This window comes from Sciurus carolinensis, chromosome 2 (assembly GCF_902686445.1).
Source record: "Sciurus carolinensis chromosome 2, mSciCar1.2, whole genome shotgun sequence".
Lineage (NCBI taxonomy): Eukaryota > Metazoa > Chordata > Mammalia > Rodentia > Sciuridae > Sciurus > Sciurus carolinensis.
Window position 1 is genome coordinate 173142744 of NC_062214.1, and position 70014 is coordinate 173212757.

The window sequence follows — 70014 nt, forward strand, 5'->3', positions numbered from 1 at the left end:
CATATTTCTGTAGTTGAATTTTTACAAGAATATGCATATATGTATATATACTTTTGATTTTAACCTTTTCCATGGTGCTTTCAGGGCCTTGTGCACGTGAGGCAAGCGCTCTAGCACTGAGCTACATCCCCAGTCTTACACATATTTTCAAAGAGCTAATTTACTCTCCTATTAATATATCTACAAAAGAGCACATATCCTTTTATCTTTATCAACACTGTCTTTTTAATTTTTGCTAATATTATGGGTGAAAATATTATCTCATTATTTGTATTTCTTTGATTCTCAGTGATCTTGCTCACTTTTCATATATTTTTAAGAAGTATTTATATAGTACATATAAACTTAAAAATGTTTATACGATTTGAATCAATGACTCAATGTCTATGAAGTTAAACCAAGAAAATCATGGTTATACCCCAAAATTTATGTCAAAGATCATCATCCCCATATTAATACAAGATTAGGAACTGATTAAATAAATTATAAAGCGTGATGCCCTGTTCATGATGCTATCCTATGTAACCATTCAAAAAATTATATTAAACAGTGCTGGGGTTGTAGCTCAGTGGTAGAGCGCTTGCCTAGCACTTGTGAGGCACTGGGTTTGATCCTCAGCACCACATAAAAATAAATAAGTAAAAATAAAGGTATTGTGACCATGTATAACAAAAAATTTTTTTAAAAAATTATAGTAAGCAGAGTTTGTGTAACATTATTTTATAATAATGGGGGTTAAGAGAAAAGTAGATATAAAAATACAAAAAAAAGAATAAGAAAGAAATATATTAAAATGTTAGTCAACATTATTATTAATCATGGAGCTATGAGTAATCTTCTTCTCTATTTCTTAATTTACTTTCCTACACTTCCATATTTTTTATGTATATCTCTATGTATGTGTGTATTTATATACCTATATCTATGTATCTATGTATGTGTGCATGTATCTATCTATATATTTGGTACTGGGGATTTAACTCAGGGGAGCTTAACCACTGAGCCACATCCTCAGCCCTTTTCATTTTTTTATTTAATTTTTTTTTTCTGGGGATTGAACCCAGGGCCTTGTGCATGCGAGGCAAGCACTCTACCAACTGAGCTATATCCCCAGCCCCTTTAGCTTTTTATTTTTAAATTTTGTAGTTATAGATGGACACAATACCTTTATTTTATTTATTTATTTTTATGTGGTGCTGAGGATTGAACCCAGTGTCTCATATGTGTGATGCAAGTGCTCCACTGATGAGCTCCAACCCCAGTCCCTTTATATTTTATTTAGAGACAGGGTTTCACTGAATTGCTTAGGGCCTTGCTAAATTGCTGAGGCTGGCTTTGAACTCACAATTCTCCTGCCTCAGCCTCCTGAGCTGCTGGGATTACAGGCATGCACCACCGCGCCCAGTTTATATGTTTTCACTTTTGTAATTACAAACCATAAATTTTGCCTTTGTTAATTAAAATTATTTTCATTTATGGGACAGGCTATGCATTTTGAGGGCAATGGATAGATGGATAACCTCTGTACTATTGTCGCATTTTACTGTAAGCATAAAATTGCTTTAAATAAAATAACAACCCTGAATTTTCTCTCATTGACATTTTCTCAGATATACATTCTTGGGTACCAGACAAAGAAAAACCCACTGGAAGAGCAAATTTATTTATCTACAAACCCAAGTGCAGAATAAGATCTCTTGTGATAATGGCAGTTAGGATTTTATAGCAAGAGTGTAAAATTAGGGGGGCTGGGGAGATAGCTCAGTTGGTAGAGTGCTTGCCTTGCAAGCACAAGGCCCTGGGTTTGATCCCCGGTACCACCAAAAAAAAAAAAAAAAAAAAAAAAAAAAGAGTGTAAAATTAGGGTGAGGTTGAATTTCAAGTAACTAAAAGAGGAAAGACAGAAGCTGTGTATTGTCCCCTTTCAGCTGAAGTGTTGGAACTTGTGGGCAGTGGCTGAAAAGGGACAGCCGGGAGTCTGCAGCTTTGTCAGCTGCGCTAATCTCCTCTGAACATGGCGGCCCTTCTCCTTGCCAGTCTGTGCCCTTCTGTGGGATATCCCTGGAGATCTCCCAAAGTTGTGTCCAAGTGGGACAAAGGGGAAGTGCTACCCATGGGGCCACTAGCAGCTCACAGGCTGTATCTCCTCTTCAGTGGTGCATACACATTTAGGCACCGGCATGCTCCAGCGAGTGTGCAAGGAACTGGCTAATAAAGCAAGGTGGATTATGGGGGTTCTTAGATGAAAGGCACCTAACATGTTCTCATCACTGCCACGGATGCTCAAGACGTGTAGGAAGGTGTATTGTCATTCCCTTGATAACGTTCTATTCAGGATTTTGTTGAGAAAACTTCAGGATTTTCTTTGCCTTATTTGCACATTCATTTTCTAGATTCAGTTACATTCCAAATTGGACCAGCTTGGTGCCTTAGTAGATGCCTCCCACAATATGATTGGAGAAATACAGAGGAAAATGCCCCATCTCATGCAGATGTCATCGGATCCAAGGACTTTCACTGGCAATTCACAGATAATCACTGAATTACATTTATAAATGTACACTTTTTTACTTTCTTTTCTCTCTCTCTCTCTCTCTCTCTCTCTCTCTCTCTCTCTCTCTCTCTCTCTCTCTCTTTCTTTCTTTCATACTAGGGATTGAACCCAGGGGCATTTAAATACTGAGTCACATCTCCAGCCCTTTTTATGCTTTATTTTGAGACAGGGTCTTTAAGTTACTGAGGCTGACTTTGAACTCCCAAGTCGCTGGAATTACAGGTGTGCTCCACCAATCCCAGCTAAATGTATATACATTTTTGCTCATCCGTAGTCTTCCTAAAAGGGCTCCCATCTAAATATTTACCAGACCCAGATAATATTAACTGCTGATATGAGACTTGTTCCGAGTAGCACATTCCAAACTCCTACAGCATTTTAATGCTCTACTTAGGTATTTTCACACACAACCCCATCTGTATTTCATTTTCTAAGATCAGAGGCACTCTGCATTGTCTCCCCTGTGCGACTAGTCAAAGGCCGCCTCAGCCTTCTCTAGTCTAGCCCCAAGCACTGCTGCACTGGCAGAAATGGGAAAAAATTGGGGTCAGACTGACAGGCTCAGGTCAGACAGCCTTGTCCACAGTCAGATGCAGACTCATCTGAATCAGAGTCCTGGTGGTCTGTGACACTGTCAGCTATGAATTGTGGAATGATCTGCCGGTCACTGGCCCTTCATCAGCATCGCTAGCTCTAAGTGACCTTAAGCAAATTAACTGCCTCTCTTCCCCCTCAGTTCCTCTGCCTGTAAAACACCTGTGTTAGGATCCCATGTGGTAACACATGCCGAGGTTCCTGCACTCTCCAGTACTGATGACAAGTACTCCTCCAATGCAGCTTCCTCTCCGCCTAGTGGGTCTGTGAGGCCCCACAACCACAGAAGGCTAGTGCTGGCAGGGGCTTAGGTAGCCTGGGACAGTGGGTGGTCTCTGGACTTACAGGTTTCAGCCATTAATAAAATGAAAAGAAAAAGAAAAAAAAAAAACGACCATTTGGAGAGTCGCCAATGTTTTATTTTGTAGGTAGGAGCACAAAAAATAAATACTCAAAAGATTACAATCTTCTATTATTTATATTTCATAAAAGAACAGAATCTTAACCATCCTTTTTTTTTTTTTTAAAATAAAAAAGATGGAAAGGCACAACATGCAAATAAATTTAGCTTTGTGAAAAACTCTTCTCATTTTAATGAAAACATCAAAGACCAGTGTCAGGTTCCTCGCTCTTCAGGGCATGCCCTCCCTTTACAGATGAGGAAACAGAAGCTCAGACAGGTGCAGGGACTGCCTGGGGCCATACAGTGACTGCAATACCCAGGAAACCATTCCTGGACATCAGAAAGGCTCACATGTAACTGTCCAGGTACCTGGACCGGCAGTTAGGGGGCCTGGGTCCTATTCCCAGATATTGGTCCTGGAGTCACACTTTGTGCCTCATTCCACTTTTTAAAAATGGGGGTGATATCCCTCCCCCATTCCATGACTGCTGAGAGATCATAATGAAAGAAGAGCTCTCAAGAGGCCCCCAGAAATGCATCCCAGGTATTAATGGAGTAAGGTATCAGAGAGAGAAATATCTCCACGTCTGGAATTTACTTGAAAGTATTTCAGCCAAAAAAATAGATGAAGCAAATATGGCAGGCAACATAGTAACAATTTGTTAATACTTAAAAAATTTCATAGTAAACATTCTAGAAGAAGGAGGAGGAGGAGGAGGAGGAGGAGGAGGAGGAGGAGGAGGAGGAGGAGGAGGAAGGGCTCTGGCAAGACAAATGGAAGGGATGGCTCAACTCACAGAGAGGGAGTCCTCAGGAAGGTCCGAGCCCCTAGGAGTGGAGCGTGGAGTGGCCCAGTCTTTGCCAGTCTTGGGCAGACAGCCAGGTTCAGGAAGTGATTTTGGTTTCCCTGCTTCCTCCCCAGGCAGGCTAGGTGCTGTGGCTGGTTGAGGGGAGCCTCTGGCCCTTTCTTAGCACAAGACACCATCTGACAGACCCAGCCCTGCTGGGGATAGTGGGGGCTGCTTAGTGCAGCCAACCAGCATGGGGACTTATGAATATGTAAATAGGGGCCAGAGCTGGTTGGCTGCCCTCTGTCATTTCCTACCCCCACCCCCCAAAAAGAAAGCAATCTCAGAGGGGACCTTCCTGAAATGCCATCTCTTCTGTCCTTGCCTAAGGACCCATAGAGTCCTTTGAACAGTAGGAGACTGGATTACCCAGCTTCTCCCAATCCTTCAGCCTCTCGTGGAAAGCTCCTGAACACTGTTTCCAAATCCCCGCAAGGAAGCTCCAGAGCCATCATCTTTCTCTGTGTCCCTAGAGAATCCTGAGGAGATTGAATTCTGTCCTATACCAAAGCATGGCATTTCAACTCTGCAAGAAGGAGAGAGACTGTGTGTACGGTCTGTGCCTGCAACAGAGCTTGGAACACTGTTGGGGAGGCTGGTTGCTAGGCCCAAAGTGCCCATCTGTGACAGTTGGGGAAAACTCACTATCCCAGTCCAACAACCCTCAATGTTACTCAAATTTTTGCCATCTTCTCCTTCAGCTTGAAAAATGGAGTTGATGTTATGAATACTGAGCTACAGCTCAACTCTTCAACATGGATAAATCTTCAAAACATAATGTTGAGGGAAAGAAGTCACAGAAAGATGCAGACATTTGATTTAATTCCATTTTAATACCAGGCAACACCCTCAAAATGTCTAGCTTTTCATTGTGCACTTCTCTATCCATTATTTTTCTAAACATTTTTTTAGTCGTAGATGGACACGATACCTTTATTTATTTATTTTTTTATGTGGTGCTGAGGATGGAACCCAGTGCCTCACACATGCTAGGCAAGAACTCCACCTCTGAGCCACAACCCCAGCCCTATCTATTATTTTTAATTACAACTGAAAGAAGAGATAGGTGGAATCTAGGTAATACAGTGACTGTAGGGCATAGTCCTCATTTTATGGAGCCTAGAGGTGGAGAGGCAGGCTATAGCCCCATCGACCATCTGGTCAGTAATATTCATAAATATATAAGCAGTATGTAAGTGTATAGGTCAGACCACACATACAAATCCTGGGGGATTTGAAGTGAGGAACATGAATGCTGAGTGTATTATTCAAGTTGAGCTGACCATTCGATATATTCCATGGACAGAGCCACTTAATCCTTTCTTAAAACACAAAATTTTCCATATTGTAATTTTAAATAAATATATCTTTTTCTTTTTTTTTGGCAATTTAAAAAATAAAAAAGAACCAGTCAGGGAAAGTGGTGCACACCTGTAATCCCAGCTACTCAGGAAGCTGAGTCACAAGGATCATCAGCTCAATGCCAACCTCAGGAACTTATCGAGCCTCTCAGCAATTTAGTGAGACCCTGTCTCAAAATAAAAAAGTAAAGGGCTGAGGTTGTAGCTCAGTGGTAGAGTGCTTGCCTAGCACGTGTGAGGCACTGGGTTCAATTCTCAGCACCCATAAAAATAAATAAAATTTTTGTGTCCATCTACAACTAAAATATTTAATAAAAATTAAAATAAAAAAAGGCTGGGGATGTTACTCAGTGGTGGAGCACCCCTGGATTCAATTCCCAGTACCATTAAGTAAAATAATAAAATTAAAATAGGCAAAACAATGTGTATGCACATGCATATTGAAGCAGTAATGAAAATAAGGGGATGGTTCACATATAATTCAATATAGTCATGATTAACTGGGGATGATGACCCAAGAGGGCCACAGAGGATTTTTCCATTCCTTGAGCTGGGAAGCAAGTATGACTATTTCTGTTATTATTATTATTATCAGTAGTAGTAGTAATAATGGGAATTGAACCCAGGGGTGCTTAACCATTGAGCCAAATCCCCAGATTTTTTTGAGACAGGATTTTGCTAAGTTTCTTAGAACCTCACTAAATTGTTGAGACTGACTTTGAACTTGTGATCCTCCTGCCTTAGTCTCCCAAGTTGGCATTACAGGCATGTGCTACCACATCCAACATTTTTTATTATTTTTCTATAAACCATATACATAGACTTTTATCCCCCTTTGAATATATGTTAATGAAAACATTTTTTTAAAAAACATTCTCTTTTGAACCACACCATAACTTACATTCATGAACTCCTGTCCCAGTAGGTAATGCTGTGCTGTAGGAGGCTCCCAATGCAGAAGAGGGTGCTAGCTTATGGGATGCACCTGGCATCCCGTGGAAGGTCTTAGCCAAACTCAAGGAAATCTATCTCAACCTTTTTTTTTTTTTAATCTGAGAGGGACTATGCATACCATCATGCACAGGTTTGTTTGTATATATGCATGTGTATGTTGTCTAAGACTGTAAAATCTAGGATTAACTTGGGTGATCACTAAAACCAAGGGAAATGTTTGCCACATTGCAATCGGGCATTAGCTTCTAAACTGTAGAGAAGAAACTTAAAAGTTAATCATTGAAAACCATGAAAGAATTAATCAGTTATTGGTGGGGTCAACTGGGAAGGTGGCACAGTGGTAGAGCATGTGCTTAATATGTGTGAGGCCTTGGGTTAAATCACATCAGAAAAAACCAATTAAGCAGCTATCTAAGAAACAACAATAGTGAGCCCAGCAAGAGATTGCCACAGCTTCTGATTATTCTTAGACTCTTCAGCTGTACCCAGCAATGTTGTGAGAATGGAAATATTTAGTCATTTCACAAATACTTATTGGTTACCTACAGAGTACCAGGTACTGTCTTGTGTGCAGAGGATTCAGGAAACTGACAGACAGTAAACAGGACAGTACAATATAATGTAATGCAAAGTTACACACTACTTTGGAAGCATAGAGAAAGTCTTTGTCAACTCTGCCAGAAAGGATTAGGAAGGGATTTGGAAAGAGACTTAAAGGATGATTAGAAGGCCCTAGGCAAATAGGAGGGAAGAGCCCATGAAAAGATGTGAAGGAGTGAAACAGCAGATTGGGATGACAACAACAAACAGTGTGGTATGACTAAAGCTCAGGGTCAGCCAGAATGGGAGGGAGAAGCCTGATCAAGTTGGGGAGTTTGGACTTCACTCTATAGATAGGGAGAAGCAATTGAAATAATTTGAGCAGAGGAGTCACAGGATTAGGTTTGTATTTCAGAAGAATTTTTGATAGAGGTGTGAAGGATGGGCTAGAGAAAGTGTGGAGGCTCTGAACTGCTTAGGAAACTTTCCAAATATTTCAGATGAAGGATGCTGAAGTCCACTGTGGGCAACAGCTGGCAAGGATGTCTTCTCTACTTCTAGTAAGGATTCTACTCATTACTCCAGAATTCCAGTGGCTGTCAAGGTTTGAGTCAGCAAAGGTTCTGTGAAGGTCTTGAGGATTAGGCAAGATGACTCAAGTAAAAGAAACCAACACCAACAAGCACCAGGTGATGGACTGATTCATCCATTCATATGTTCATTCATTATTTATTCAACCAGACATTTCTGAAACATCTTTTAGAAAGGTGAACTATAAAGGCAAATACTCAGAGGCCTGAGGAGTTGAAAGAGCAAAAAAGGAGTGGGAGGGGATGCCATGAACTTTCATTTCAAGGCAGCAGGCAGAAATTCAGCTTATAAATATTTACTGCACACCTAACCTATATTAATATCTGTCCCAGGTGCTGAGGATACAGCAGTGAACAACACACAATATAAACCCTACGAGATTAGGGGTTAAAATGCCAGGAATAGGGTGACAAACCGACAACTTTCAAAAATACACAGGAAATACAGGGAACAAATAGTTTGCCTGGAGAGTTGGCCTAGAGACTGGCAAAGATCCGATGATGCAGAAGTAAGATTAGTTGGTGGGGTTCATAAAAGGGCACTGAAAGCCACACAAGTATAAGATCAGTCAGGCTTGTCTGCCAAGTCCAAAGCCTGTGTCCTCCTTTCGTTCTCTTCCTGTGATGCATAAGCTAAGTGGCTTTGGTGCCCCAGGGTCCCAGGAAAGAAAGGCGCCAAACTTAGAGCCAGCGGGGAAGGCCTGACCCTGGGGGCGATGAGGTGGCCGGACAGTATAGACACATTCAGGAGGACCAGCCCTGGCTGGCTGGCACAACAGCGGGATCCAAGAGCGCCCCACCACCCTGGTCTTCCGAAAGCCGAACGGCAAATCTCTCTGGGTTGTCACTGGAGCTGCACAGCACTGCCCATGCCACCCGCTTCTAGTGGTTCGCTCCGAACACCCCTTCCCGCCTGGCGGGTGCAGAGGTCCGCCTCACTTCCGGTTATTGCCGGGCCCTATATCCGGTGTCCGCCCGCCCTCAGCTCCTCTGCTGGCGCGATGCTCTCCCGGTCCCGTTGCGTGTCCCGGGCGTTCAGCCGCTCGCTCGCTGCCTTCCAAAAGGTACGGTCTGGCTGGGCCGGGGCTCCGGCAGGTGGGGAACCTGCTGGCGGGCGGACGGGCTGCCTGAAGGGCAGGAGCGCAGCGCGGCGGCCAGGCCGGGCACCAAGGGCACCGGGACGCAGAGGCCGCGGGCTGGGCGGCTGGGGGCCGCAGATGCCCTCGGGGCGGTCATGCGGGGCCTGTGGAGCCCGGCGGCCCCTTTCCTTCCCCAGGCAGCTGGCGCCGACCGTTTCCTGCTGTACCCCACCCTTCGCCGGGGCTGGGGAGCCGCGCCCGTCCCAGCATTAGACTGACTCAGTTCTGGAGGAGGCGCGGCGCAGCCCCCCAAGCCGATGCGGGGTTCCGTCTCCTTTCTGTTAAAATCAGTGGGTACCATTCCGTTGGGAACTTGAGATGGTTTGGCAGACCCAGTGTGTTGCATTTATATTACCTTTGGAGTTGTGAGATCTACCTGTCATCAGCACTGGAAGTGTGCACTTAAAAAGCTGTTTCTTTCCTCTTTTCATCTTGGGTGACGTCGATAATGTCTTCTTTCTCAACAGGGGAACTGCCCTCTAGGGAGACGTTCCCTGCCTGGTAAGTTCTGCCCTTGCCGTCACCTAAAATGCTCTCCTCCTGGGCAGAGCAGCGTGTGAGGAAATGTGGGTGTATACTTCTCCTCATAATGTTCAAAGACAATTCAGTTCAGATAGGAGTGAAGCAAAATACTACGTAATCATAACAGCTATCATTTAATCGCTCAGCCCTTGTTATTGAGGTTTTACTCTGTGTCAGTCACTGTGCAGCTAGGCACTCATTAGGGATATGGCTATTAACAGTGCTTGCCCTCCTGCCCTTCTGGAGCTTACAGGCTGGTGGAAGGGACATGGTGTGAATTGCTAAACAAGTGAACAGTCACAAGTTGTAGTAAGTGCTGAGAAGGAAACACGAGAGTGGACAGAAGAGATTCTTTAAGTTGGTGACATTAAAGCTGAGATCTGGAGAATGGGACAGAGCTAGCATAACAAAAAGCAAAAGAAAGGGAGGAATAGCATCTAGAAGGTCCATGAGGAGGGAAAGAGGTTGATGGTATTTTGGAGCTGGAAAAGGTGATTTGACTAGACCATTTTTGTTAAGGGAGACAGTGTCATGAGATAGGGATGGCATAGAGACTGTTGAAGGAGTTTAGATTTTATCCTCATAGTGGTTTGTGTTTTTTAAGGTGGATTTATTAATAATGTATCTTACATAACATTAGTATTATTTGCCTGGTGTAAATATATATTGAATGAATCAGTCTTATGTAGGCTTTCTTTGTGCCTACAATGGGTGCTTTCTGCGCTTTTTAGTTAATCATCATTAAGTACTAAGAGATGTATGATCTCTTTTAAAAATGCATAATCTAAGAGAAGCTAAGTGTGGCAAGGTCACTCAGCCAACTGTTGGCAAACCAGGTCCACCTGACTCTTTCCTTAGTTCGAATCTTAACCCTCTGTGTTCTCATTTACTCACGTACTCAACAGATCATTTATTAAGTGCTTTTTATAGTGTGTAGCCACTGTGCTAGGTGATGGGATTACAGGTGGTCTTTACCCTCAGAGATCTTATGGACTAGCTGGATAGAGAAAGCAAATACACATTTGTGCACACTTAAGTACATATTTATATTGTGGTTACTAGGAAAGATCAGGACATGTTGTGATGAGCATTATGTAGCCCAGTTTAGGAGGGAAGGGAATGCAGTGGGATTTAACTATAAAGACTTTCCAGAAGAAGTGACCTTTAGGCTGACACTTGAAAAGTACATAGGAATTAGTCAAGAAAATAATATTCCAAGCAAAGGGAATTACTTTTGCAAAGGTTTCCATGCAGGAAGAAATTTGACCAGTTATAGAAATGGAAAGGAAGCCTGTGTGGTTGGAAAGATAAGAAGAACTGGATGGTACATGAGAGTGTAAAATGCTTGGACTTTATCCTAAGAGTCAGGAGAACATATGACATCCAGCACAATGTCGGTTTGTATTGGACTCTCAATAATAAACTTTTTTTTTTTTTTTGTAGTACTGGGGATTGAACCCAAAGCCTCATGCATGCTAGGCAAGCACTCTACTACTGAGCTGTACTCCCAGCCCTTATAATAAATTTTCTTTTCATCTGGAATCCGGAAAGATGTCAGAAACAGTCTCCACTTTCTAGAATGGCAGGACCAAAAAAAAAAAAAGAGCCTTGCACTTGGGGGGCTTACATCTTGGCTCTGGGATTTAACTTGGTCTAGTCTCTTAATCTCCAGAAACCCTACTTGTAGATGAAATAGGAATAATGGCAGGTGGTCTTTTTACTTCAGAGAGTTGCTGGGAGACTTGAAAATCAAAATTAGGTCATTATGTGAAAGCTTTTTGTAACCCAAAAACACTGTACAAATGAAACCTGCTGTAGGATAAGCTCTAAATTGGACTTGGGGTTCCAAAAATCAGTGTGTACTGCTATGTTGTACTTCAGAGACATGCTACGCTTGTCATATGCTTGTCATGCTTGACATGCACTACATAGTCATGGGCTGCTGGACCTAGAGGCAACTGCCTAACTTGATTCTGGGAATGTTTATGAGAAGGTAGACATAAGGTGTCTTCTGAGCCTAGGGTTTAGGAAGAGTTGTTAATAGATCTGAGAGAGGGGAGACCATAAGACACAGACAGAATATATTCAGGGGAGGCATCTATTTTTAAACATCAGTTAGGAAAATGCAGTTATTTATGATAAGGACAGTTGGTGGGCAAAAAGGGGCTCCCCCTTTTTGAGAGTGACCAGCGTGAAGGACTTCAAAAAGAGCACAAGAAGACAGTAAACTGAAAGGTGGGGAAATGATTTGCTCAGTTTTAGGACAGGCTGGAGACCGTGGGTCTAATGTAGCTCAATCTTTGCTACAAGGGTTCAGTGAGTAAGGTTTCCTGTCCAATCCAGTCAAACCCAGACTAAACACCCCCCCCCCCCAGTTAGGTTATGTAAAGTCATCAGATCAGCCATCACATGTCTTTTTTCAGTCTTCAACTGTATTTGAAAACTTGAGAAGTAGAGACATTTGATCATGAGAACATAGGAATAATAAAAATATATAAACTTTTAAAGTAAATAAGGTTATAAAGCTCCTTTGGGCTATGTCTTCAGATATCTCCCCTTTCCCCTCCCAAATAATACCTACTCTTCCCATTGCTTTCTGCCATTAAGGCTACTTTGGTGGAAAAGTTTGAGAAGCAGGACTCTTTTGTGTGATAAAGATTATGTCATTAACTGCAGTTAGTCCTGCTCTGTCTCGGGATTAGGGGGTGAGCAGATTTCTTTTCCCTTTCCATCTTGTATCCTGTGTAAGATAAGAGTTGTTGGTTAAGAGTTGTTTTGTTTCTTGCAGGGGTCTCCTTATGTCAGGGACCAAGTTACCCTGACAGCAGGAAGATTGTGTAAGTATCACTGGGGAGTACAGATAAGTGACCATGGGGTATTCAGAATCCAATTCCAAACTAGACCATCTGATTTCTTCACTGGCCTCCAGACCTAGAAATCGCGGTGATTGAGTCCTTAGACCTGACTTTGATTATTATTATTATTATTTTTTTAATTTATGATATACCTGGGGCTTCATATGATATACCTAACTTCATGTCAGGTTTGAACCAAGAGTGTATCTGTCCTCAGGTGGCTGGTTAATAACAAAAGTTAACTTTGAATTCCCTTTTTATGGAAATAGATATAGAAGAGTGCTCTTAAATATTCTAGATGGATATAAGCACAGCTGAAGGGCTGGAGGGCACATTTATTGTGGAGATTGAGAGCATCCTCTTGGCAGCATAGTTACTCATTTTTGAAACAGTAAAAGCAAAAGACTTGTTGAGCTCTGGGACTTTGATTACATTGGAGGAATACTACTATTGCATAATGTAGCATTTGGAGAGGGACCACTTCTGTGTATTTCAGATTAACTTCTTATGAATGTTGCTTAAATGCTGCTCTGCATGCCAAGTATTTTCATGGTGGTAGTAAAAGGATGCTCTCTCTCAACCTGTTCAAGAACTATGAGCTGCTTTCTCTACAGGGAAGAATCTTCAAAGTAGAGTCAGCAAATTAGCTTTCTTATTGTGCATCACAATGAGGTGTTTTTTTTTTTTTTTTTCCTCTCAATTCAGAAAATGTTGCATTCAATACTCGAAATATTAATTCCTGTGATATTTTTGGAGGGCAGTTTGGCAGTCTTAAGTCTTTGAGTTGCATGTACCTGTTGATCCAGCAATTTCATCTCTAGGAATCTATACTGAAAAATTCCTGGCATACTCAGATTTCCCTCAAAATACAGATAGCGTGTTAACATATACTATGTTCACACTATGATATGTAGAAAAAAGCATTTTACAAAGTGATTCCATTTTCTACTGTTTGGCACAATTTCATTATAAACACTCTTTTTGCTGTTCCTAATATTCTGCAGTGAACATCTTTCTTTCTTTTTCTTTTGTGGTACTGGGGATTGACCCCAGGGACACTCTTCCATTGGGCTACAGCCCCAGCCCTTTTTATTTTGAGACAGGATCTTACAGAGTTGCCCAGGCTGGCCTCAACTTGCAGTCCTCCTGCCTCAGCCTTTGGAATAGGGGGGATTATAGGTGTGCACCACTGCAGTAAACGTCTAATTGCTTTTGTAATTTTAAAAGTTATTTAAATACCAGGTGCTGTGGTACACACCTGTAATCCCAATGATTTGGGAGTTTGAGGCAGGAGGCCAGCTTTGGTAACTTAGTGAGATCTAATTTCAAAAAATAAAAAGAAGGGCTGAGGCTTAGTGGTGTAGTGCCACTTGGTTCAATTCCCAATACTACACACCCCAACTCTCACAACACCCCTCTGCCCCTACAAAAAAAAATTTAAAAATTCAAAATATATTACTTATCTGTAATTTAAGTGAGAATGGGGGCAATTATTAACCTCTCCATAATAAATACCATAAATATTTAAAAGTGATTTATGGAAAAAAAAAAAAAAAACTATTCTTTGGGTTGGATAACCCCTAATTGTGTCACCTTAATCTAATACCTATTTTTGTATTATATGTTGTGTTTTTCTGTGAATAAGTTATTCACTTTGTTTTATTTTGGTTTTGTTTTTTGTTTTTGTCTTTTGAGGTGCTAGGGATCAAACCCAGGACCCCAGAAAGGCTAAGCATTCACTGTGCCACTGAGTTACATTCTGAGCTCCCATTTTTTTTTTTTTTAAAGATCTTTTATTATGAAACTATTTTCTAAGCTGGGTGTGGTGGGGTACATACCTGTAATCCCAGCTACTTGGGAGGGTCTGAGGCAGCAGATCACAGATTTAAGGCCATCCCGGCAATTTTAGTGAGACTGTTTCAAAATAACAAATAAAAAGAGCTGGGGACGTAGCTCAGTGGTAGAGCACCCTGGGTTCAATTCCCAGTACCACAAACAAACCAAAACAATTAAAAAAAATTTTTTATGTTTTAATAAGTAATTACATGGCTCAGAATTCAAAAAGCCCCATTGTTCGCCTTTTCTCAGAAGCAGCTGTTGCTCCAGGTTCCTGGGTGTCTGGCAGAGCATTCTCCTCTGCATTTGCATATTACCTGTTAGTTCTTACCTACGGGCATGTATTTTCATGTGGTTACAAACTTTATATATAACATTTTGTATTCTGTATTTTAAAAAATAACTTACATTTTTTTCCCTTTTAGATAGACCTTATAAAGTTATTATGGCATTTTAAAAGTTAATTTTAAATCTGTTTTGCTTTTTTTTTGTAAAGGTACTTGTAGAATATACACAGTCCTGAAATGTAAAAAGTGAAAACTTCTATCAGTTCAAATCATTTTCTCAAACTGTATATAATTAACCGTGTTAAATAACAGATAACTCTAGTTACCCTCTGTATCTATGTCTCCTCCTCCCCAGAGGTAACTGTTCTTGGTTTTGTGCATAGAAGGTGATACCATTTTCTAGTTTACACTATTTAATATAAATGCTATATGAGAAAATGCCTTTGTCTTTGAGGTTCTTTGGAAGAAGTTCAGAATGGACCAGTATACTGCCTCTTAGCAAGAAAACAAATACAAGATGCATGTGGGTTTCTTGTGGGTTTTTTGGCAGAGCGCCTCATTTTATTTGCAAGTAACTGTCTTACCTTGCTGCCTTATCTGATCTAAATTTGTAATCCCAAGGACAGAAATTCCATTATATCTGGCACATCAACATGTACGCCTGAGGGCATCTTACATGGATTTGTTTAGTTAAGAAAGAAACCTAATCTGGAAGCTAAGTCATTTTGGTGGGTCTGCAAGAGGAAGGACGAAGATGTTTATTTTTTCCCTCCAGAGAACCAAATGTAAGTCTCTGTCTTTTTTAAGAACTGGCATTTCATTGCAGCACAGGGCACTGTTTAAGGCAGCTGGGTCATCAGGCACTGGGACTCTACCTGATGAGTTAGAATCTCTTTGGTTTTGACCTGAACATGTGTACCTTGACAGAGTTCCCCTGGATGACATCGTGGGCAGTCTTGTCAAGAATCACTGATTTAAAGGAAAGGTGACTCATGGTACCTAAACTAGATTAAATGTAAATAGTTCACCTGCTAAAGGAGTTAACTTTTATGTTTCTTTTGTAGCATTAACAACAGTAGCGTCTTCAGTGTTCGCTTCTTCAGAACCACAGCTGTATGCAGTAAGTATCTGCCTTGTGAATGGAGTTTTAATGGAAAGAACAACAACCAAAAGAAAAAAATGGACTATTACCTGTGATTTTCCTTTTTGCTTTTTTCCTAGAGAATGATGTGATTACAGTCAACACTCCAGCTTTTGCAGAATCTGTCACAGAGGGAGATGTCAGGTGGGAGAAAGGTAGGATTTAGTTTCCTCTCAACCTAAGGTTTTGTTTTTATTTTGTTTTTTTTGTACTAGTGGTTGATCCCAGGGGCATTTTACCACTGAACCACATTCACAGCCCTTTTTATTTTTTAATTTGAGATAAGGTCTTGCTCAGTTGCTTAGGGCCTTGCTAAGTTGTTGAGGCTGACCTCAAACTGGCAATTCTCCTGCCTCAACCTCCTGAGTCACTGGGATTACAGGCATGTGCCATCATACTGGGCATCAACTTCTTAAGTTTTAATACTTTCTAAAAAATCTCCCCTTTCCCCATGATAGTCAGTGGAACTATCATCCACATATACCTACTTCCTTTGGCCTTATAGAAAAGGAGTCTTATATCACATTTGCCAGAGGGTTTTGGTGGCTACTGGAGGCCACCCTCTAATAAATAGCTTTTGCTTTGTTTTCAGCTGTCGGAGATGCAGTTGCAGAAGATGAAGTGGTTTGTGAGATTGAAACTGACAAGGTGGGCTTGTCCTACATTAGTGACAATTTTTCATGACCAACCCTGGGTTTCTTACTCTAAAAAAAGAAGCAGGGACTTAACTATTGTTGAAAGATAATTTTTAACTAGCTCTAATCTCAGTTGTAAAAGTGTTAGAGTAGCTCATTAAAAAGAAAAGCAATTTATTAAAGTTTTAATTTTAGATTGTTCTATAGCTATGAACTATGTAACTTTCTAACTTTTAACCTGGTAGCTTTTTTTTTTTTTCCTTTGTGGTGCATGAGCTGTTTCTACTTGTTTGCCCATGTGTTTCTTGGAAACACATTAACTGAATTTTACTTTAATGTTTCCAACAAAGGGTGAATCTTCACTGTAGCAATGACTTGTCATTACTCTGAAAGTGTGACTTTAGTTGTGTACAGGGTCTTGTTTAACCATGTTGCAACTTTTGTAACTCATGTTAGAGATTCTGTGTAATTAATTTGCTAATGCTGGGTAAAAACGTCAACCCTTTTTCCATCTCTCTTCTTTTTCCAGACATCTGTGCAGGTTCCATCACCAGCAAATGGCGTAATTGAAGCTCTTTTGGTACCTGATGGGGGAAAAGTTGAAGGAGGCACTCCTCTTTTCACACTCAGGAAAACTGGTGGTAAAGAAGTTCTCCTGGTGGTCAAGGTCTCCAGTGTTCCCCCTTGGGATTGGGGCTGAGCATACCGTACTAATAATTCCCTGAAACCTCAAAGACTCTTACATTCCATTTGCCTTTAGTTGAGGGAATAGGAAGAGCAATGTTTGTATTTATATAGAGGGAATTTAAAATGTCAGGTTCTAAAAGAAAAGGGGAGGGGGCTAGTTTTTTTTTAATTTTTAAAAATTTTTTACAGATTGCATTTTGATTCATTGTACACAAATGGGGTACATCATTTCGTTTCTGTGTTTGTACATGATGTAGATTCATACCATTCGTGTAATCATACATGTACATAGGGTAGGGGTAGTTTTTTAAAAAGAATAAACCACATAGTACTGTTCTTTCCAAGGATGTTTCTTTTACTGGACCTTTTCTTAGTAGAAAATGAAGAGGATTCTAAAGACAGTGATTCCTCTTCCTCAGCCTGGCATCAGAATCACATGCACCAGAGATTCTGACTTCTCAGATACTGGTTATTGATCATAGTTGGATTATTTTCTTTCTTTTTATTTTTCCTATGCTGAGGATTGCTAGACAAGCGCTCTGCCACTGAGCTGTATCCCTAGCCATAGTTGAGTTATTACTTTTTTAATGCTTCCCAGGTGATTTTGATACACAGCTAGGCCTGAGAGCCAGTGTGCTAGAGGACAAAGAATTATTTCATGGGACTGTTATGGAAAAAGATTTTGTGTTTGTTTGGTGGTGCTAGGGATAGAACACAGGGCCTCATGAATGCTAAGCAAGCACTTTGCCACTGAATCACATCCCCAGTCCTTTTTAAAAACAATTTTTGTTTTGAGACCAAGCCTCACCAAGTTGCTTAGGCTGGTCTTGATTTTGCAGTCTGCCTGCCTCAGCCTCTTGAATATCTGGGATTATAGACATGTGCTCCTACCCCCAGCTCATGTGGTTTCTTTTCACATCTATGCTTTCATAACATCTCTAAGAAGGGTTATGTTTCTCTTGAAAAGAAATGAGAAAGAAAGGAATCTCTGTTGAATCTCATAATTTCATTAGAGATTAGAAAATATCTGGGTTTTTGACTCTTAAATGCTGTTAACTACTAAAGTCTGTTTCTTTTTAATTGTTCAAATAGTCAAGCAGAAAGATGATAGATTGAATCATTGAGGTTGATCAGACCAAGACCAGAACCTCAAAATATATAGCAGACTAGGAAGCAAGAATGAGTCTTCCAAATAAAGCATATTTTTACTATCATAAGAAAGTTTAATTTAAATATAAAACTAGATAGAATGTTCAGATGGGTAAATATTGAAATAAACATTTATTTTATTATTATTTTTTAAATTTTTTAATTGTAGATGGACACAATGCCTTTATTTTATTTAGTTATTTATTTCCATGTGGTGCTGAGGATTGAACGCAGTGTTTCACACATACTAGGCAAGCGCTCTACCTCTGAGCCACAACCCCAGCCCACCTCACTGATTTTTGAGAGTCATCCTGGATGAAACACTTTGAACTCTTAAGCTTAAATGAGTCCTCGATTAAACATTTTTTAATGGTTAAGAATAGTCCTTTATATGTGATGTTAAAGTACAAGATGAGTATACATACTATTATAAGTAGAAATATGTTTATGTATATGTTCCAATGTTTTAAATTGCCTGGGTTTTTTTTTTTTTTTTTTTTTTTGGCTTGGAAGTTTTTATTTTCTTGGGTTTTGTAGATGCTTTGGAAGTAAATGCAAAATTTCATGATCAGTAGATATTTGTGAAATTAGAAAGGCCAGTTATCTGCATTGAGGCAGTTATCTGATATAGGACATTTAGGGACTCTGAGGAATAGAGATTAGTGCCTTATGTCATTGTGTGTGTGTGTGATAGGAACTTGAATATAGCAAATACCCAGTAGACATCTGTTAATGGATTGGAGATAGGGCTTTTGTCATTGAATTCTGCTTGATTTCTATGATTTGGTTGCTTTCTGTTCCAGACAGTGCCAATAGCATATTTTTTTTTCTTCTTGTTTTCCAGCTGCTCCTGCTAAGGCCAAGCCAGCTGAAGCTCCTGTCACAGCCCCAAAAGCAGAGCCTGCAGCATCAACTGCTCCTCTTACCCCTGCAGCACCCATACCCACTCAGATGCCACCAGTGCCCTCACCTTCACAACCTCCTTCTAGCAAACCAGGTAAGCCTCCAACTTCTGTGTGTCTTTCTGTGAGAGAACACCTTGTTTAATACCGTGTTCCCTCACCAGGTATAGTTTGAGACCAATTGTGGCTCTGAAAAGGCCAGGTTGGCTGCCTTGTAGAAAGTTCTCTAGATTTTGTATCTGAAGACCTGGGTTTGCATCCCAGCTTTCTGTTTACTGTGACTTTAGTCCAGTTATTTAACATTTCTGAGCAGATTGTTCATATGTGGAGTGGGAATTATACTAATACACCTCAGAATATCTCGAGGATTAAGTGACAGTACAGTATGGAAGCACTGGCATATGCTCAGTAAATATTTCCTACTCTGATGCAGCCGTACCGTCTCTTTTCATTTTCAGTGTCTGCAATAAAACCCACTGTTGCCCCTCCACTAGCTGAGCCCGGAGCTGGCAAAGGTCTGCGTTCAGAACATCGGGTAAGCCTCTGAGAACTACTTCCAGGAAAGAGGTTGGGGGCAGTATTGATTAATGGAGTTTGGGTATGATGTTGCCCAACTTTGAATGACTGGTAGTCTATTCTCTTGGCCTTGACAAAGAGAGAGTAGAACTGGGGTTGTAGGTCAGTGTCAGAGTGTGAGGTTTGATTATCAGCACCACATATAAATAAAAACATAAAGGTCCATTGGCAATTAAAAAAATAATTTAAAAAATAAGACAGTATAGGAAGTGACTTTGTTGTCCCATAAGCATCAAATGATAGAACTCTAGAACCCAAAGCTTTCTGCACACTTGGCCAGTGGTTTTTCCACTATTATGCTATCAGTGAAATGCCTTGGGTGTAAAATATTTGCAAGGACTGGTAGCTTAGTAATGCTCCCCTCCCTCCCATAATGATACACATACTTCAGACAGGTGGTGTGGTGAGAGTTCTGTTCTAATACTTCAGGATCCTATGTAGTATAAGAGATATACTACATAGTAACAACAGCTGTCTGGGCAGACATAAAACCTCAAGGAAGTATGGTCAAGAGTGTGGGTTCCTAAAAATATAGCCTCAAATGTATGTTGCTCATGAGTTTCCGCTCCACAAGTAGCTACTCTCATGCAAGCCTCCATCAACAGAAATCTCCCTTCTGTAACATTTCATAGACTGGCTAGACCTCTACCGCATTCTTCTTTTCATAAATTGGTTTTGGTTTTTAAATCACACCATTTCCTGGACCTCCATTCTTGGTCAACCATCAGGCACATCTCAGTGTGTACTTTTGGCCCATGTTTTTGTTGCTTTTACTCAGATGAAGGAGGCTACCACAGGAAAGGGGAAGCCTAGAGCTCTGGCTGTATATATTTATTTTTTCCTCTTTCCATATTTTTTTTATTAGTGCATTATAGTTGTACATAGTGATAGGATTTGTTGTTACATATTTGTGCATGCACACAGCGTAACAATATAATTTGACCAATATCACTTCCCAGCACTTCCCCCCCCCCTCCCCTGGTTATATTTAAATAATATAGTCCTTGTCATCTACTCTTAGCAATCTGAGTTCTCTCTTTGCCTACATGGGGAGTACTTGATCCAGAGAGATTAGATTGTCAATACTTGTTCTCTTTCACTTTCAGGAAAAAATGAACAGGATGCGGCAGCGCATTGCTCAGCGTCTGAAGGAAGCCCAAAATACGTGTGCAATGCTGACTACTTTCAACGAGATTGACATGAGGTGGGATGTCTAGACCCTCTACCTCCCCATGCCTTGGTCTTGCCCCAGTCTCTACCTAGCGCTGTTTCCAAAACTAACTTGATGAGGAAGAGGTATTTCTTTGCTTTGGTTTCATCCTTTAAATGACTCTCCTAATATTGTGTCTGTTTCCTTTATGACTTAAAAAACTTAACCTTTTAGGCTTCTATACCTGAAATTTTGTGGTAAATGTGGCTAGTAATAGTCTTAAATTCTGATGACTAGGGTCAGATTGCCAGAGATGAGCAACCAGGCAAACAAGACTTATTCCCAGGACTGTCCCTTGGATGGAGAACCCTCATGGGCATATTGGAGCAGGGGCACCATACCCTGCTTCTTTCCTGCAATGACTGCTTCTTGTACATATTCCTAAGCAATTTAGAATCAGGCCAGCAAAAAGGCAGAGGCCTGCCCTCTCGCTCACTTTCCCAGTTTTGAGAGTGAAATGGAAAGTAAGTTGTGTTTTAAAATAAAAACCTCAGGGGGCTGGGGAGATAGCTCAGTGGGTAAAGTGCTTGCCTTGTAAGCACAAGGCCGTGGGTTCGATTCCCAGCACCACAAAAAAAAAATAAAATAAAAAAATATAAAAACCTCAGAAGTTTAAAAGGAACTGAGTCACTGTACCCATTTTTATAGTGAGTTAATTCTTGACTCACCTGTTTTATTTAAGATTTTGATGTGTGTAGCCAGGCATGTTGTACATATTTGTGATCTGAACTACTTGGGATTACAGCCTGAGCAACTTAGTAAGACCCTATGTCAAAAAATTAAATGGGTGACTGACATAGTGAAGCATGCCTGTAATCCCAGCTACTTAGGAGGCTGAGACAGGATTGTATTTCAAGGCCAACCTCAGCAAGAGAGACCCTTGTCTCAAATACTTTGTCTCAAAAATCCTTGGTGAGACCCTGTCTCAAAATAAAAAATAAAAGGGTTAAGGATGTAGCTCATTGGTAAAGGACTCCTGAGTTCAGTCCCCAGTACCACAAAAAAAAGAAAAAAAGAAGAAAAAGATGCATGCAAGTGTCAGCATAGTAAGGAAGAGAAAGCAGTTAAATTTAACAAACATAATTTTCAGTGCCTATTGTACACAAGGAACTAAAGTATGGAATTCAGGGGGTATAAAATAAAAATGAGTGAAAAAGAAGCCCTGCCTCCCTGTAGCTCTCTGTTTGTTTTGGATAAACACAAAGTAAAATCTAGAAAAAGTGTCAGAAGGATAAAAATGAGTATGAGTAGAGAAAGGAGTAAACGCATTTGTTTTGGAAGTTGGGGGTAGAGGTAGCAGGGGTAGGATCAGGGACGGTTTCCTGGGGGAAACTGACCTTTAGGAATGACCAGTATTTTGACAAGCAGCATTTTCATTCTAGACAGTGTTAATGGTATATATCATGATATAGTCAAGAAAGTACAGGAAATAGTCAAAGATCATTTCTGCCCTGAGGAATATCTATGGGAAAGAATGGTAAAGAAGGTTGGTTTTGAAGGCGAAGAAAGGAATTTATATTAAATCAGGAGGTAAATTAGCAAGTCTTTAGGGTATCTCCATGCTTTTGTCTTGAGTGTTAAGTTTGTTCATTTGCTTTTCATTAGGGAAATTTGTTTTCCTTTGTGTGAGTTCTGAAAAATAGGAGGAAATGGTTTATTAATAGTGTGCTAATGCTTTGTTGACCAGGTAAGGCTCTGTGGCTAATTTCTCTAGAAATCTCCATTCTATTGGGAAGCTTCCTAAAGAGACTGGATGTCATTCTAGCCAAAGATTTCTCTACTATTTATAGTGTGTAGGGAAGGACCTTGCCTAATGAATCACAAACTGTAATCACAAGCTGTAGCTTATGTTTCAGTACATTAGGTCCAAATTGTACACAAATTGAATTAGACTTTGAAATTCTACCCACTTTCTTAAGATAAAACATGTAAATATTTATGACCCTGAAAGATGCAGTTGTCCCAACAGCCTCAATTGGAAAGTAAGTATAAGAGTTGGATCTCCTTTCAGTGGCTAATTGAGGTGTCCCTTAACAATGGCCCGGGGTCTCACTGCAGTCAGTAATCTGGTTTAGATTGAGTGCCCTTTGGTTCTTGTGCCCATCAGCTAACCCATAAGAGGCCTTTCTGAGACTTCCTCCTTTTCCCTGTTGTCCCAGCTCTGCCTCCAAGAGCAGAGTTCTGAAATAGAAACTACTTAATGAACAGACAATGGCATTCCAGCAGGTTTGAGAGCAGAATGTTTATCACTACTCTTACCCTCTTCTGCAACTCTTGTGTCTTGGGATCCAATAATGTCTTTAGGGTGGTAATCCTAGCACTAAATAAGGTTAGACTCAGGAAAACAAACATTTTAAACCCAATCAAGCCGCCTAGAAAAATTTCCTTTTTCAAAAAGGAAAGGTCTGAAGGGGGTAGTTTAAAGTTGTATCACATCTTATCTTTCATGCTAATGTCGAATTAGGCCATTATAGGGGGAAAGGGAGAACTAAAGCATTTGGACCTGAGATGAAGTTAAATTCAATTTCCGTTGTGAACAACTATTCCGATAAATACGGAGATTTCTGAGGCAAAATGATGGGAAAACCATTTCCCATTAACTCTGCAGCATGTATGTGGGAAAAAACTGGCCCTGACAGACCAAAGGCTGTTCATGTTATAAAGGCCTCTCAGAAGCAAGGTCCTGCTGCTGAAACTGAAGTGGGCAGGTCTCGGTCTACACAGTGCCATTTTTCTAAATACCAAGGAAACTACATTCATTAAACTAATTTTAAGGGCAAGGAAGTGCAATGTCTTTTCTTTGTATCTTGGTGCCTAGCCCTGACTCTCACATATGCTACATGTTAGTACCTGTTCAAGGAACAAGTGGAAGGAACTACTAACTCTAAGAAGATGAAGAACTTCCCAGGATCCTGAAAGAACTTCACATTTACTTTTGTTCACATGGGACCCATAAACCTGTGGGTGTTTTTTTTTTTTTCCCCAATGGTGCTAGAGTTTGAACCCAGAGTACTACCACTAAACTACATCCCTAGCCCTTTTCATTTTTTATTTTAAGATGGTCTTGCTAAGTTTTGGGGACTACCCTGGAACTTGTGATACTCTTGCCTCAGCTTCCCAAGTTGCTGGGATTATAGGCATGTGCCACTACTCCTGGCTTGCTTTTATTTTTCTCTGATAATCAGATAAGAGTAATGTCCCAAAGAAGCTATAATCTGGTTTGGTTTGGTGGTTTTTTTGAAAATAATTCTAACAAATGAAAAGAATATTGCTTGTTTTATAGACTTTGTTTATACTTTAAAACACAATTCTACACTACCTCCCACCTCCCAAGGTGGATTGCTCACTATTTTAGTTAGAAATACTTTCTCATCCAGGGTAAGGATGATGTGCTGTGTTATTTCTCATTCATATTCACTGACACTGAAATCTGTGACTTCTAGGACATGAAGAAGCCCTGTAAAGGCTCAGCCCACCTTAAAGACACATTACCCTGATTCCTTTATGTCCAGTTTTTGTGAAAGAACAAGGTTATTATGTTGACCTCTAGGAGACTATTTCAGAACTGAAACATTGGGGGTGCTGGGGTTATGACTTAGTGATCAAGCATTTGCCTAGCACATTTGAGGCACGGGGTTCAATCCTTAATATCATATTAAAAACAAAAAATCCACCTTATCAGTTCGTAGAGTGCTTCCCTGTCAAGCACAAGACCCTGGGTTCAAAAAAACAAAACCAAACCAAACCTTAAACATAGAAAGATGGTCCAGAGTAAGGGAAAAGCTTGCCTCTTTGTGTACTTGGGTAGAAACCTGTTTGAATGTCAAATTCAAGGCTTCATTTGTGGTTTCTTTTGTCATGTGTTTTTGTAGTAACATCCAGGAGATGCGAGCTCGGCACAAAGATGCTTTCCTGAAGAAACATAATCTCAAACTAGGTTTCATGTCAGCATTTGTGAAGGCCTCAGCCTTTGCCTTGCAGGAGCAGCCTGTTGTAAATGCAGGTGAGTTTCTGGTGGCCAGTGTTGCAAACGTCTTGGAAGGTAGGTGTGTGAACACAGACTTTAGGGGTCAGTAAACCAAGGTTTTTATTTCATAACTGTATAGATGACCATCTTCCCTAGAGATTTCTTAATTTACCTTTCTGAAATGCCATCATGATTACTTCTCTCCACCAGGTGAGCAGAACAGTTTCTCTTCCTAATGCACAGCTTGGCAAGTGCTATGGTAGCAGGCAATTCTGGGGCAGCTCAGCTTTCTGGGGTATCAGGATAGTAGCTCATGTTCTGGCTCCCCACCCCCACCCCCCATGGACCATGTTATCTTGGAGCCTGACTTCCACACTTGACGTAGGCCTCCAGGTTGACCTCTGATCTCAGGTTGATGGGCCTCACTGGGAAGCTCACTTTCATGGACTTGGTACTTGTTTTCTTTCCTTTTTACTTACCTACGTCATTGATGTGTTGACCTAACAAGCAGTTCTCTTCTTCCTATAAAAATACTTTTCTTTTCCCTGGAAGATTGGAGAGCAAGCAGTGACACTTTTGCAACCCTCAGCAAAAGATCTAGGAATAGGAGCCCTGTCCCTTCCATAGAGTGCTGTGCTCTAGGTAGTTCGGAGGGTGGACTTTGGCCCAAATGTGTTCCTCGTTTGTTTCTTCTGTTCTTATGCCTTCCTGACCAGCATTCTCCTCCTTTTCCTCACCCTGCTTTCTTATGCATACCCATGCTTATAGGCATCTTTCAAAGTTCTCTTGACTTTTTTTTTACTTTACATGCTTTTCCTGTGTACACTACATAAAATGCAGCATGGACTTACTTTCTGTGGAGAAGATTCCCAAGCCTTTGTTTTTTCATGAGTGCTAGATGTAAATTCTCAGCTACTGGTTTGCTGTCTTAAGCTGGCATATTTAAAAGCCAGACCACTGCTTCCTCCTCAGTTTCCTAGAGAGAAGCTTCCTTCTTCCCCTTGTTGAAAGCAGAATGAGCAGGAAGCCTATGCCCCTTCTCCTTTACTGAGTGGCCTTTTTCATTGAACCTAGCCATTCCGTGCTAAAGGAAGGCAAAAAAGAGGGGTAGTGAACAAGACCTCGATGCTCTAATCTTGGGCGAACTTGTGTATCGAGCCCTTCTGAGGGCTGCCACAGAATGAGTGCTACTGCGCTTAGGTTCAGTTAGGGAATTTCAGAAATAATATTGCTTGGGATGGGAGTAAGTGGCATGCCAGTTGCCATTTGTAATGTAATTATTTTCATGTTGATTGGTCAGCTTGCACTGTATTAAGCACTGCAGATTTTTATCATTTAATATAAATATTAGCTCATTAGCCTTGGCCTGGGGAGTTGTATGTAACATTTTTTTTCTCTTTCATAGTGATTGATGATGCAACCAAAGAGGTGGTGTATAGGGATTATATTGACATCAGTGTTGCCGTGGCCACTCCACGGGTATGTTGGGGCAGAAGGTGGGGAGTGGAAGTAGTTAGTAAAAGTAACCTATTTTTTTTAACCATGTCACATTCTTTTAATGTTAAACTTAAATATCTTAGACTTTTAATCACAGTGAGTAATAAAAAGTATTCTGGGCAGGGTAGACATTGGCTTGAATCAAGGGAGTTGTAACTAGAAAGGGTACTGTTAATTTGTAACTGAAAAGTTTTTTACTCCTTTCAGGGACTGGTGGTTCCTGTCATTAGGAATGTGGAAACTATGAATTATGCAGATATTGAACGAACCATCAGTGAACTGGGAGAGAAGGTAAAAAAGTAGAAAGAAGTAGGCATGAGAGCTGCTGGGCAGGTGAGGGAAGTGAGCCCGCTGGCAGAGCTCCAGGAGCTGGAACCTCACTTTATTTCCTAAGAAATGCATAGCCACCGAGGAAAGTAGTGCCCCATAAGATTAAGCCTCACGTGCTTAGTTAACTGAAATCTCATGTAATGAGACCTGCTACAGGAAGAAAAGGTCAATTGTATGGAATCATGCTTTTTCTCTGGAGCACTGACTAGTCACAGTCACCTTAGCTAAACGAGTGTCATGCTGAAGCTAGTAGTACTGACCTCAGATATGAGCCTTTACCTGTGTTTGCTTACTGTTTTAATTGTGAAATCTCTGTTTTTAGGCCCGAAAGAATGAACTTGCCATTGAAGATATGGATGGTGGTACTTTCACCATTAGTAACGGAGGAGTTTTTGGATCACTCTTTGGAACACCCATTATCAATCCCCCTCAGTCTGCCATCCTGGGCATGCATGCCATCTTTGACAGGCCAGTGGCTGTGGGAGGCAAGGTAGGAACTATAGCTTGTAAGGTCCTACCTAATAGCTAGGTGATGATGAGAGGGAAATCAAATTAAAGGCTTATTATAGAGCATTCACTATAATTTTAGGCCGAAGTTTCATTTCTTAGTTTATAATTAACAAGCTAAGGCCCTCCTTATCAAATTGTAGTCTGTGGATCAGCATCATCTGGGAACTTGTTAGAAATGCAAATTCTTTTTTTTTCTTAAATAACTTTATTTTTTATGTGGTACTGAGGATTGAACCCAGTGCCTCACACATGCTAGGCAAGCGTCCTACCACCTATCTCCAACTGCAGCCCATAGAAATGCAAATTCTTAACTCCACCTCACAATATTTGAGAACCATTGAGGAACCATGCCCTTCCTCGAGGACCAGTTAACCTGCTTCATTGTCTAGGTACTATAGAAAGTGGAAAATATAGTTGGAGTCGAGGACCTTGTCCTTGGGAAACAAAGACAAGAATGCACAGTAGTTTAGGAACTTTGGGATTGATGAGGCTTGGAAGTTTTCTAAGGCCTTACATGTTAAAGGGGCTTGAGCTAGCTCTTGAAAGATGTATTGGTAGAAAAAAACTTGGAGACACCTGTGTTTAGAATGTTTTGGGGTCATTAACTCCTTTGTGAATTGAAAGCAATGGATCTTCTGCCTGGAATATGATCGTACACCCAACTTTGCATGCAGTGTCAGAATTTGTGCACCCTAGGTTAAATATTTTTTCTTTAAATTGTAACTATGGGCTGGGGGTGTGGGTCAGTGGTAGAGAACTTTCCTAGCAGTTCAGAGGTCCTGGATTCAATCCCCAGAACCTTGGAGGGAAAGAAGAAGAAGAAAGAAAGAAGTATAATTGCACTGTTTCAGGCAGCCCAAACTGAGGAGGAAAGCTTTTCTGTAGACAACCGACGAGTTGGAGGGCAGACAAGACAGATTTTTTTGTTTTGTTTTATTTTAAGGGTAGTTGTGAGGAGACTATTTTCTCTTTGTTTATTCTTTGTTTATAAGTGGGGAAGCTTTACACTAAAGGTAAAGATTGGCCTTTGAAAGTATGATAAGTATGCAGAGGCAACATTAATAGGAAAGCCTCTGGAATTAGGAACTTACCTTGGGCTGCACGTTCCCATCTCCCTCCCTCTGCAGGGCTTTCTCTGACCTATTGGAGACCTGTTGACCTTTCCTCTCTACAGGTGGAGGTGCGGCCTATGATGTTTGTGGCACTGACCTATGACCATCGGCTGATTGATGGCAGAGAGGCTGTGACTTTTCTCCGCAAAATCAAGGCAGCGGTAGAGGATCCCAGAGTCCTCCTCCTGGACCTTTAAGAGGAAACCTCACACCCTACAAATCGACCATGCAGGAACTTAAAACCAGTCTTCTCCTTATTCCCTCATGGGTCCCAGGTTAGCCTGTGACAGACAGGCACTTGCTATTGGCCTCGAGCAAGGAAGCCAGGGTACTATGTAACCAGCAGTTGCAGGTCTTCTCTTGGTGTTCCTGCCAGGCTCTCTCCCTCTAAATCCTTCTCTGGCCTTTGAAGGCTTAAGAGAAAGAGAGAGAGAGAGCCTTAATGGATGCTCATTAATATTCCTGCCTTTCTTCCATTTAGCCTCTGCACAGATGATTTTTGCTTCTCCCCATTGCCAGTATGCTATAGGGAAACAACTGGGACCATGTGATTAAGTCTTCATCTTTGGAAAATCTATTCTCCAGAGATGCCTATGGAGGATGATCTGCCTCCTAGGCTCAGAGCAGCCTCTGTCCCAGCTGTGCACATTCTCACTTGATGCCATCTGTGTTGGAGGTACTGAATACAGGCGAAGAGGTGCTGGTTGGCTTCTTAAATGGCACTGCCATTCTCAGATATCAGTGACTTCAAGAGGCTTCTTCTACCTCTTCCAGGAAACACAGGCCAGGGATCTGGATGTCGGGGGAGAGGCAGAGTACCCCCTGAGGCAACATGTTGTAATTGTTAGTGAGAGGTAGAACTCAGGCCTGCCCTCACACTTGAGTCATAGGTTCAGACCAGGAAGACCCACTTTGGCATAAGCACACAGCTGTGGTCGGGCCAACCCTTTCCAGGATGCTAGGAACCATCCTAGCACATTGTCCTCATTTTGAGCAGATTCTAGTGCATCATGGCAGTGGGACAGTGCCTGGTCACAGTGAAGACTGGAACCTGGAGAGGGGAGGTATCCTCTGACTTGCTCACATTGACTCGAGCTTTTAAATACAAGTTAGTGGACTAAGGAGGCTGTGCTCTTCCTTCCCATGTTGTGGCCCATAGGGAGCCAGGCCTTGGCTCTTGCCCTATAGGACACAGATCTAGGGGAGGATGGACTGTGGTGGGAGCCAGCCTCCAGGTATTAGTACATAGTGATGAAGTGGTTGTTATCATCTCTAAGGTACTGCCCTTTGAGTCTGGGCACAATCATTGGAATTCCTTTGGAGCATGGTTAAATGCAGGTGTCTTGTCATGAAAGCTATTGTGCTTCATGGTTTTGTATCCAGCTGCATCCATGCCTGAGACTGCTGGCACTTGACACCGGGGCCATTAGTTAGTGCAGAGTGCCCTTTTTTATCTTGAGCCGAGAAGCAAGGCTGGGGGGGGTAGGGTGGGGGGAGGGGCCGGTACTGAGTGCCTGCAGCATCTGCTACTCTGTCTTTACCATTCAGAACTTGTATCTAAAGTATTTAAAGAAACTGATTTTGAATGAAAATTAAAGGACAAATGTTCTCAAACAGGGTTCCTGCATCTCTGCTCTTTTTGGTTGCTGAGATAAGTCTCCAGCACTGACAGTTATACCAACTGTTGTCATTAGCACTGAAAGCCACTTAAGTCTTGGCTGTCCTGTGATGTCCCATGCTTTTGACTTAACACTACTAATGTGACGGACAGTGGAACTCTGCCAGCCAGGGAAGCACACTAGTCGCTTATTGCCCCAGTTTGCTTCTAGGGAGCCCTGTAAGCTTGACTAGCTGGATTCTTGACAAGAAATTAGTTTCTACATTTGTGATGCCCCTTCACAATGCCAGTGGACAGCTGCACTTTTGGGGGCTGCATTATTTCTGGGATGGGATGTGGCACTGTCTCCTAGTTTTACTTGGATTTGTCACTTGTATCAAGAAGCACAAGGTCAGTGTGAACAAATAAGGGGAAGTTGCTGTGGAGCAGTGGCCTTGAGGGTCAGTAAACACATTTGATAGACTAGACTGACTGCAGGTGACAGGTGTCCTGGAGTCCATGCTTAAACAGCCTTATCTTTCCACACTGAGTCCTTGTCTGCTGATCCTGCTTGTAGCGAGGCCATCCCTCTCTGGAGGTCTGTTGCAGGAAGGAAGTAGGTCCTAGAGGGTGGAACTAGAGCTGATGGGTACAAAAAAGAATTAGGTTCAATCAAATGAAAAACTAGAATTATCTGTCAAGTCCAGGGCTTGGTGCCAGAAGCTCTATTGATTTTTCTAGTAAACCTAAGTCCTTTTTTTTGAAAGGTCAACTGTAAACCTTATTAGTACTGGGACAGTATTCTAAACTGAGACCCTAACAGTGCCATGTGTGTAGTGTGTGCTGACAGGAGGGGGCCCAGAAGTGACTTGGCACTTCATGAATCAGTGGATGGAAGTAATCTGGCCTGACCAGGGAGTGTAGTAGAAGGAACGGGAACTCTTTGAGGTCCTGCTGTTACTCTCTTGGAGTCTCAGTTTTCTCAGGAGCTACCATCTCCTGAGGGGGTCACTGAGGAAAACTAGTCCCCTCTACCAGCCAGGTGTCATGACCCTCTTATTTCCTCAGAGCCCAGTCCTCCCCACACTGCCACTTCCACTGGGACCTGAGGCAGCTCCTCCTAGCAGGACCCAATCTACCCCTTCTCGCAGGCACTTTGACTACATTAATGATGCAAGGACACAGTAGGAAGAGCAGGCTTTATTAGGGGGTGGGCCAGTGCCTGGGCACGGGTACAGAGAATCACACACAGGCTGTGCTTTCCTTGCCCTCTGCCCCAGGGTCCTGAAAAGCTGAGGAACCTTGGACCAGGACACCAAGTCTGACCTGAGAGTGAGTTGGTCCTCCAGAGGCGCCACCTGGTGGTGATGGAGACACTGGCAGGAAGGAGCTGGGGGCAGAGGTTTAGTGGAAGTTGGTTCTTGTGTGAGAGGGACCTTCATACCTGGGTTCTTTAGGGTGCCCACTTACCCAGTTCGTTGGAGACCAGAAACTTGCTTCTGACTAAAAGAAGTGAATAATCGTTTTATGTGTTTCATGATTTCTTATTCCAAACAGGGATGAAGTCACAGTGGGCCGTGAATTGAGTAGAACCTCACAACCAAAATGCAGTACGGTAAACAGAACCAATGCCTGAGAAAATCCTCACACAGGCATAACCTGTCTTAGCTGCTTCAGCCCCTCTCGGAACCTGGGGCAGGCTCCCCTGACAGGTGGGCCAGCTGGCAGCTGGGGAAGAAAAAAAAATTTTTTCCCCCTGTGCTGGATATTGAACCCAGGGGCTGCTGTACCACCGAGCTACATCTCCAACCTCTCCACCCAGCACCCCTACCTACTTTTTTTGAGACTTATGTTGCCCAACCTGGTCTTGAACTTGTAATCCTCCTGCTTCAGGCTCCTGAGTCACTGGAATAACAGGCATGTGCCACTAAGCTCAGCTAAAAAAGCTCTTCATTGTTTTCAAACTTGATCTAAATGGCAAAACTGTGTACCCCCTGCCCCCATCCTATTCTACCTTATCCTCTCTTAGTTTCTCCCCTCCCTTTTGCTTTCCTAAGTCTGAAATCACCACAGAGGGGTCCTGGACAGGAATTAAGAGTGGATCATCCAGTCCTGCACCTTCTCCCCTGCTTCCCAGGTTCTCCACCCCTATGCTTCTGATGGAAGCAACTAGTAGCAGCTTGCTGTGTGACTAAGAAGACAGCCAGGGTTGGCCCTGGTTTGGGTCTACTGAGCAGCCAGTGGATCAGTACCCTGTGACAAGTCCCCAGAGATGTCCTGAGTCAGGCACAGCACGGTAATGAAGAAATATTTCACAAAACCTCCTGGTGGGCTCAGCAGGTGGTCCATAGTTCAAAGCCAGTGTCACAGAAGGCGCCCTTTAACGTGGTAGGTCTGTGTTAGGGTACAAGGTGTGCACTCAACAGGTGTCTGCTGGCTTGATGGGTGGAAGGCTGGTCAGGCTGCTTAGCAGGGGGAGCCTTGCTGCCCCTCTGCAGCTTCTCCAGAGGCTGGCCTTTTTGGGGCAGTGGTGATAATTGCTTCTGAGGCCCATGCAGGGAGCTGACCAGGAAAGAAAGCTGCCCTTCATTCTTCACCTGCAGTCCACTGATCAGAGGGACCAGCCCTGGCAGGCAGGCAGGCATCCAGACTTGTTCAGCTGCTACCATCACCCACTTCACCCCATTACCCCACTAGTCTACTCCACTGGATAGTACTGAAAAAGGGGTGGGACTTGAGTTTGCTGATTCCACCTCCTGCAGCACCCAGGCGTCGAGTGGGATCAAACTGTAGCAGCTGCTGGGAGAGGCCAGAGGTCAGTACTCTGACAGGCCTTCCCCACCCCCACCTCTGAGGTCTCAGTCACCTTGGCCTTAGGTACCACTCCCTACTAGCCCTGGCTATAAACCCCATTTTCCCCAGAGGGTGTGGGAAGTCACTGGGGGTGGTTGGCCACCAGTGTATAGGATTTTTATGCATTGCCCTATTGCCCTCCAGTACCCACATCAGCACATGCAGGTCACACATGGTTGTGAGGATCCTATGCCCGTAAGCCAAAAATCCACCCACCTCTAGGCCAGGCTGCACCTCACCTCAGTCAGCAGGGAGGCTGCTGGGGGACTGAGCCACTCAGGCAGATGGAGTTGGGTGTGGGCCTGGAATCCTGAGGGGTGGCTCTGTGACAATGCCTGGGAGGACAAGAGGAGGGCCTCTGAGGAGGCAGTCCCAGGAAAGTTTACGCTCCAGTGGCAGCCAGGAACCCATCCCCACCCTCATGTCACATTCCATGGGGATGATGATAAAAAGGAGAGTTGCCTTTTGCTTAGATCTACTATGTGCCAGATCTGTGTGTTCTAGATCCCTGACGTACCTTATCCATTAAAGACAAGAAGCAGGCTCAGAGGGAAAGGGACTTGTGCCGAGTTCAGGGTTTGAGGCCAGGTCCTTCTGGCTGCAAGCTTGCTAGAAGTACCCATCTTGGGTTGTGATCAGGGCAGACACTCTATTAGGAACAGCACTGGGACTTGTCCTTACAGAAAAAAGCCTCCACAGGCCACCAAGGCCAACGTAAGGATGTAGCAACATAGAAAGACCTCTCCATGCCCAAAGGTGCAGCTTTGGAGAGCAGAGGGGCTCTGTTTGAAGGTCAGGATTAGCTTCCAGAAGCTCCAGGGCAAAGGCCAGGAACCCTGGGTTGCAGAGGTGGTTGGGAGACCAGGAGAGCTGGGTTGGTGTTTCGGGATGTGTGAATATTTGCAGCCAGGGGCTGGGGAGATAGCTCAGTTGGTAGAGTGCCTACCTCACAAGCACAAGGCCCTGGGTTCAATCCCCAGCACCACAAAAAAAAAAAAAAAAAAAAAAAAAAAAAAAAAAAAATTTGCAGCCAGGACTTTCAGAGGCCCCCAGATAGGGACAAAAGCAGGAGGGAGCCAGGAGGTCAGGTCTGGACTTCAGGTCACACTGCATCCATCTGGCTGTTTTCTGCTCAAATGCAGATTGGCCTCTCCCTTGCTTCCCAACCTAACTGGCCCCAGATGTGCTGCTGAGCTCATCCTGGTGGAGGACAAAGGGCAGGCATCATCCTGAGCAAGAGGGCTTGTAGGGGAACCTTGAGCTCTAGGCTGACCCAGACAGGACAGGGCAGCTACTGCCCTAGATGAAAGACCCCTCTCTCATCCTCCCACTTAGACCTGGGGCAGAAGCCCCCAAGGGCATGGGTGGGAGGAGCCAGCAGAGGAAGTTTGGGATGATCCAGGGAAGGAGAGCTGTGTCAAATTCCATCCTCTCTTCAAACTTCAGCCTGGTGTCTCTTCCAGAAGCCTTCCCTGACCGTCCCAACTTAACACTCACAGAAGCTGACAGTTTCATCTGCTGTAGCCGCTAGTGTGGTGAGGTCCTGTGTGCCCACAGCCTGGTGGAAGTGACTTCTTATATCTCTGGTGGTCCCCAGGGGTGACAGGACTTTAAGCCCCATGGCCAGGCCTCTGCCCACAGAATGACTGAACCCAGCAGTACCCACCAGAGCACGACACCCTCCCAGCTACTCACCTTTCCCGTCAGCAGTTCATACAGTAGCGACCCAAAGCTCCACCAGTCACAGGCTTCAGTCAGCTCAGAAATCCCACCCACCTCTGCAGGAACAAGAACACACATCCCTGCCGCATCCAAAGGGCCCTCTCCATTCTCATCCCACCAGACACTGCCCATCCCCTCTGTCACCCATAGCCCTCAGAATCAACCCACACACAAGTGCCAGAGACCAAGGCCCCCGCCTCTTGCCTGGGGCACTGTACAGACGGTCCACAGCCTCCCGGCAGCACTGGGGCTCCACCTCTGACCACTGGCCAAAATATGTGAGCCGGATATGACCTTCGTGTCCAGTGTGTATAGGAAGAAATGACAGGGGACAACAGTTGAGGGCAGCATCACCAAGCAGCTGGCATGGGGGAGGTGGCTCCAGGGCTTCCCCCAACGGAGTCACCTGGCGGGAGTCAAAGGTTGCCATGCTGGACAGTCTCCCTAAGAGCACAGTCCTGAGACCCAGAGGCCCACAGGGTGTTCCTGGGAGCTGCTGCCCTAGACTCACAGGGGACAAAGACCAGCCAGACTCCAGCAGAGTCCTGTGTGAAAGGCTGGATGGAGGTAGGGGAAGTGGCACATAACCTCAGAGGTCCCCCAGGCCCTGGGGGCATCCCACCTGAGAAGCAGGGCAGGGCAGTGTGATGGGGGCTCCTACCTGCCTGGTCCAGGAGCAGGTTCCTGGGGTTGAGGTCCTGGCACAGCACCCCCTGCTCGTGTAGTGCTTCCAGTGCCACCAGCATCTCAGCCGCCCACTGCTTCACCTTCTCCTCCTCCACGCTCCAGACAGCCCCACCGCCCCCTAGGCTGGCCCTGCACGCTGATGGGTGGCTCTGACCTCTGCCTCGGCCACAGCCCCCAAGCACCCGGCCAGCCCCCTTGCGAACCCAAGGGAGCCCCCAAGGGGACCTAGGGTCTGAACTCTGGCCAGCCCACCTGGCTTGCAGGTGCAAGCCCCTGGGGGCTATTGTGAGGTCCAAGGAGCAGGAAATGCTGGTCTCGCCTGTGGATTCACTTTCAGCTTCTCGCTGGGGTCTGAGGGAGGGGGCCTCCCTGGCAGCAGGAAGGCTCTGAGAAGTCCATGGAGGTTCCAGAGGGATGTTGGCCTGCCCAAGGGTGTGGCCTGGGGGGAGCTGCGCTGGGGTCAGGAGACCGAGGCTGAGGCTGGTGTTGAGCTGGGCCTTCACCTTCTCCTGGGTGGAGCCAGACCTGAGCCCAGAATGTTGGGGGTACGTCTGGGAGAGTAGGTGGGACCAGAGAGTGCCTCCTGGGCCAGGCAGAAGGAGCAGTGAGTGTGGGAAGGGAGAAGGGCATGGACCCTGGGTGTGGCCTCGCTCCCGCCTCCCCTCCATGTCGGGTATGGACCCCCCACATTCAGGGCTCCTTCCCTTGTTCAACCCCTTCACCTCTGCCCCTGCCTACCACTCAGACTTGCAGCCTGTATACCATAGATGCTGAACCCCAAGGCCGATGCATTTATTGTTAATGACCTTGTTTTGTGTGGTGGGTTCACCAATGTTCAACATATTCTAATTTTTTTTTTCTTTTTTAGGAAGAATGAGATAATGGCATTTAAAAATCAGGCAGGAATCCATGATGGCTCTATGTCATGACTCAAGGATGTACCTTATTTTAAAAGAGACCACTATAATCATCAACAAATATCAGCTACATGACTCAGTTCCTGTCCTTTCGGCTTCAGTCACCGCCATCCTGTGTGGCCACTCTGAGGGATGGGCACCAACCAGAAAAATGAAAAGTGCCAAGACAAGAGTGAATGGTTTCAAAGGAGACAGCTGCATAAATGCTCTCTCATTTGCTTAGGTGCAGACATCCTCCTGGCCCCTCTGGCACCAGATCCTGCCACCAAGCTCCAGAAAGACTGGATCCCTGGTTTGTGCTGTGCATCTAGTGAAAGCCACAGCCCTCCCCCTGGCTCAGTATTTTAAGGAGGTAGGTGTCAACAATACTCAAAAGGATCACGTTGCTGACAGGGCCCCTCAGGCCCCCTTACCTTGCACATGTTCCAAGTGCAAGAAGATGGAGTCCTCACTCACAAAGTACCGCAGCAGCTTTGTCATGTAGGGCACTCCATGTGGGATTATGGTCAGCCGCTCCCGGTTCACCACGTGGCACCTGGGCAGGCTCTGGGGAGGGGACAGGGTGGGCAGGTCAGCTGGGATGGGCCAGAGGCTGCCACTGTTAGGGGTCATCCTAGCCCTTGCTTCAGGGGCACCCAGATGAGAAGTGGGAGCCACTCTGAGGAGCAAAGGTCTCCCCATTTCCTGACCCGGCTTTCCCCTTCTTCCCTCAGGAATCAGGTCCTCCACCCTCCTGGCCAAGGATGAGGTTGTGTGTGTATGTTTGTCTGTTTAGAAGGCAGGGGCCATGTCCAGGGGCAAAATGAGCGACTTTTGGATTTGGAGGGAGCATGGGCTCCAGATGCACATTCTGAGGGAGGGGTTCCCGAACTCTGAGGAAGTCCAAGGGGAATGCAGCATGGCAGGAGCTGGGCGGCACCTGCCTTCACCACGAAGGTCCCTCCGGTTGCTGGGTCCTGGACCAGCTGCACCTGCCAAAGTCCAGGAGGCACATATCAAGGCACATGACAATTCCTGGGGCTCTCTGCTCCCTGCACCAGGCTCCTCCACCCTGACACTCCAGGGAAGGGCAGGGAGGGCGGACTTTGGTGGCACAGAAAGGAGGTCCCCCACTTCTAAACTGAAATCTACCTTGTCCTGTTCTTCCACCCTGCTAGATCTGCAGGTCCCAGATCTGGGGCTACTTCCTCCAGCATCTGGGGCACCTAATCCATTACCAGTGCATTCTGGGCTCACCCTCAGGGAAGCCTTGTCACACTGTGTCTCATTACTTATCTCCCTGAACTCTGAACTCCATGAGGGCAGGGGTCACATTATCTAGCTTTGTATTCCCAGAGACATGCACAGCACATGGATGGAGTGGGTACTTCACACATGCCTGGCGAGTGGCCCAAGCATCAGCTGCCGGGGCTGGGGGGACATCTATGTGAGAAGAGTACCCCTCCCACTTCTTGCCCATGCTTGGCCAGGCCCCACAGGAGGAGATCAACCCTTCACCTTAGACCTCACCCAGAGCCCAACATCCTGCAGGGTCTGAAGGTGTCACAGCTAGAAGGGACCTCAGAGTCACTCACTTCCTCTGATCCTTGCTTTACAAGTGAGGAAGCTGAGGCTCTGAGTGTTTGGCTCCAGGTCACTGGGATGAACCATGCCTGGGCCTGGCGATCTTCTTGGGGTCTCTCCCCTTGCCCTGCTGCACCTCCTTTTTAAAAATAAAGTTCTCTCTAAGTCAGGTGTGGTTGCACAATACAGCTACACAGGAGCTGAGGCAGGAGAGTTGCTTAAGCCCAGAAGTTCCAGGCCAGTCTGAAAGAATAAATCTCTCTCTGGAGGCTACTATCTTCAGAAATTAGCCCCTCCTGGTGTTGGTTTTGGTTATAGGCGGTGGTCAGCCAATTGCTGGGTCCAGGCCCTGTTTGGAGTTGGGTCATTGGCTCGTCTCCGTGGGTGGGCCCAGTGGCAGGAGGGGGAACATGGGTGTATCAGGACAGGACGGCAGAGGGCTCAGCCAGGATAAAGGGCATGTGGGGGCAAGTCAGCACCCCGGTGTTGCAACTCCTTGGTCACTGCCTGCTGCGGCCTCCCAGGGAGGCTTGGCTGGCCACAGTGAGGAGTGGGAGCTGACCCTGAGGCCAGACAGTGAGGGTGCCGCCAGGATCAGGGTGGGGAAGAGTGCCTTGCGACTACATAACGGCAAGTGAGGCAACGTTTTCTAGCACCAAACAGGAATCACAAATGCCACTTCTCCACATCATGGGCTTGACGAAGCCACACAGGGAAGACCTCCATGAATGCACAGACTGTGAGAATGGTGGATATCTCACTCGCCAAGTCACACGGCTTCTGAACCTTGCTCTTCTTACCTGCAGGGTGGGCTCACAGCAGTTCCTCCCTCAGAGGGTCACTGGAGGGTTTGACTAAAACAGTCGATTCAAGTCCAGACCCTCAGAATCCACAGCAATTGTCAGTAGCATTGTAGAAAAAATCTGCATTGGCTGTGAAGAGTTCACCCTGTGCTGGGTACTTGCCACAGGTTACTTATTCCAACTCTACCAGGTGACGCTTATTAGTGGCTCATTTTATTGATGAAGAAATTGAGACTCAGAAAGGTGATATTGCCCACCTACAGTCCCACTGCTAAAAAGTAGCTCAGGCAGGCTGATTCCAGAGCCCTGAAGACTTCACTGCAACTGGGGGCACAACTAGGTGACAGTGGCAAGTGCCTTCCCTTCTGGGCCTCACTTTCTCCACTATCAGGAAAAGGAAAGGCACAGACTAGGTGAGAGCCAGCCCATTGACCCAGGAGGTGTCTTTTCACCACTAGAGGTCTCCCCTTCAGCAAGAGAAAGAGCCCTGGTCTTGGCTCCTTGACCAAACTTGTGCAATATTTGAAAAAGAAAAGCAGAAAACGCTGGGGTCATTTCAGAGAACAGAGTTTCCCACAAGTACCAACACCCCGGATAATTCCCCATCATCCCATGCCAAGTGGGATTCCCCACCACCTTGTCCTGGGCAAGACCCTCTTGATTTAATGTCCAAAAATCCAGCAGTGAAGGCAAAGCCAGAAAGACCACTTTACCCATACATCCAAAGATTTGTGTTTTAAAAAAAACATTAAAGTCTAACTACTCATCTAGAAAGAATTAGGCCAGAACATTAATAGAGATTATCTTGGAGTTAGGTAAGTTTTGACTTGTTTGTTTTTTCCAGTTTTAACTCCTTTCTCTTTCATTATATTCTAAAGGGCAGCAAAGGGGTCATTTTCCCATTAAAGCAATCAAACAAAAAAATCCCCTTCTTCTTTTGCTTAGAGGCTTGAGGGACAGAGTACTATCTAGTACTTGACCTCCATGAACCTTGGTTTCATTCTCTGACAATCATTAAAATGCAACATGTTCAATAGATCTTCCTGCCATGGTGGAAATGTTGTATTTTTGCACCGTCCAGTGTTGAAGCTGCTAGCTTTATGTGACTATTTAGCCCTTGAAATGTGCCTAGTGCCACTGAGACAGAATACTTGATTTTAATCACTACTAATGTAAATAGTCTTAAGTGGCTAATGGCTACTATCCTGCACAGCAACCACGAGGACCTAATGCCACAGTGCTGTAAACGACAACATGCCTCATGAATGTCAGGTGAGTCTTATAATTAGAAAGATGGAAGGCAGTTCAGGGTGCCTGCTCTTGCCTTTCTTAAAAGGTGACTTTTTTCTTTTTAGAAAAAAACCCACTGAGTTCCTAAGACACAGAGATGATTAAAGCTTCAGTGAAACACAATAAACCCTCTTTTTTTTTTTTTTTTTTTTTTTTTTTTTTTTTTTTGCAGTGCTGGGGATCAAACCCAGGGCTTTGTGCTTGCAAGGTAAGCACTCTACCAACTGAGCTATCTCCCTAGTACAAACCCTCTCTTTAAAGGTGCCCAAATCTAAGTCCCAGGAGGAATCTTTCATGGAGCAAACAATCCAAAAGATTCAAACAGGTTCTCAAACTCAAAGGCCCACAGGGTATGTGAAAGTGTGTGGGTGGGGGGCACGGAAGGGGACGAGGTGAACAGGAGGGCGAGTGTCCCTTGGAAGTGCTCAGCCTCTCCAGTCATGTGGGAATGCGAACCCTGACTTTCCAGATCTTTTGACTTTTTTCAAGAGAAGCCAGAAATCTGAACTTTTTATTTGAAATCTGCACATTTTAAAATGTTGGTGACAATTAAAAACAAAAAACACCCCTGTGTGAGCCAAATAAAGCAAGAAGTGACTTGAATAACCCTTTTCTTCTCCATGCCAGACTCAGAGGCTGGCTTCTGGAAGAAGCTCAGCAAAACTTGAGTGACATCTCCCTGGTCCCCAGGTTCCCTGAGGATGAACCCGTGGGTGTCCTGGCTATCTGTCTAATGCCTGACTCACTCACCTCCCTGCTCCCTGCCACCCCTATTCCTGCCGGCTTCTCTTTAGCCCCTAGGGACCCCCTACCTGGCCCAGTTAAGCCCAACAACTGGACACCTTCAGGGTACTCTTGCTGCCTTCCTGGGCCTGCAGACTGCAGGTGGCTGGCATTGCTTTGCCACCCGGATCTGCCTGGGCAGAGCTATGGAATGGACCCAGTGGTCCTAACACCTTTCCTAATTTGGGGAAAGTGCCATTCCTGGCTTGGGTATGACACAGGAGAAGTAAGCAGGGACTCATGAGGGAGCTGACTCCATAAACCACACACAAAAGGGGCAAAAGAAAGGGTGCGCTGGAGACGGGATGGTTAAGTCTGGCCTTGATTTGTGCTTTCCCTCTGCGTAGGCCTGAGTAGCACTAGGGTTAAACAAATTTGAGGGATTCTGTGTCATAGAACTCCCTCTGGGAGACCCCAAATATACATCTGCATCCTAAAAGCCTGAGACTCCTACCATTAAAAAAAAAAAAAAGTAATGTGACTTTAACTCACTGTTTCTCAAGCTAATTTAACTTGGGACACTGCTCAGCATAACACCTACGGTTTCGCAGGAAATGGTGTTGGTTATCTCCCCAGCCTGTCCACGGGAGCGGCTGAGCTTGGTCAAGGTCAGGCTGGGGCTGCATCCACTGAGATAGTATAGGGGGAGGGGCTGTGGCAGATAGAAGCTGGCTGGGCCGTGGTGACAGTCTGGGGCCTATTCCAGGGACCCGGGAGAAGCAGCTGTAGCAAGGCCTGAGGCTGGGAGCCTGTGCCTCTCCACTCACTCCTGTCACTTGCACTGGGAGCCATCAAACATGCATTGAATGTATTCGCATGTGCTGGGCCTTTCCCCCAAATTATTTCATTTTCCTTCCCAGATCACCCTTTGTGGGAGAATTCCCACCCCACTTTACAGACGAGGAATCCAAAGCTCAGAGCACTGAGAGACTTGCCTGTGGTCACTTTGTGCATTGCGAGGCACGGGGTCTGCTCCCCCCTGGCCCCGGTCCCTCACTCCCACCCGCAGCAGACATGCTGACCTGTTGTGTGGGGGAAACCCACACTGGTCTGTTCTCTATGGACTCCAGAGCCACCCAAATCATCCAACAAGTGTTTTAAATTGCAGAGTCCTGGGTTCAACTCTGGGTTCAGCCTCTAACACCACAGATGTGGGGTGGAGTCCAGGCATCTATATTTTGGGAAAGCTCCCTAAGTGATTCTGATAAATGACCAGTCTGGGGAAAAAAAAACTGTTTTAGAGATACTCAGGGAGCCCTGCATGGAGGACAGGGGAGAATCTGACTGGCTCAGCTCTCGTCTGACATGTTTGTCCCTCTGATTCCCCACTTTAGTAATGAATGCCCCGAGTGAGGGTTGAGATGTCATCTCCTATCTTCCTGTCTTCCCTGAATTAAGGCAGAGTGCAAGATGGGTTCCGGATGAGGGTGGGGGTGCCAGGGAGGATGGGGAGAGTTGCCAAGGCCCTGGACAATGCAGGCCCACTTGGTCCTCAGCTGGGGAGGTTTGCAACGAGCACATTCCCGTCACAGGGAGTTACAGCTGTGTGCGATGGGCTGCACCCCTGGGGTGCAAAGTGAGAGTAGGTGGGGGCCTGTGAGGACTAGGAGTGGGCAGGACAGGAAGTGCTTGTAGGGTGTCCTGGGCAGCTTCTTCCTGGGGTCTCTGCTGGTTTTCTGTGTCTGGGTCACAGCACTGTGGAGAGAGTGCTGGTTGCCTCTTCTCATTCCCCTGTTTACCTCTCCGGGACCGACTGGAGCGTGAGGGGTGGGAAAGGAGGGGCCCCTGGATTCAGCTGCTCTCTCCTCTGACTGTGCCCACCAGCCCCTGCAGGTGCACAGGCAGCACTGCAGACCCACTGCCGTCACACCCGCCTCTCCCGTCTGCCACCCTTGATGGCAATACACCCTTCCTTCTCTGCCTCCCATACCCTGGACATCCACTCACCTTGTCGATGACCCCAACCACCCTGCAGCCCCTCAGCTGCTCCAGGGCAGAGCTCAGTGTGCGGATGGGCCGGAGCCTCAGGCTGCTGAATCCCTGTGGAGGAGGGAGACAGGCACGAGTGGGCTCAGGGTTGAGTTGCCTCACTTGGCTGTGGGCAAGGGCTTCTGGCTGCTGGGAGAGCAGTGGTACCACAGTGAGGAGGACCAGAGTCCAGGCAGACCCCACCTCACAGGGACAGGCTGAGTCGAGAAGCTGGCCTTGACTCCTGGGGGCCCACACTGGTCCAGGGTGGCCAGGCTGGCCTTTTTGCTCAGCCTCTGCCTAGCCCTCCAGGCCCCCCAGAGTTCTCAGGGCTTCAGAAGTTCTCAAAGCTGCATCCACAGTAGACAGATGCTGCAGGGTAAGGGATGGAAAGAACCCAGGTACACGTGTGTTAGGGGAACATGGCTGGAAGACCAAGCTGTCTGCTTTGGGTTAAGGCAGCCTGCAAGATCCAGTGAGCCTAGGTGGGTGCACGTGTACATCTGTGCACACAAGTAGGCACGGGAACTTGGGCCCTGATTGAGCACCCACTGGGTCAGCAAAAGCCACATGGGGAGAGCCTTGGCAGATATGTGTATGTACACATCCACGTGTTCATGTGTGCTCCAAAGGCCAGTGGCATGCTCAACGGGCTGGAGGCTGGGGGGCACACGCGTGAGCACGTATATGGAGCTGCGTGCAAGCTGGGATGCCGTATCCAAATACACGTGGAAAGTCCTCTGTGGGCGCGACTGGACTGGGGATGAGTCAGTGAGCATCTGGGAATGAATGAGCAGTGAGCGCGTGGGAGAGAGAGGAAGCGGGGAACAGGAGGGCAGCTCTGCACACAGCCTGGCAACTTCGCCCTCCACTACCGCCCTGCCCTGCAGTGACTGCAAGGGTGGGCCTCAGCTCTCCCCCGCAGAGACCTCCTCCTGCTCAGGATCCTGGGGAGGGTCTCCTCACCGTGTTGGGGCTGGTTCCGCTGCCCAGCGTCCGCTGCAGGTGGCAGTTGAAGATCTCCTCAGCCCGCCGCAGGTACTTTGTGACTTTGAGTTTCACAGCCTCTCTCCGCTCCTTGTTGGGATCAACTGTAGGGAACCAGAGTCACGGGGGCCTGGGCCTGTCTCCCACACCGGCCCTCCCCCACACTCTGGGACTGAGATTCCTGCTTCAGGTGCCTGCCCTTCACCCTCCACAGCAGATGGCTCCCATTTCTAAGACTGCCTCAGCAGATTCTGTCCCCAGATCTGTTCTTGAGTCTCCACCCTAGAGATGGCAGACCCCCAAGTGAGAGGAGGAATAAGATGGCAGGTGGAATCTGGGAACCACAGTCACCGCTTAACCAACTACACTTTACAGTCATCACCTACCACCTCTGGAAAGGGTCAGTGTGGGGATTCCCATGTCCATTTATTCAGAGCGGAGAGCATTACTTCTTCCATCTCTAAAGTCCAGTGTGAAAGGGTATCAGGGTGGAGACCAGATCAGCGGGCAAAAGAATTCTGAGACAGGCCCAAACCCAGGCTTGGAGGGGCCTCGTTAGCAAGAGCATGGGAAGGCTTAGCAGGGCAACTGCTGTCTGTGGCCTATTCACAAGGACCTCAGGGTCTCAAACTGGCCTCAGCACCAGCCTCTCCCCCAGCATGGAAATGCCTCACTGTGCCCTGAGCAGGTCTCCCTTTCTCCTCCAGGTCCTCCCTCTGCAACACCTTGGGCCTCCCCTGGACAATGCACGTGCTGTTCTTCAGCATGCAAGTTAGAGTTTTTATTTCTAGAAAATGCTCCTTGTTGGGTTGGGGATATAGCTCAGTTGATAGAACACGTGTCTCGCAAGTACAAGGCCCTGGGTTCAATCTCCTGCACCGCAAAAAAAAAAAGAAAGAAAACCGCTCCTACATACTCACAAGAGCCCTTAGAAGGAAGCCTAATAAATAGGAACGGCTGAATAAATGCTAGCTGTCATTATTGTCCTTCACAGATACCCTGCAGGGTTAGCATAATGCCCTGCCAAACAGCACCCCTACCTCACTGTAGAGGAATAAAGGCCAGGACAGGTGTGTGACAGGGGAAGCCCTGTACTGGCTCTTCCCCTCCCACCCTGTCCCTGCCCAGACCTCACCGTGCACGCCACGGAGCAGCACGTCCACCCCGTTCTGGTAGTGGTTGAAGGCTGCCTCGTAGTCCTCACTAACATCACGCTCCAGGGCCAGTCGGATCTGCGTGGCTGCATCCACCAGGTAGTCACGCTTGGTCATGTCAGGTGCTCCCACCGCCACCTGGTTGCGAATCTGCTCTAGGTATACAGAGGCCTGGGACCGTGCTCTTGAACAGGGCTCAGGCTCCAGACCTGGGCCCGGCAGGCATTCAAAGGTCACCAGGCTCATGGCTGCCTTGCAGATGGGATCTGGAATGAGCAAATGCACTGGGGAGATCCTGGCCGGGAGTCACACTACTCTCTGTACCCTGGTTCTCTCTACTTAATATTGGGGAGACTGTCCACCTCCAAAAGGCAGAAGGATCAGAGCTAATGTGGATAAGGTCCCTTCAGAGAGCCAGATCCTTCCCAAGTGTTGGTAATGATAGAAAACACAGTTTTTTTCCCCCTTTCTATTCAAATTCAGTTCAACAGGCTGGGTGCGGTGGCACCTACCTGTAATCCCAGCAGCTTGGGAGGCCGAGGCAGGAGGATCGCAAGTTCAAAGTCAGCCTCAGCAAATTAGTGAGACCCTGATGCAAAATAAAAAATAAAAAGGGCTGGGGATGTGACTCAGTAGTTAAGCACCCTTGGGCTCGATACTTGGAATAAAAAATATATATATTAAAAAAATTCAGCTCAACAAATATTTCTTAGGCATATACTATGTGTTGAGCACTGGAGAAAGTTGAGGATATCTGTGACCGAGAGCTGCCTTCAAGGGACCTTCACAGAACAAATCTGCTGTGTAGCACATGTTAAACAAGTGGAATCCACACATGCTGAGCTCAAAGGCAGTTCCTCACACTGTCCCCCCCACCCACCCCCTGTGGGAATCTCATCTGCCCTTTGGGTTCAGCTCAGTGGCACCTCTCCCAGGACAGGATGGACTATCTCTGCTTTGTTTGGTTTCCCTTGGTCCTGAGGTCAGCATGGCCAGTGAGTGAGGACCCTTCAGGAACCAGCAGAGAGCTGGGTGTAGAGCCTAGCCTTGAAGTCCATTGGCAGTGAGATGACTAAGGGGCAGATTTGGTGACACTTTAGATGGAGTTTGCTGAGAAAGGGCGGGGGGGGGGGGGCAGGGTGACCCAGTCTATGGACGGGATGACTCTGACCTCCTGGCCCCTCTACGAGAGCCATGTGGCTTCCAAGGGCCTGACAGCAGCTCCTCCCTTAGCCACGTGTGACACAGATGGCCAAAGGGATAAGAGCAGAGGCTGAGGAAGAGGCAGAGGCTCAGAGAGAGGACAGCTGCGCTGCTCTGCCCCTTCCTGAAGCCTCGCTGGCACCTTTGCTCTCTTAGGTGCCACTGGGAAAGGGCCAGCAGGGAACTTCCAAACCCAGGTCTTTCCGGCCTCTGTGCAGAGAGGGAGACAAAACAGGATGCGCGGAGGGGTGGGTAGGAAACCCACATCCCCCGGCCGCCCCTCCCCGACCCTCCCCGCCCCGCCCAGCTCAGGGGACATTCTGCTCTGAGGCCTGTGCTCTGAGGGTACCAAGGCCGACGAGGCTATGCCGCCCGGGTCAGGCCCTGCCGGACTGGGTCCTGCCTTCCGAGTCGCATGTCCACGCTTGGACACCAAAAGTGGCACGTGCAGCCCGCGAGTCCCCCTACGCAGGGTGCACTGTCCCGCAGGGACGGCGGAGGAAGGCTGGGCTGAGGCAAGAGGAGGAAGGGGCCTCCTCGCCTGGGAGGATGGAGGAGCCGGGAGAACACCGTACCTGCCCGAGCCAGGAGCTCGGTCCGCGGGGCCAGACCTCCCGATCGCCACCGCCCCTTCAACCCAGCGTCGAGCGCGCTCCGCTGGCCGCTGCCTGCGACTCTCTGGTCAGGTGCGGGGGTCTATCCGGTGCGGCCCGGCCATTGGCTGCGGATGAGCTCATCCTCCACCCGTTAGAATAAACCACCAATCATCGCCCGGCTCGGCTTCTGCGGGCCCTTAAAGTCGTAAGGCCGGCGCTCCTGGGTGCTGCGCCTGGGGGTGAGGCTGGGGGTTAGCCGAGAGAGCTGGTGGCGTGGGGAGAGGAAGTCTGTTGTCACCCAGCGACGAGAGAGGGGCAGCTTTAGAGATCTGGGTCGACTCAAAAGCACCCATGGCATTTCTAAGATTTTTCTCATTCATTATCTTACTCAATTAATTCAACTACTTAATCATGTGTCGAAAGTGTACTCTGCCCAAGAGGCTAGATGTTGAGAGGTTAGATGCAATAAGGGCCTAAACAGCTCTGCGCTTGTCTTCGTGGGGTTTACAGTCTCTTGAGGGACACCAGGATTTAAGAGCTAAAAAATACCCCGTTCGCAGCGAATGCCTGTAATCCCAACGGCTCGGGAGACTGTGGCAGGAGAAATAGCAAGTTCAAGGCCAGCCTCCGCAATTTAGGGAGACCTTCAGCAATTTAGTGAGACCCTGTCTCAAAAAATAAAAAGGACTGTGATGTAGGGCTCGGTGGTGCACACCTGTAATCCCAGGGGCTCGAGAGACTGAGGCAGGAGGATCTCAAGTTCCAAGTCAACCTCAGCAATTTAGCGAAGCCCTAAACAACTCAACAAGACCTCGTCTTTAAGTAAAATATTAAAAAGAGCTGGGGATGTGGCTCAGTCGTTAAGCACCCTGGGGTTCAATCCTTGGCACCAAAACAAACAAACAAACAAACAAAAAACAAACAAAAAACCACCTGAATAATAGAGTTGACATTTGGTTTCATTATGAGGGAGAAGGAGCACAAGGGTCTATGACCTAGTCTGGGGGTCAGAAATTTTGGGAAGAAAGTGATATATGAACTGAGCTTCCAGTTTGAGAGCGCAGGTCTCACCTGAGCCCTTAATGCTGAGGGTGGGGGGCACCTACACTGTCCTTCCCTACTGCTCGGCCGTCCTCTGGATACCCTTTCCATACGGTTTCACTCTCCTCACTCCCAATCATCCATCCTCACTCTCAGCCAGAGCTCCTTCCCTTGAAGACAGGGGACCACAGATTCCTACCCGCCACCTGCCGGGTGTGTGTGCACACCACCTCCTCACCTCTTTCCATAGAGGATCTGCCCTACGCCCCATGCAGGCGCATGCTCCATGAGCCCCACGCCGTCGCCGCTCAAGGACACCACTCCAGCAATCCTTCCCTTTCCTATGCTATTACTTTTTGGTTCCCATTGGCTCATTCCCATCTGATATAAGCAGTACCCTCTCTCCCTTCTTAAAAGCAAAACTGCAAAATTGGGGAGGCCAAAGTAGAAGAATGGATTGATCCCAGGAGTTTGGGACCATCTTGGACAAACAGTGAGACCCCATGTTATGGTTTGGATGGGAGGTGTCCCCCAAAGGCTCATGTGTGAGACAATGCAAGAAGATTTAGAGAATTGATCAGATTATAGCTTTGACCTAATCGGTGAATTAATCCCTGTTGGGATTAACTGAGTGGTAACAGGAGGCAGGTGGGGTGTGGCTGGAGGAGGTGGTTCATTGAAGGTGTGGCTATGGGGTATATATATTTTGTATCTGGAGAGTGGAATCTCTCTCTGCTTCCTGAGCACCATGTGGGCTGCTTCCCTCTGCCACACTCTTCAACCATGATGTTCTGCCTGACTTCGAGCCCCAAGGAATGGAGCTGGCCTTTTATAGACTAAGACATCTGAAGCTGTGAGCCCTCAAACTTTCCTTTCTAAAATTGTTTTGGTCAGATCCTTTAGTCACAGCAGCAAAAAGGCTGACTAAAATACTCATCTCATTAAAAAAAAAAAAAGAAAGAAACAAAATAAAAGATACTCTGGGCCTCACTTCTGAGAAGGTGGACTCTCAGCGAGATTAGATAGAGACCCAGATCTACAAGCATGACCAGCCAAGCTTGTCTTTTTCATTAGATGAACAAAACTTCCAGTGTATGCTTGTACCAGATCAACTAGAACAAATACATAGTCAACTTAAATCTGGATTCAAAGACCTACACAATGTGCCCACAACTGATTCATGGCTCAACTGCTTAACCAGAAAGAAACATGCTGAATCCTCAATATTGAATGATTGACATGGAAGTTGATATTTTTGAAAGCTTGCCAGGGAACCTGCACTTGTCTTCTCAGGAAAGTTGTATGTGGAGCCAGAGTGCTCCACCTGGGATGTGTCCCTCATCTTTCCTTCTCTGAGAAGCAGGGGTGTCCACACCCTGCCTTTAGGGTGTGTAGACCTTTTATCCTTTAATAATTAGTCACTTGTGCTTTACTTTCCACAGGTCCAAGAATTCTTTTCAGTGGTGCAAGTCAAGAACCCCAGACCTTCTCTCCTGGGAGCCAAATTGCCATTCCACTTCCTTTCCCCTCTGGTGACATTCCTAATTATCACCACTATAGGTTTGCAGCAAAATTCCTTGAAAGAGATCTAGGTATTTGTTTCCAGTTTCTCATTTCCACTTTTTTTTTTTTTTTTTTAGTCAGGGATTGAACCCAGGGGAGCTCTACCACTGAGACACATCCCAGTCCTTTTTATTTTTTGTTTTGAGACAGGGTCTCGCTAAGTTGCCCAGGCTGGCCTCCAACTTACCATCCTCTGGCTTCAATTTCCAGAGTCCCTGGGATAGTAGGTACACTTCCATTTTTTCTTGAACCTTCTTCCACATTCCTCCACAACTGCCCTTGGTCAGGTTATTGATCACCTCCTGGATGCTTCACATTCCCCGGTGTTTTTGACCTACCGGGAGTGTCTGAACCAGGTGGCCCTGTCCTCCTCTCCGTACAGTTGCCCCAGGCTCTCCGGGCCCACACTTTCTGGGTTTCCTCCTATCTCCCTGGCCATCCCTCCTCAGTTTCTTTTGGTGGCTTTCCTTCTCCTTGTCAGCTTCTGAATGCTAGTGTTCCAGGGCTCAGTCCCTGACAACATCTTTCCTTCTATTTTTGTACTCTTTTAAAAAAAAATTTTTTTTTTAGTTGTAGATGGGCACGACACCTTTGTTTTATTTATTTATTTTCCTGCGGTGCTGAGGGTCAAACCCAGTGCTTCGCACGTGCCAGGCAAGTGCTCTACACTGAGCTACAGCCCCAGCCCTCTTTTTGTGTTTGATTGTACCTTGTCTCATGATTTTAAATATTATGCTTTCCTGTATGGATGATTCTATATGTATATCTCTCAGCTCTCACCTCTTTGCCTCTTTAGTTATTTAATAATCTAATAAAACATTTTGAGTTCAAAAAGTCCAGAACTGAACTCCTAACCTATAGAATGGGAGAGAAGATATGGAAATCATTTATCAGTTAAGGTTCTAATATCCAGAATATATAAAGAAGTTCTCACAATTTAATAATAAAAAAAGACAGATGATCCAGTTTAAAAGTGAGAAAGGATTTGAATAGGCATTTCTTTAAAGAAGATATGCAGATGACCGATAAGCCCGAGAGAAGATGCTCAACATTATTAGTCATTAGGGGAAAGCGAATTAAAACCACAATGCAAGACCACTTCACGCCCACTGGGCAGCCATAATAAAAAAGATGCAATAACGAAGGTTGGCAAGGACCCGGAGAAATTGGAACCTTCGTACATTGCTGATGAGGTGCAGCTGCTTTGGCAAGCATCTTGGCAACTTGGCGGTTCCTCAAAAAGTTAAACATAAAGTTACTATATGATGCAGCAATCCACTCCTAGTTATATACTCAAGAGAACTGAACACGTGTTGACATGAAATCCAGCACATAATGCTGATAGCTGCATCATTTGTAATAGTCAAAAAGTGGAAACAACCCAAATATATATCAACTAATGAATAGATAAATAAAATGTTATATATATACATGTGTGTGTGTGTATATATATATATATATATGTATATGAATATTATTTGGACATGAAAAAAATGAAATACTAGCCGGGCATGGTGGCCCACACCTGTAATCCCAGTGGCTCAGGAGGCTGAGACAGGAAAAACCTGAATTTGAAGCCAGCCTCAGCAACTTAGTGAGGCCCTAAGCAACTCAGTGAGACCCTGTCTCAAAATAAAATACAAAAAAGGGCTGGGGATGTGGCTCAGTGGTTAAGTACCCCTGAGTTCAATCCCCGGTACCAAAAATAAATAAATAAATAAAAGAATGAAATACTGATATATGCTACAACATGGATGGACCTTTAAAACAGTATACTAAATGAAAGAAGCCAGGCACAAAAGGCCATGTATTGTATGGTGCCATTTATATGACGTTTCCAGAATAGGCAAATCCATTCATGTCAGGAAGAGGGGAATGGATAATAGGCTTCCTTCTTGGGGACATAAACCATTCTATATTAGATAGCGCTGATGGCTGTACAACCTTGTGAATATACTAAGAACCAGTGAATCATATATTTTAAAAGGGTAAGTTTTCTGATATCTCAATTATATCTCAGTTTAAAAATCAAACACATGGGCTGGGGGATGTGGCCTACTTGCCCAACATGCTTGAGGCCCTGGGTTCAATTCCCAGCATCACACACACACACACACACACACACACACACACACACATCTGAACTCTGGAGCTTCTCTTGAAATTTCTTTACCTGAAGTCTGCCAGTTTCAGCCTAATTATTCATCTGTCAGGATGATCAGTTATGTAATTCCAGAGACTCAGGAAGCTGAGGGAGTTGGATCACAAGTTCAAAACCAGCCTCGGCAATTTAGTAAGGCCCTAAGCAACTTAGAGAGACCCTGTTTCAAAATAAAACAAAAAGGCAAAAAGGTTCAGGGATGTAGCTCAGTGGTAAAGTGCTCATGAATTCAATTCCCAGTACCAAAAAGACATATATAACATTTCAATATTATATATAGTCACATATATGATACAAAATATCATAAGTGGTTTATCCACTAAAATTTATGCAAAATCCCAGTACTTCCCACCTTCTCCATAGCTATGACTTTGGTGAAAACTTCTATACCTTGTGCCTCTTTTACTGTAAGATATTTTAAAATTAATTAATTTTTAACTGATACATTAAAAACATAAAATTTGTACATATTATGGTGGTACCATGTAATGTTTTGATACATGTACAAATTGCATAGTGTTTAAATCAGGTTGAACATATTTATCTTACTGGAGGAGATTCCCACTGTCTTTCGCTTTCTACCCTTGCCATCCTGAAGGTGACTGACTCTGCCTCAGAGAGAACCTCTCAAAGCACAAATCAGATGCTGTCCCTCATCTGCTCAAAACACTGAAAGGGCTCCCATTTTACTCCAAGAACTCACCCCTAATATGATCTCCAAGGTTCTTAGTCATTCTCTTCTTCCCCAGTTCCTCTTCCTCCTCGTCCTCCTTCTTCTTTTTTGGTACTAGGAATTAAACCCAGAGGTCCTCTACCCCTGAGCTACATTCCCAGCCCTTTTTATTTTTTTATTTTGAGACAGGATTTCATTAAGTTGCTGAGGCTGGCCTTGAACTTGTGAGCCTCCTGCCTCAGGTTCCCTAGTCACTGGGATTACAGGGGTGGGTCACCAATACCTGGCTCTACTTCTTTTCCATTGGCCTTAACACTGTAGCATGCTCTATAATTTATTTATTTATTTTTTCTTACTTTTTATATCCCAGGCATAAGATCCTCATGGACAAGGGTTTTGTCTGCTTTGCTCGCTGTTGCATCTCATGTGCCAAGAACAGTATCTGGCACATAATATTGCTCAAGAAATATTTGCTGAATGAATGAGCAAACTCTAAAGAATAAGAAAGAATTAACCAGGAAAAGTGTTTGGAGAGGGGAGTGGAGGAGAACATTCTGGGTAGAGACAAGATATTTATGAATGCTTTAACAAATTATGGGAGGAAGATAATATTTGCAGATCAAAGGGACGGTATAAAGTCATTTGATAAAAGCTAACGCTCATTCACGGTAAAGACAAACACCGGCTCAACAAACTCTAAACAAGTCATGAATTTACTTCTTAACCTGATAAGTGGCTGTCCACCAGAAACAGAGCAATCACTAAAGGTAACAGAGCTTTGGAAGCATTCCTGCAGGTGTCCTCTGCCATGTGGTAGCGTCACCCTTCTCTAACTTCTTTGAAAGTTAAGCGTAGTCGTAGGACTTGCTTTGAAATGCTTATGGACAAAACATGTCGTTTCGGGAAGGAAACTTCAAGGACCAGTGCTTCCTTCACCTTGACCCTTCCTCCTGCCATAGTGACCACGGAAACACCTGTCAGAGGCAGGCAGCCTTCATCAGCCTGGACCTCTGGCAATAGGGGAACTCGCTGCTCTACCCTGTGACTTGTGTTGGACATGACTTGTGAGGGAGAAATAATTTTTTGTTGTGTTACACCACTGCTTGGGATTGCTTGTTACTGCACTGTACTCTGACCCATCCTGAATGACACGCCCCTGTAGCCAAAATGAACCCCAAAACGACGCCTCTCCTCTTCAACCGTGTATTAGGAGTTGCCATGAATGTGAAAAGAAATTGGAAACAAACAAGAGGCTCAAGGACTGGAAAGGAAGAAGCCTTTGGGGGTGTAGCTCATAAACAAACTGCCATTGTTTATGATGTGATTATCCATCTGGAAAACCCAAGAGCAGCAGTCAGTAGGTTCAGCAAAGTGGCTGGATGCAGATCAATATTAACAAATCAATAGCTTTCCTATAGATGGCAATAACAATTTGAAAAGACAACAATAATTTTGAATTCCATTCATCACCATAACAAGAACTATTAAATCCTTAAGAATAAACAACTTAGAAGTATATAACCTTCATGGCAAAAATAAAACCAGACTGAGAGAACTAAATAAATGGGACAAAGTGTTATGTTCAAGAATTGTAAAGATACCAATTCTCCCTGAGTTAATTTAAAACTTCAATGCAACTTCATTCAATATACCAAAAGAACTCTTCATAAAACTTGAAGGATGCTTCTAAAATTCATACGCCCATTCAACCATTCAACAAAAGCTTATGACCTGGCGTGGTAGCACATACGGGTAATCCCAGAGACGCATGAGACTGAGGCAGGAGGATTGCAAGTTCCAGGCCAGCATTCGAAACGTAGTGAGTGAGACTCTGTCTCAAAACAAAAAATATAAAGTGCTGGGGGTGTAGCTCAGGGATAGAGCATCCGGGGTTCAATCCCCAGTACTGCAAAAACAAACAAACAAACAAACATGGAGACCCTACTATGGATCTGAACAACCTGCCCCATATACTGGAAAAACAGTGGACAGAGAGAATTTCTGCCTTCATGAAACTTGCCTTCTTCGTGGAGAGAAACAAAAATAAACATATAAATATATAATATCTCATAGTGATTTTACAGTATGTAAATGGGCCACAATTACCCCTTGAAAAAGAATAAAAGGTGAGGTCGAGAACTTGCCATATCAGATCTAAAGACATATTAAGCATCAGTTTTTAAAACAGAAGGCATTGGTGCATACACAGATGAAGGAATAGATTAGAGTCCAAAAATGCATCATGCTTCTTTGGGGATTTCACACAGAATAAAGGAAGCATTTCGAGCCAGGGGAGGGATGAATTCTTCATAGGACAGTTCACTTCACTTATGGGAAAAAAAAACAATCCCTACTACATGACGGATTCAAAAATAAATCCATGTTTAAAATTCTAAATTGTTTTTTTTTTTTTTAAAGAGAACAATCTTAAAGTTTTAGAAGAAAGTGTCGAAGAATACTATTTGATCTGCAGATAAACGTGCCTTCTCTTTCCCTGGTGGAAAAGTGAATGTAAATTGATCCATTTGGGAGACTGATTTATAGAACCATTTAAAGTGGAAATACGCTGAATCTCTCAGTGGATCTAAAACAGTTCTAGATACACTATGTACTGTTTTAATCTAGAAAAACAGTTGCCCTGCGGCACGGTTTGGATATGTAGTGTCCCCCAAAGATACATGCGTTGAAGTCTGGGTTCTCAATGCAGCAATGTTCAAGGTGGGCATTTTGGGTCGTTATAGGATCAGAAGGAATCTGATCTCGTCAGTGGATTAATCCATTGTTGGATTAATAATTTGATGAAATTATTGGGAGGTGGTGGAAACTGTAGGAGGTGGGGCCTAGTTGTGGGATGTAGGTCAACTGGGGCGCCCCTGGAGGCGTATGTCTTGTCTCTGGCCCCTTCCTCCTTCTTTTTCTCTCTGCCTCACCACTTCCATGAGGTAAACAGCTTTACTCCACCAAGCCCTTCCGTCATGATGTACTGCCTCAGGACAAGCCCAGAAACAATGGAGCCAGCCCACCATGGACTGAAATCTCTGATACCAAGATTAATTTTTCCTCCTCTAAGGTGATTTTCTCAAGTATTTTGTCCCAGCGACAGAAGGCTGACCAACACCCCCAGATACGTAAGGATATATACGGGTATTCTTTAAACATTGCTTGTAATATCAAATCCCAAATTCATTATCATATATAATATCAATATGGAAGTAATTTAATTAGATGTGGTATATTTACCTATTGAATTATTATTAGAGGTTGAGCATCCCTAATCCAAAAATTCAAAATCCTAAATGCTCCAAGATCTGAAAGCTTTTGAGAGCTGACACGATACCACAAGTAGAAAGTTCTACACATGAAACTTTGTTTCATGTACAGAATTATTTAAAATATTGTATAAAATTACCTTCAGTCTATAAGTATAAGACATAAACAAATGATATTACACTTGGGTCTCAATCTAAACATCTAATTATGTATACTCTAAAATCTGAAATCTGAAACACTTCTGGTCCTAAGCATCTCAGATGAGGGCTATTCAATCTACTCAATGTATTCAGCAGAACTAAATCTATATGTGTGAACATGCACACATATCAAAAGTATATTTTTGAGTGAAATCCTTTCCAAATGCCACCTACAATATGATGCCATTTATATTTATATATTTTAAAACACATACAAAACAACCTTATGTATTGTCTATATTTTATGGTTATTGATCAGGATTCTATAGAGAAACAATTGATAGGAGTTTTTTTTATCTTTTTTTTTAATGGATTTATTTTTATGTGGTGCTGAGGATGGAATCCAATACCTCACACATGCTAGGCAAACACTCTACCACTGAGCTACAGCCCCAACCCTGATAAGAGATTTTATATATCTATATCTATGTATCTACCTATCTATCTGTGTATGTATGTATGTGTTGTATACAAAATCTGTTTATAATGCATAGATAATACATATATAATATACAGATTTTATATACACATGTACATGTGTACGTATATATATGTGAACACATATGTGTTTGTGTTTCATGTATATATACACAAAACATATGCATATATAATATCTAGATAATGATATATAGATATTCTATATATATAATATATAGTTAATATTAATCTGTATAATGTATGAACATTATACATGCATATATATATCTCATTTATATATACATATATATGAGAAAGACTAATTTGTTATTGATTTATTATAAATAATTTGCTCATGCATTATACAGAGGCTAAGAAGTCCCATGATCTGCCATCTGCAAGGTGGAGACCCAGGAAAGCTGGTGGTAGAGTTCTAGTTCAAGTCTGAAGACCTGAGAACCAAAGTCTCGGTCCAAAGTCAGAAGAAGACAGATGTCCTAGTCAGCAGGCAGGGAGAGAGAGCCCCCTCCTTCCCTTGGACCCTTGGCGGGTTGCATGATGCCCACCCACGCTGAAGAGGGCAATCTGCTTTCCTCCACTGATTCACATGCTGATCTCATCCAGAAGCACCCTCACGGATACCCCCAGAAATGATGTTTAATCAATATCTGGAATCAACCATCACATACAGTAAAGCTAGCATCTATTCAGCACCTCCTATGAGCCTGGCGCTCACCCAGGCAGTTGGCCCGGAACATCTCATTTGCATCCTAACACTGCAGTGTTCGTTACTATTATTCATCTTTACCTTTCAGATGACAATACTGAGCCACAGCAAGGTCCAGTAATTGCCCACCAGCCAGGAGGTGGGAGCATTAGGAGCGAAATCTTAGCAGTTTGGCTCCAGAACCCAGACTCTGCAGTACCAGGCTGATCACACTGAACCCTCAACAGGGGTGCTCCCGAGGGAGGGGGGTCCTCTTGAGAAGAGTGGAGAGATCAAACAGCTTCACAGGACCTGCAATGACCTATGTTTTTTAAATGTGATTTTTTTTTTTTTACTTTTTTTTTTTATTTGTATATGGACGTAATACCTTTATTTAATTTATTTATTATTATGTGGTGCTGAAGATGGAACCCAGGGCCTCACACGTGCTAGGCAAGCGCTGTACTACTGAGCCACAACCTGTAATATGGCAATTAGTGCCACACGAGAGCAGTGTTCCATAGCCTCTAAGGAGGGATCAGATGGAAGTTGAAGGGCGCAGCGTCGGGGAGGCTTTCCTGAGGAAGCACCTTCTAGCTGAGTTACAGATGACGTGTATGTTAGTCAACAAAACTGAGGGATTGGGTGCAGGAGGGGGATGGGATTTCCTGGCAGAGGAAACAGCATGAGCAAAGGCCCTGGGGTGGGGGCACTGACATTTTTAGGAACTGAGAGAAGACAAGTGAGACAAATGAAAAATGAAATTAAAGAAAGAAAAAGGGATGGCATGAGAGGAGCTGAAGAGCGGGCAGGGGTCAGACTTCATGGAGTCTTCCGGGCTGAGGCAAGGACGGAGTGCTTTATGCTAAGAGTAACGTGTGCCACTGATTAAGATGAAAACTGAAAACGCTGCGGGGCACCATTGAAATCCCTGAAATTACTAGCAAGGGCTGTGTTACAAAGGTACATGGAAAATCCAAGAGAGAGACCGAACGTTTAGATGTCCCTTTCAACGTGTGCCAATCTGAAGTGCAAGACCAGGATGAGATAGGGAGGCACTTGGAGGGAGAATGTGCCCTTGAGGGTGGTTTCAATTTTTTTGCCACTGTTGCTATTTTTATGAAGGGAGAGAGTTCTGCAAAGATGTAGCCACAAGGATGCTCATGACAGCGCCGTAATTATGACAACAAAAAGAAGAAACTAAATATCCAATAATAGATTAATTAATCGAACTATGGCATATCCAAAAGATGCAATGCAATCAACACTTAAAATTCATTTTGTAAGCCAGGCACAGTGGTGCATGCCTATAATCCCAGCGATTTGTGAGGCTGAGACAGGAGGATCTCAAGTTGGAGACCAGCAACTTAATGAGATTCCATCTCAAAATAAATAATAAAATAGACTGGGGATGCAGCTCAGTGATAAGGCAACACTGGGTTCAATCCCCCGCCAAAAGCAAATTATAAAATAAAAGGTATTTTTAGGTGTCTCATTTAGGTACCAAAAATTAAGTGTATGCAGCAGGATATTTCCTCTGCCTTTTTTTTTTTTTCTCTTCCCTGTTTTCATCCTGATAAATCTTTTGACATAATGCCCCATAGTAAAATTTATGCCAAGGGACATGATCCTTTTTATCAAAAGGGAGGTTTCTTGGTCTTGTAGTTGCTTCATATGGGAGCACAGGAGGGTCCACCTCAGTCATTCCCCCCAGGATAGAGCTGGAAGCTGCGGGGAGAGGAGAGAGCTAAGAGAGAGAGAAAGAGCAGGAAGAAAACTTCTTGCTCCCGTCTGGGCCGATTCTGTGCCAAGCTGAAAAACAAAAGACAAACAACAACAACAACAAAAATTGCTCATTCTCTGGATTTTTGGAGAATTTGTAATAAAGATTATGAGAAAGATTTTGGGGAAAAAAATCAGGAGGAAAAAAAAGAAAGATTTGGGGTGGAAATATTGAAGGAAGACTTGTCCACTCATTATCTGAAACAAGAGGCTGCATTTACCGCTTGCTTAAGCCCAAAAAGGCTGCACTCGAAAGGCACAGCATCTCTGAGCAGAGCTGAGAATTAGTCTCATATAGCGGTCCTCCTTTAGCCTTAGGGAATAGCTTCCAACACCCCTAGTGGACCCCTGAAACTGGATAGTACCCAACCCTATGTACCAGCCCTGTGATACCACTGCAGTGGATCTGGCAACCAAGTAGCTGAATAGCTACTAAGTAACTAACGGGTGGGTAGCATATACAGTGTGGATACACTGAAAGGGATCATTCACATCTTGGGTGGGACAGAGCTGAATGGTGCAAATTTCATCACTTTACTCAGATCAGCATGCAATTTAAAACTTAGGAATTATTATCTCTGGAGTTTTCCATTTAGTATTTACTGTGTGTATGACTACAAGTAACTGAAAACTTGGTAAACAAGACTGCAGATAAGGGGGACTACTGTAGAGGCTTGGGGGAAGTGTGGAGTTCAGGGATGGGTCAACTTTTGTTGCTTGATCTTTGGCGCTGGGAGCACAGTCACTGGATTAGGCTCTTGCCAGCTGGTTGTTTTCAGAAGCATGAGGCTGTGAGTGATTGTGTGGTTTTGGGAGCCTGGTTACTTAACCAAGTGGCCATATAAACCAGTTTTATGACAGGTACTAAGAGTTACTTGTTATCATAGCTACATAACAATTAGTCTTTCCTAAGAGGATGGGAATGTTTTATTCTCAGGGGAAAGGGAGGTGGGTGGCAGATAAATCTACATACACATAAAAATGTAAGCTCCTCAATTGGCCATGTGCAGCCCTTGCTGCTGGAGTTCATTGGGACTGGTCAGGGCTAGTCTCTAAGAAAGGATTCTGTGGGCATCCAGAGCCTCCAGGATTTGGATCTGGACATGACCAGAGGCCTGCCCACTCCTCAACTTCCTGGTGAGAAGTTGTATTTCCAGCTGCTCTGGGGCCAGGGGCCAGGGAGTCGGGTAGGTGAGTGGCTCCAGGTTCACCTGCTGGACCCCGCAGTGCATCATGACCTCTCCTGCATCATGATCTCCATGACCCTACAGGCCCAGAACTGATGCACCGTGACCGCATGTGAACCACATGTGGACCTGAGCCTGCCGGGCCTCCCTCCCTCAGCCCTGGGCTTCTGTGTGTGTGCACCTGGCCGGCAGCCAGCGGTCAGTCCCTGCCCCTCCAGGACGCTGGGGCGGGAATTCCTCTGGCGGATTTCTCACCCTCTCAGAACTTCCTCCCAGCCTGTCTGGCAAGTGAGAAGGCTCCACAGCCTTGGGGAAAGGACTGTTTCACCACTCCGGGCTGAACCGCACACCCCTGCTGGGGCCGCCAGGCATCCCCGTCTATAAACACCAACACTGTCACTGTGGGCTGGGTGGCCTGTGAGCGCTGAGGCTCCTGTTACCATGGTGTCGATGTGGTAACTTGGGTGGCCCAGGCTGGGGGTGGGGGCTGGGCCTTAGAGGAGAGAGGAAGGGGGAACATGGGGGGTGCACTGAGTCCAACCGGGGACAGCTTGGAGTGACCTGGCAGCGTGAGTGATTCTCCGGAGCAGCAAGAGGAAGTCAGTATGGAGGCAGCACCCTGTCCCCACCACCCAGCTCTGTGAGGGGGCCTCGACCTCCGCTCTGCCTGCCTGGGTAAGGAGCTTTCCAGGGGGACTAGAAACACACCATCTTTCTGGCCTAGAGCCCCTGAGGTGGGGCCTCATCTGCCTCAGTCACAGCCAATGTCGGGGGAGGGGAGTGCTCGGGCTTCCCTCAGGAAAGGGAAGGGTCAGGCTTCTCTAGGAAAACAGCTGCTGGGCTCGCTGCTGACAGACAGCCATCTTTCCACACTAGGGCTCTGTCCTGTCGCCGCCCAGTCTGGAGTCTTGATTTCCCACCAGAGTGTGTGGAGGGGCCTTTTCTGCTGACCCACCCGGACCCACCTCACAGATGGTCTGGCCCTCAGAGGTGGAGCTGGATTCAGTTCCAGCTCAGTTCTTATGGACACACGCTAAAATTCTGGCTCGCTTCTAGTGTTGGACAACCTGGGCCTCAGCTTCTTCACTTGTAAAATGAGGAGGTGAAAATGTGTAAATTTTCTTTCAGCCCTGAATTCCAAGACCATGTCGTGCTTCTCTTTTAAATAAAGAAAAAACCCGTGCCTTCCACTACTTAGCAAAGCCCAAACTCCCTGGCACCAGTCCAACGGAACCCCTGAGACCCCTGTCAGTCGCAGGAGTTCCCACCTCTGAGTGTGAATGGGTTACCTCCATCTGGAACTGGGCTTCCCCTGGCATCTCCAAGGTGACTTCGTATTCTTCAGACACAGCTCAGATGCCACCCACTTCTCTTCCCTTCTCTTACAATCTGATTTTTTTTTTTTTTTTTTTTTTTTTTTTTTGGTGCTGGGGATTGAGCCCAGGGCCTTTCACAAGTGAGGTAAGCACAAGCACTTTCCCACTGAGCTATAACCTGGGCCCCCAAATGACTTATGGAGTGGGCATCTTTCAAAGAAAATCAGGGCCGTCAGCCTTAGAGAGGCATAGTTGCTCTCCAAAAGCTCTTCTTTTACTCCTCATATTATCTTTTATTTTTATTTTTATTTTTTTATGGTACCAGTAATTAAACCCAGGGGTGCTTAACCACCGAGCCAGATCCCCTGCCCTTTTTATTTTTTTTATTTTGAGATAGGTCTTGATAAAGTATTTAGAGTCTCGCTAACTTGCTGAGGCTGGCTTTGAACTTTCAATCCTCCTGCCTCAGGCTCCCGAGTGTAGGGCTGATAGGCATGCGCCACCGCACCTGGCTCTCCCCACATTATCTTATCACAGGATCCACAGTAAAACCCCTGACTCCTTGTCTAGTTCCAGTCTTTCGATTATTTCCCTCTCCCCACTGGCCTACCTCCTAGTCCTTAGGTCAATCAAAAACCTCTCAGTTATGACCTGTTTCTTTATTTCTTGCAGAATGGAATTACCTTTAGTTGGTAGGGAAGCCTGGAAGCCTTTTTGGATTTTAATCTATTTTTCCCCCTCACACATGAATCTACTACAAAATTCCTAGTCCTAATAGACTCAAAATATGCTCCTGAATGAATGAATGGTCAGTGTAACCAGTCTGTGCACTGAATTCCTTACTTTTCTCTGTCCTGGTCCTTCTTCCTAGAACAATCCACTGTAATTGGTTGCCTGGATTTGTCACAGCCTTCTAAGTGATATTTGTACCTCCAGTCTTGAGTGATACTTCAAAAACGTACCTAGCGTCACTAGGTGCAGTGGTGTACAACTGTAATCCAAGAGACTCAGGAGGCTGAGGCAGGTGGATTGCCAAGTTTGAGACCAGCCTCAGCAACTTAGTGAGTCCCTAAGCAACTGAGAGAGAGAGTCTATCAAAAAATAAATTCAAAAAAGGCCTGGGGGTGTGACTTAGTGGTTGAATGCCCTGGTTTAAATCCCCAGTACTCTCTCCACAAATGTACTTAATGTCACTTTATCCTCCTGCTTGAGAACTTCATTGGTTTCACAGCAAACTCACGGCAGCTCATATCCCTTCCAAACTCACCCATCATGTGCCAGCCACACTGAGATCCCTTCTGGGCCTTTACAGCAACAGTGCCCTCTTTTTGGAGTGCTTTTATCCTGATCATCACATGACGGTGACGTCATGCCCAAAATGTCATCTCCACAGGGAGATGGAGTACCTTCCCCTGAATGCCATCTCTTCACCTTCCCTGCATTTCTGTTCTGGTTATCTATGTTGCATATCAATCTGCCTCAAAGCAATTTTCTATAGTATCCCATGATTCTGTGGTTTAGGAAATCCATCAGAGCTCACTGGGAACCTCTCGGCTTTGCTCTGTGAGGTGTCGAGTCTCAACTGAGATGGCCATAATGACTGAGCATTTTTCTTTCTCTCCCCATCTCCATATGGTCAGCTTGAGCTTCCTTCCAACATGGCAACGTCAGCTGGTTGATTGCATATATAGCTGTGTTTCAAGAGACTAAGGTGAAGTGCCAGTGTTTCTCTCTCTTCCTCCCCTCCACCACCTCCCTCTCGCTCAGTACTGGGGATTTAACCCAGGAACACTACCATTGAGCTACATCCCCAGCCCTTTTGTTTTACTTTTTATTTTGAGACAGGGTCTCACTAAGGACCTCAAACTTGTGATCCTCCTCTCTCAGCCTTCCAAATCATTGGAATTATAAGCATGTGCCGCTGCGCCTGGTGTACCAGTGCTCTTGAAAGTCAGGATCGTAATCATTTCAAAGGGAATAGGGCAGCTTGGATGCAGAGAGGGAATAGAGAGATCACCTCTGGACTAGAGTGTCAAGTCCATCTCTAATGTGCCACGACCACATTTTGGTGACCTCATTTTTCACATGGGTGACTTGTTTATTAAGCAGATAGTAAGGTACAAACTTGTTTTTGTTTTGTTTTGATTCCATCATTGCTTCTAGGTGAATTGTGTTGATTCTCCTTTTTCTGTTCCTTAAAGCATTTTGGGCGGAACTTCTGTCTCTGTCACTTGAATTTATTGAAGATCCAGCTCCTCCCACCTGTTCCATCCAGCGTAAGGCTCTTTCCCTACCCCAGGCAGGGCCTGGATTTGGCACAGGGGTTTCATGAGGGGTGTTTTCTGCCCCTGTACCCCTCCTTCCCTTTTTCCTAGTCCCTTTATCTTCTTTAACACACTTGCGGGGAGAGGGAAGCAGGAATTGGGGGAAGTCCTTCTCAGCTATGCCATTTCTTTGGCTGGGCACACACCTGCATGATGGGGAGGCCAACCCTCGGTGGGCCCACTGCAGGTCCCCAGCTGCACCGTCCTCTGGTGTGGGTGGTCACTTCCACCTCCATGTCTGACACCCCCACTCAGCTCCACCCCAATCCAAACCCCACAGCCTAGAACCTGTGACGTCCCTTCTCCCCGGGCCTCCTTCTCAGGAGAACATGGGCCAAGCAGCTCAAAGACATTCACCTTCCGCTGTGTTCATCTGCCCCACAGGAGACTCCTGCTGTCCCTCTCTGTCCCTCTTCCATTCTGCACAACCCAGATTCCCCATTCGGATGGCACATGGGCAAACCCAGCCCCAGGGAGAGGAGGGAAAAGGGCTGCAGCCCAGGACTCCAGTGACCTTGTCCCCCTCTCTCCCTTCCCCTTGCTGGTCTGCTGCTCGTGGAGACCGAGGAAGGAGAACTGGGTGATGACTACACGTAACAGAACCACTTCAGCCATCTCAGTAACTCCCGTAGGCAATGCGTCCAGTCCCAAAGCATTTCCTTTTTCTTTCTTTTTTTTTCCAAATCATTTCTTTGTTTTAGAATGTGTGGTCCTAGGGCTGGGGATGTAGCTCAGTGGCGGAGTGCGTACTTAGCACACACAAAGTCCTGGGTTCAGTCCCCAGCACTGCAAAAATAAATAAATAAATAAATAAAAAGAATTTGGGGTACTCGAAAGCCCTTTCTTCCTTAGCTCTGAGCCTACTCACCAACTTAAGCATATAAAGCACCACCCATACCCCTCACGCATGCTCGGGTCTGTCCCTCCATTGGAACGTGACTGTGAGGACTAGTCCTTGTGCATTTGATTCCACACTGGCTCCTTAGTGTCTGGGTGACTACAAGCTGGTGAGGCTCCCTAATGGGTGACAAGCAAATGAAAAGATCCTTTAGAACCCAAAGGATCTGAAATGGACTGCCATCTCAGGACCCGTCAGTTCCTTTTCTACCCGATCCTGCCACTCTGGGCCAAGGATGTGGGATTTTGCTCTTGACCTCCAGGAGCTGCCCTGGTTTCTGTCTAGGACTCTACAGGAGGCTGCCCTCCGCCTGAGTGATCCCAGGGAGCTGAGAATCTTGAAGATGCCCAGGGGCAGGGGCAGGGTCCTGGGGCTGAGCTGGAGATCTGCCCTCAGTTGGTCAAAGGCAACCAAAGCAGCTGCAGAGAAAGCACAGAGAAGCAGGAAAGTGCCTTTCTTCTGCTAAGTGTGTCCCCTGGGGCTGACCCACACCCTCCCTGTGATCACCAGCCAGGAGCACATTCTGACCAGAGTGTCCTCCAGGGGCCCAGGCCGCAGTGAACAGACCGCCAAGGGCAGCTGCCTGAGAAGGGTCGCTCCACCCCGCCAGGCCCTTCACGGCCTCCCTCCAGTCTGAGGCAGGTCCTGTGGGTTTCAGCCTCAAATGAGGAAGTGAGGCGAAGGAGAGAATGGGGAACCCCCGGTGACCAGTACAATGACCTAGAAGGACATACACAACTGGAGGGTCAGAAGCACATGGGAGTCCAATGTAAGTGGTTTGGACTCAAAAATAGAACAGAACATTTTTTCATGCCAGGGTATTAAGGAGGTAGGCGGAGGAAGTTGGGAAGTAAAAGGAAGAAGAAATTGGCAGAAAAATCCCTGCATCTAGCAGCCTGAGCAGGTGGAGCTACTGCGGTTCAGTGCCCTGGGGTCAGGTCAGGATGTGTCTCCCCAGGCCTGAGTCCTCTGGGAGCTCCATTCACCGGGGTCTAGAGGGCCAGGCACTGCGCCTGGTGTGGGATGGCTCTAGGGCAGAAAAGGACCACGCTCTTGAATTTTATGGTGTCCAGAGGGGCTAGAGCCAGGTCTCTCCCCAACTTTGAGGTAAGACTACATCTGGGAGCTCCTTGTAGGGGGAAGTGTGGACTCAGGGTGCTGTGGGAGTAGGCCTGAGCAAGCCCAAGGGCGGCCCTGGAACGGCCAATATAGAAAAAGTCCCCATGACCATCCAGGACACTGAGATGGGAGCCTGGGGCCCTTGTCAGAATGTGTCCACATGAGTGGGCCACCTAGCTAAGGCCCTTGTGTTAGAGATGGAAAAGGAAGGCAGGAGACCAGCATCACTTGGTGAGTTGGAGACAAGGCCCTGGCCTCTGAGTCCCTGCTCAGTGTCCTCTGGCTCCATCAGTCATTTCACCTTCTTGGGCCTCTGCTTCCTCCACTGTCAAAAGGAGGAAAGAGAAAGCTTCCCGGTTGTGCTGCGACCTGGGCCGGTTTTCTAAGATGCGACACGGAGGCTCCAAGATGGCCTTGTGCTCTGCGTGTTCCCTCCCTCTCGCCCACTGCTCCAGCAGACACAAACCCTGGCAGACTGTTTCCATTCTAGAATGCTTTATTCAAGAGAATCTGGCTTGGCAGTCGGCCGGCCCTGCGGGGCAGCTGGTGGGGCACAAGGGCCCTCAGGGAATCTGCTCCACTTTCCGCAGTCGCTGGGCTAGGACACAAGGCCCCTCTCTGCTGACCTCATCCCCATTTTGCTGGGCTCCTCCTTGTCCAGCCTGCTCTCTGTCCAGCCTGGGGCCCACTCTGCCTCTGTCCCTGGGAGGGGGCGGAGTGGTGGTGCCTGGGCTGGAAAGAACAATGTTCCAAAATAAGCAGGTGGCCAAGTGTGAGGGCGTGACCTTCGAGGACAGGAGTGGCAAAAGCCCCCAGGCAAGTGCTGTTCCACGGCCTGCACATCCTGGTCTCCAGGGTGGAGAGCTGCTGCCGGAAGAGGAGGCCGCATCTGGATCCCCTCCCTCCCCCTCCTCCTCCCCACCCAGCTGGGGCTGTGGCAGCCAGAGCATGTCCCGGACCCCTGCCTCGGCCAGGATCTCCCGGAGCACACTGGACCCAGGACCAGGTTCTGGGTCCCCTCTGGGCCTGGCCTGCCCCTCGCAAGGCCACAAGTCCTGTTTCTTCCCAAGCCGAAGCTCCCACAGGTCTGTGGCTGGCTTCTTTCTTTCTCTCACGTCCTGTTTAAGGCACTGAATTCCTGAGGGTCCTGTCCCTCCTTGCCCCTTGTCCTGGAGGGAGGGAGTCATTCAACAGGGATGCAGTTGGCTAATAAATAGAGGGCAGGTACCAGCAGGGAGGTCACCAGGAGTGTGACGGTAATAAATACGCGAGCTGGGGCGGGGTCTCTCTCCTTCCGGGGTGGTTACGTCCCAGGGACAGCGTCACTGCACCTGCCAGAGACCAAACACAGACAGGCGGGGGCATCAGCACACTGCAGAGGGTGGGGGCGGACCTGGAGGGGAAGCTTGGACAGGGTGCACGGAGGGGGTGCAGTGCTCCTGGGACCCTGCTTACACACAGGCCACCAAGCAGCGGGGGCCACCCAGGTGCCCAGCCTTACGCAAGCCTGTCACAACATCCCAGGAGGAAGGTATAAGGAACTGCCTCCCTTGTGGGATGATGTTCCCTCATCTGCAAGGAGCTAAAAGGAACCCAGCTGCTCATCCAAGAGATCCAGGAGCTAAAGGAACCCAGTTGTTCATCTGAGAGACCCAGAGAGGTTAAAACACTTGCCCAAGATCGACAAAGTCACATTCGAACTCAGTCTGACTTTAAGTAATAACGCCTCCAGTTACCCTAAGACAGGAGTCTTCAAACAGGGGAACAGGTACCTTGAGATGATCATGAAGCCTGAGAAATGCTGGTTTTAAAGAAATCAATTTTCAGCCTTTGTGTGTAAATGGCCTTAAGGTTGGTTGTGTGAGAAAGTGACTGAGGTCTGCTTCGTGACCCTTCTCCCTTTAGAAAGGACAGGATGCATCTGGCCCATTCTAAAGTGCTTTACAGCAAGGTGGAGGTATTCTGAGGACATGAAAAGACAACTTGAGATTCTGGTGTAGGTGTTGAGACCAGAAATATCTCAAAGGACTGGGTCACCAAGTCCTTGGCAAGTCAGGAGATTTCTGGTTTGGTCCTGGGGATTGAACCCAGGGGCACCCAACCCCTGCATCACACCTCCAGCCCTTTTTTGCATTTTATTTAGAGACAGGGTCTCACTGAGTTGCTTAGGGCCTCACTAACTTCCTGAGGCTGGTTTTGAACTCACGATCCTCCTGCCCCAGCCTCCGGAGCCTCTGGAGTTACCGGCAGATGCCACTGCACCCAGCAAGTTAGGCAATTTCTAAATCTTTGAACAAAATCAAAGAGCAACCTAACCCAGCTGTCGGCCGATGTAGCATCAGAAGTGATTTTCATTAGAAGATCACCCTGAGGTTTTTGGCAAATAACTCGGAAGGAGTTCCAGTAACTGAGTGGCATCCAGTCTCATTTACTTACTTATGTGAGTCTGGTTCCTTCTTTTCGTCTACAGAGTGATAAACAAGAATGGAATTTATGCTGAATCCTGTCTCGGTCTGGCAGGAGGTAACATTCATCAACAGGTTCATTAACTAATTGAAAAGAGGCAGCCACATCCATCTCACTGAGATGCATCCCCCGTAAGATTGATCATACTTTTAGGTTTTACATTTATTAAAATATGATGTATTTGTGCTGTTTTGGTCAAGTGGTACTAGCAGTAATTATTTTAATAATTTATTCCAGGAGAAAATTTGGTTTCATGCTCACAGGATATTAAAAATAATTGAAACTCACATACCATTTTGTGGCAGACAAATATAACAAGGTGATAAATGATTTTTTTCTTCTTCTTTTTGCACTGTGGGGATCAGACACAGTACCTCACATATACTATGCAAGCTCTCCAGCACTGAGCTAAACCCCCAGCCCAATAAAAGACTTTGGGGCATTAAAAGTAACGTTATATTAGGCAGAAATTCTGTGGGGGAAGTGAAACAGAAATGAGCTGGGTATTGGCGAAATGAGCCGGAGGCTTGGGAGGCTGAGACAGGAGGATGGCTAGTTCAAAGTCAGCCTCGGCAACTTAGCGAGACCCTTAGCAACTCAGTGAGATCCTGTCTCTAAATAAAATACTTTGAAAAGGACTGGGGATGTGGCTCAGTGGTTAAGCACCACTGGGTTCAATCCCTGTACCAAAAAAAAAAAAAAAAAACAACCAAAAACAAACAAAGAAAAACAAAAAACGAAAAACAAAAAACAGAAATGCAAAGTCCCAAGAAAATAGAAGTAATGTTAAAATGTAATTATTAAGAGGGGTTATGCACATATTTTTTGCTGTTCAATTTTTAAAAATTAGATGATCATGAGTTTTAGGGCAGCATCTTCAATAGGATATATCTGAAGAGTGAGTTCTATACTCCTCACTCTTATGGTAGATTTACACTAAAACACTAACATTTATAGTATGCCAGAAATTACCTCCTTTGCAACTGTTTGTAATCACAATGAAAAAGGGTCAACCCACAAAGAGCAAGAGAGTACATGAGCTTTGGAAATTCTTTCAGAAAATGCCCTAATGAAATGTTTGAAAACTGAAGTCTGGGAAATGGCGTGATGGGACGCTTTGTACCTGGGACTGTCTAGCTCAATTGATTTCACTGCCAGTTTCTGCCCTCATGGATGTGTGGGATCTGGCTTTGCCAGATCCCTGTCCTTTTATTTTTGGGGGGGGCAGGTACCGGGGATTGAACTGGGGGGCATTTGACCACTGAGCCACATCCCCAGCCCTATTTTGTATTTTATTTAGAGACAGGGTCTCACTAAATTGCTTAGCGCCTCACTTTTGTTGAGACTGGTTTTGAACTCAGGATCCTCCTGCCTCAGCCTCCCAAGCCGCTGGCCAAATCCCTAGATTCACAGAATGGGGTAGAGATCTCTGCTCTTGAAGGACCTGGCTCATGGGGCCAGCACTTGGCTCAGCTCCACTCCTGCAGCATGAAATGATGTCCTGTCTTGGGGCTAGGAGATCTAGGACCTGAAGGAGAACCCTGGTTTACTTTGCGTGTGAAATGGTTTATTTACTATTTACCTCACAAGTTGAGGTATTCCCTTCTCTAATCCTTCTCTCCCAGCCACACTCAACACTGGGACTTCAGCCTGTTGTCCCTAATGTGAAGCCAAGATAGGCAAGGGGCATGGAGAGGGGAAGAGGAAGCAAAGGGACCCTAGGGCAGAAATACAGACCTGGAAGCCAGTGGGGGCTGCACCTCCCCAGGGCTGCAGGGAGTACCCTAGCTAACTCTTGTGTTGTTAGAACGTAAACCATAAGCCCTTGTCTGCTTGCTGATGTGTCTGGCACATAGGAAGTGCTGGATAAGTTTGTAAAATGACCCAAGGCTTGCGTACCCCCTGCCCCATCAATTTATGCAGAGAAAAACTAGGCTCAGAAAAGTGACATCATTTGTTCAAGATCACACAGAGATTCCGGGCTAAGCCAGAGCAAGAACCAGAAGTTCCCTGATGTTTCCTGGGCCTCGGGGAAGTGCAGCCCTTATTCTGGCCCCCAAGAGTCCCTGAGCCTTGCCTTTCCCCAGGTGGGGACCACTGCCCCTGCCAGCAGGGAGGGGCCCCCCATTGGGCCCAGCCTCCTTGCCATCCCTGGGCTCCCACACACTCACTGATGGCAGTCTGTGGATCTCTGCTTCTCTTTCTTCCTCTTCCCCCTGCCCTTGAGTCTCCTCCTGCAATAAGCCAAAAGCATCAGGACAAAGTGGCTGGGGCCCCCATGCTAGGACAGGGGCTGGCAGGTTGGAGAATAGCTTGTGCCCCAGCCGCTTACCACTTACCTTTCTGGCTTCATCTTCTCTCGCAGAGGTCTAGGGAGAAAGGGAGAGGGGCAGGGGAGAATCAGGAGAGCAGTAATGGGGGCCCCCTCCATCCCACCATCTCCCCTCAGACTTCCCTAGGGTTGGTTCTGCATTTGACACTGTGGCCACTAGGGGGAAGCATGGAGCTGGTGAGGGAGCCATGGCCAGAGGCCTCTGGGCTTGGGTTCCCACCCTAGGCTCCCTGGTAA

The 70014-nt window shown here is 45.8% G+C and overlaps 3 protein-coding genes and 1 long non-coding RNA gene across 11 annotated transcripts in view; 2 read left to right on the plus strand and 2 right to left on the minus strand.

The window, feature by feature from the left end:
• Window positions 1-8799: 8799 nt before the first annotated feature.
• Window positions 8800-29700, plus strand: Dlst (dihydrolipoamide S-succinyltransferase). Its single transcript, XM_047536971.1, has 15 exons — window positions 8800-8908; window positions 9451-9484; window positions 12294-12342; window positions 15548-15603; window positions 15705-15779; window positions 16217-16272; window positions 16789-16900; window positions 18940-19092; window positions 19456-19532; window positions 20680-20777; window positions 24656-24786; window positions 26156-26229; window positions 26455-26538; window positions 26900-27067; window positions 28262-29700. Exons 1-15 carry the CDS (start codon window positions 8846-8848, stop codon window positions 28394-28396), a joined length of 1365 nt encoding a protein of 454 aa, XP_047392927.1. The 5' UTR covers window positions 8800-8845; the 3' UTR covers window positions 28397-29700.
• Window positions 29701-30984: 1284 nt separating this feature from the next.
• Rps6kl1 (ribosomal protein S6 kinase like 1) lies at window positions 30985-46429 on the minus strand. 5 transcript variants are annotated; one of them, XR_007106469.1, is made up of 13 exons: window positions 46302-46429; window positions 45036-45112; window positions 44505-44789; window positions 43349-43473; window positions 42362-42454; window positions 36899-36946; window positions 36389-36521; window positions 35033-35641; window positions 34576-34665; window positions 34345-34427; window positions 32889-32984; window positions 32049-32592; window positions 30985-31524 (listed from the first exon to the last, which is right to left on the minus strand). XR_007106469.1 is itself a non-coding variant. In XM_047536940.1 (12 exons), exons 3-12 carry the CDS (start codon window positions 44767-44769, stop codon window positions 32482-32484), a joined length of 1653 nt encoding a protein of 550 aa, XP_047392896.1. In that variant the 5' UTR covers window positions 44770-44789; window positions 45036-45112; window positions 46302-46429; the 3' UTR covers window positions 30985-32481. The 5 variants fall into 5 exon arrangements, 3 of the variants coding, with proteins under 3 accessions (XP_047392896.1, XP_047392912.1, XP_047392918.1); XR_007106470.1 differs by having other exon boundaries at window positions 30985-31186; window positions 31267-32592; XM_047536940.1 differs by having other exon boundaries at window positions 30985-32592.
• A 13443-nt stretch (window positions 46430-59872) lies between these two features.
• On the plus strand, window positions 59873-60512 carry LOC124975758 (uncharacterized). The gene is made up of 2 exons (XR_007106921.1): window positions 59873-59997; window positions 60199-60512. It is a non-coding gene; the product is annotated as an uncharacterized LOC124975758 (long non-coding RNA).
• A 4958-nt stretch (window positions 60513-65470) lies between these two features.
• The window catches only part of Pgf (placental growth factor), a 12752-nt gene continuing 8208 nt past the window's right edge, over window positions 65471-70014 (minus strand). For 3 of the 4 annotated variants that reach the window (XM_047540644.1, XM_047540642.1, XM_047540643.1), the window contains 3 exons: window positions 69785-69814; window positions 69617-69679; window positions 65471-66310 (listed from right to left, as the gene is read on the minus strand). In XM_047540644.1, coding sequence (XP_047396600.1) covers window positions 66283-66310; window positions 69617-69679; window positions 69785-69814 — 121 coding nt within the window. In that variant the 3' untranslated portion in view covers window positions 65471-66282. The remainder of the gene's footprint in view (window positions 66311-69616; window positions 69680-69784; window positions 69815-70014) is intronic. The other variant, XM_047540645.1, reaches the window with a different exon arrangement.

Excerpts from the sequence above, each read along its gene's own strand:
- Dlst (XM_047536971.1), top strand. The coding sequence starts at position 8,846 with ATGCTCTCCCGGTCCCGTTGCGTGTCCCGGGCGTTCAGCCGCTCGCTC. Across the intron at positions 15,604-15,704 it reads CAGAACCACAGCTGTATGCA|AGAATGATGTGATTACAGTC; the intron begins GTAAGTATCTGC and ends CTTTTTTCCTAG. Across the intron at positions 16,273-16,788 it reads GTGAGATTGAAACTGACAAG|ACATCTGTGCAGGTTCCATC; the intron begins GTGGGCTTGTCC and ends TTCTTTTTCCAG.
- Rps6kl1 (XM_047536940.1), bottom strand. The coding sequence starts at position 44,769 with ATGAGCCTGGTGACCTTTGAATGCCTGCCGGGCCCAGGTCTGGAGCCT. Across the intron at positions 42,455-43,348 it reads GCGGAACCAGCCCCAACACG|GGATTCAGCAGCCTGAGGCT; the intron begins GTGAGGAGACCC and ends CCTCCTCCACAG. Across the intron at positions 36,522-36,898 it reads GAGGGACCTTCGTGGTGAAG|AGCCTGCCCAGGTGCCACGT; the intron begins GCAGGTGCCGCC and ends TCCCCTCCCCAG.